Genomic DNA, 72,089 nt, shown 5'->3' on the forward strand with positions numbered 1-72,089 from the left:
GGTTGCCTCCTTAATTGATGCCTTATGATCCAAATGACCCAAGTCCCTTGCATGATCCCATTTGTCCCTAATGTTGCTTAAGATGAATAAATTCCCTCTAATCACCATTTGGAGATCAAGACTAGTTCTTGATTTCCATTAGCTAGACTCCAATATTAAAAATGTCTCCCAAATATGGAGACAAACATTTTAACATTACCCCAATGTTATTTCTCTCAAATGGACAGTTTCTGATGGTATGCTTGCTCCTCAGTGTACTTTATCAATTCCCTACTGATCCTAAGTACCCATGAATATCTGGTGGTGTTCTTCTGCTGTTTAGTTACTGTCAACACATGTGTTTGCATGTGTGTGTGAGCTGCTTTTAGTGTCACTTGACTGTTCAAGTTTCAATGTTGGTTACTTTTCCTCTAGTGCAAGAAATGGTTGAGCAGATGTTTATCCACTGTTGGCCTTTATTCTTGGTAGCTCAAAGTGTCATGCACTTACTGGATCATCAAATGTTTCCCTTTGTCCCTGGTTGCCTCCTTAATTGATGCCTTATGATCTATTTCTTGTTGGCTTTGATGAAAATAGAGATATCCACAGTAGGGGATCATGTAAATGAATGCCACTGTGGTATCCTTTGAAGAAAATGGACTGTTTCTGATGGTTTTAAAAGGCTAGGTGGTGCTAGGTGATTAAGTTGGCTACCAAGACTTGTCTCATCTGGTTAGCTGGGATATGCTATGTGTTGTTGCTTGTTTAGGCATATCTATTACTTACTGGATTTACTGGTTCTTGATTGGCCTCTCTTTTGCCAGCATCACTTGGTCTATATACCAAGTGATGAATAATCCCTTTGGAGCATCTGCTCCATGCATGCTATGTGTGTTTGAGCATCTTGACTTATGTCACCATGGTTGCTGGTTTGGTGGTGTTTTTGTACTTGCCGATGATTAGATGGTTGGTCGATCACTCGTACACTCGGGGGTGGAGCAAGTGAGCCTGGTGTAATGGCACAAATATCAATATCTTGTGCATCCTACCTGGCCTCACTTACTCCATCCCTGGATGTTAATATTTGTTTCGACCAACAAAGTATGAGGCATTCCATTTAGTTCATACTAGCTACTTCTTAATTGCATTGGCCTTTCTTCCATTTTAGTGCCGATGATTAAATTTTGGTCACTTGTACACTCTGGGGTGGGGCCAGTGAGCCTGGTGCGATGGCACAAATATCAATCTCTTGTGCATCCTACCTGGCCTCGCTGTCCCCATCCCTGAATGTTAATATTTCTTTCGACCAACAAAGTATGAGGCATATGATATCTAGTTGAGATACCACTTGGCTCTTTTTTCCATTTTAGTGCCGATGATTAGAATGTTTGGTCACCTATACGCCGCAATATACTTTGTAGACGGGGCCCCTTTCCCCGGCCGCCGTTTCGTGAACGAGTCCTTGACGAGACAACAAAGCCGACCTGCCTCTCCGGTGCAGAACCACGCCAGTCCCAGCCGCCTCCCTTGTGTCCGCGTCTCCTGCGCTCTGCGCTTTTCTCCATGGCCGGACCACGATTGGACACACCGAGGGAATAATGATAATCGCCATCACCACTATCGTCAGACTCCACAGGTGTAGAGTACTTTGCAGCAGATGCCACTTTTCTTCTCTCGCCGTCCAGTGAATGAGTCCTTGATGCAAAGCCCGTGCCGGCCTCCCTAGCATCATGCCGACCCCTGTTGCCGCGCTTCAGGCCGTGTCTCCCGCGCCCTGCACTCTTCGCCTTCTTGCCCGGTGAACAATAGACTGATCGTTGGAATAAGGAAGCCGATGACGGCCGATCGCAATCTAATCTTGCGACCGGCCGTCATCGGTTTCCTTATTCCAACGATCAGTCTATTGGTTCACCGGGCAAAAAGGCGAACAGTGCAGGGCGCGAGACACACGGCCTGAAGCGCGGCAACACAGGCCGGCATAATGCTGGGCAGGCCGGCACAGTCTTTGCATCAAGGACTCGTTCAATGGACGACAAGGGAAGAAAAGTGGCATCTGCTGCAAACTGCTATGCACTTGTGGAGTCTGGCGATAGTAGTGATCGCGATTATCATTATTCCCCCGGTGAGTCCAATCGTGGTCCGGCCATGGAGAAGAGCGCATGAGACGCGGCCACAAGGGAGGCGGCTGGGACTGTCGTGGTTCTGCGCCGGAGAGGCAGATCAGCGTTGTTGTCTCGTCAAGGACCCGTTCACGGAACGGCGGCCGGGGAAAGGGGGCCCTTCTGCAAAGTATACTGCGGCGTATACTGCAACTATGGTTTCTGACCATAGTATTTGTGTTGACCAACAATGTATGAGGCACTTATTCCATTTTGTCATTCCATTTGTTTTGGTATTTTCAAAATGCCGATGATTAAAATGTTTGGTCACCGTACACTCTGGGGTGGCGTAAGTGAGCCTGGTAAGATAGCACAAATATCAATCTCTTGTGCATCGGACTTGGTCTCACTTACGCCATCCCAGAATGCTAATATTTGTGTTGACCAACAATGTATGAGGCACTTATTCCATTTTATCATTCCATTTGCTTTGGTATTTTCAAAATGCCGATGATTAAAATGTTTGGTCACCGATACACTCTGGGGTGTCGTAAGTGAGCCTGGTAAGATAGCACAAATATCAATCTCTTGTGCATCGGACTTGGTCTCACTTACGCCATCTCTGAATGTTAATATTTGTGTTGACCAACAATGTATGAGGCATTTATTCCATTTCTCTTGTGCATCGGACTTGTTGGTCTCACTTTCTTCCATTTTAATCATAGTAGGAACCGGATGACCCCGATGCAAGCGAGTCTGGTGGGTAGAGAGGAGGGAGCAAAGGAGGAACCGGATGAAGACTACTTTGTATCTCGAAATTGTGAATTTTGTATGAATTAAGAATTGTATGTAAAACATTTGACACTTGCCACTATATATGTATCTCGATCGGGCTCTAAGTACTGTGATGATGATGTATAATGTTGCTATGTTATATATGTCCATATTATATCTGTCTATATTATACTTGTATACTATGTACAAAACTTGTATAAAACCTGTATAATACATCAGGGAGCACAAAATCGAGTATACTTGTACATTGTTCTATGGCGCACTAAAATAGAATTCAGTGGCGCACCTATTTCTGTGGCGCAACTGACCCGTGTGCACCACAGAAACCTTAATTCTGTGGCGCATGGACATGTGCGCCACAGAAACCTTATTTTTGTGGCGAAGTTTCTGTGGCGCACCGCCCATGCGCCACAGAATCACTTTTTCGTGCGCCACTGATGAGGCTTTTCCTACTAGTGTGCCGCTGGTAGCAACGCGGCCCGCCACTGGCAGGAATGCCGGCGGCCGCCGCTTGGAGCAACTCCACCCTCCGTCGGGAGCAACGCCGCCCTCCGTATGCAGCACCGGCGCCCACCACAAGGAGAAACATCAAGGGCGCCCGCCGCCCGCCATTGGGAGCAACGGCGCATACCTTCTGCAGCAACGCCACCAGCCGCCCGAACCAACTACGGGTCACAGCTCGTCGAATCATTGCCGCCCATTGTTGATGGCACGGCCAGCTGGTGCTCGTAGCAACGCCGATCGCCAACACCGGCTTCTCTCACCGTCGGCTTCCCCGGCTCCTCTATCTTGCAGCAGCGTGCGAGCACATCGCACCAACATCAAAATCGACGCCGTATGTGGGACGATAGAGCAGGGAGGAGGACATGCAGGGCACCGGCGCCGAGAGGGAGATGGGGCTGAGCACCGGCGGTAGGGATGGGGAGGTCGAAGGCACGCGGCGCGGGGATAATTTTGGTCGTTTTTGGAAGAGACGAGAGGAAGAAACCAGTGGAGAAGATAATCGTGCAGGAAGAGATAAGGATTGGGGCCAGGTGGGCCTTGAAGCTGCCTTGTTTTTGGTGGACGCGTGGCGCGCTGTGGAGGCGGGGGATGCAACGCGTCCGATCCCCCGGGGGGAATACAGTATTTCCCATAATTCGTCGACTCCAACCACAGAGATTTTTCGGTTCCTTTGCGTGTGATTTGATTGCTGTTGTGTGTCAATCTTGTTTGCAACGTTGGAGAGAAAATCGACGCTACTCTAGTCGTAATGTTTAACTGAACTTTGGACATGAAATTTAGGATTCAAAGTAGAATGTTCAAGCATTTTCGTATTGAAGTAGTTTGACGTGCGTTGATTACCTACCGATCCAGCATTTTGCAACAGATTTGATGCATACTCTACTGGACAATACATACTTGTGCGGAACAGCATACTGTACAGACAATTTGCCAGCGAGAGAAATGAAGTACTGTGCATATAAGAGAAAATGACGGGGCACGATTTATTTTTTTGAACAAACGGGGCACGATTCATTGCAATATTCCACGGACCATGCATGTTTGAGAGCACTATACAATGGCAATACTAGCAAATGGAGGTGCAGGGAAACAGATGCAAGTAAACAAACTACGGTTCGCAACGCTAATAAGATGAAATTTTCAAAAAAGAACTCTAACAAGATGATAACTTATCCCTAATCTCGTGTCACCGTGTAGTGAACTCTGTTGCGCTTAGCGAAGACTATGCAGGCAGCAGCCCCTACCTATACTGCTGCTCCAGGACACGCGGCGGATGTTGAGCCAGGAGGTGCCGACGGCCTCATGCAGCCCCAGGGTGGCGTCGGCCGCTGGTGCTGCTGCATATGAGGCGGTGCCCAGCGCGGCGGTGGAAGCGGCCAGCGCCAGGGCGTTTGCTGTGGCGGCAGCACAGAGGGCGCGCCCCAGCACGCTGCTGGATAAGACGGCGGCATCGTCGGTCGCCAGTGTGGTGCCGGTCCTGCAGGCTGAAAATGATGCGTGAACGCAGGCGGCGCTCCTGGGCCTGACGGCGGTTGCACAGTAGGCAACGGCAAGCCCCAGGATAGCTGCGGAGGAGGAGGCGTCACCTGGGGCGCACGGAAGCCTTTTGGTGGTGGAGGGAGCGGCGCCAACGTAGGCTGGCTCCAGCACCGTGGTGCCGGCGAGACGAAGCCCTGTGGGATAGGGAGCGGCGCCAATGTAGGCCGGCTCGTGCACGGTGGCGGGTGCGAGCTGAAGCCGGGTGGCTGTGGCGAGCCGAAGCCTGGTGGTGATGGCGAGCTGAAGTCTGGTGGCGATGAGAGGATCGGCTCCAACTTAGACTGGACCGAGCACGTCGACGAAGGAGGAGGAGGCACCACAGTCTGTGGCCGCGGGGGCGACGGAGGCGGAGGCGGCGGAGTCGGGGACCGCGCCCACAGCGGCGGAGGGGATGGTGGTGGCTGCCAAATCTCCCCCTCTTCCAGGTCCTCGTCCTTCACCCACAGCGCCTCCTTGGACGCGGCACGGCGCGGGTAAGCGGAGCCGCGCGTCCGCTTGGACCGCGCGCGGCGCACCGCCAGCGAGAGCACGTGGTCCGCCGGCGGGGGCATGGGCTCCAGCGGCGCCGCCGGGGCCTCCCCGAAGCCGGCGTAGACGGAGACGCAGCCGATGGGGCACTCCGTCCAGCCGATCGCGGCGACGTCGGCCACGGCCTGCGCGGCGACGATGTTCGCGGCGGCGAGCCGGGCCGCGGTGTGCAGCGTGGAGCGGCGCGGCGGCTGCAGGTCCACCTGCCCCACCAGGTGGTCCATGATTTTCCTCTGCTCCCTCGCAGCAACAACAACAACAACAACAATTCAATCCAGTCACGCAAACAGCAGCGAAATCCAAAGGGCGAAGGAGGAAACGCGGAGGATAACCTTGTGCTGGCGGTGGAGCTTGACGAAGCCATGCATGGAGAGGATCTGCGAGCGGGCCGTGCACAGCAGGATCGACCAATCAAACGCGGCACAACGAACACAGCATAAATCCCAGAACGGATTTAGTTACAAATGAAAGAGGAAGGGACATGGTTAGTAAAATCCCAGAACGGATTTAGTCACGGAAATGAAAGACGAACAGATTCAGTCATGTAAAAAACAGGAACCGTGCAACGGCCTCGAAGAAGATTGATTCGAGAGCGCGTGATACATGATGATGAAGATTGAAGCATAAAGTCGGAGCGCAAACAATGGTAGGAGGAGAGATTTGGCTGGTCGGGCGCGTACGTACGTGGTTGAGGTGGTCGATGGTGATGCGGGCGCCCCATGGATCGGCGAAGAAGCGGTGGTACTTCTCCAGCGTCAGGGGCCCTCCGTGTATCTTCCTCTCCATGGTCTCCGCTTGCCACCCCTCCTTGCCCATGGCCGCCGCTCGCTCTCTGCAGATTTTCTTCTCTGCTCTTTTGGCAAGGACGCAAGGTCCCCTCTCTCTGTTTAACTGATTTCTCTGCACGATGGTCCTCCCTTGCTTTTTTCACGGCCACGCGGTGGTGGTGGTGCAGGCTCGACCGGTACGTGCGCAACTCACCTGCTCCGGTGGGATCGTGCCGTGCGGGAGAGGCGCGACTATGGTCGGGGTGGTCGGGCCCAGCTGCAGTCTTCCCCGCTGGCCTGAGCAAGAAGACAAACACAGGGGCACGACGTTACAGCATGTAAATTCCACTTCTCAAACATAGGTATATTTCTCCTCTACACTAAAGGTAGGAGAGTTCAAAAATAAACTATGACTCTCTTGAATAACAGCATCATCACAACCAGTAACCAAAGAGATAAAAACGAAAGACAATGCTAGATGGTGGATCACCACAGTTTACGGGCCACAGCGAGAGGATGCCAAGATTAACTTCTTGGCCGAGCTTACGGAGCGCAGATCTGTTTGTCCGGGTCCCTGGATGGTGTTAGGGGATTTCAACTTAATCATGTACGCATCGGAGAAAAATAACGATAACTTGGACAGGGCTATGATGGCCAGATTCCATCGCTTCGCGCAGGAGCTGGAGCTGCGTGACATGTATATGCACGGGAGGAAGTTTACTTGGAGCAACGAGAGAGCGTCGCCTACGATGACCCGGATTGATAGAGCACTGGTTTCGATAGACTGGGATCTGCAATACCCGGATGTGCTTATGCAGGCCCTGTCTTCGTCCCTATCAGACCATGCACCTTTACATATCTCGCTGAGCGCGGCTTTCAGGCCCAAAAGGAGATTCCGTTTTGAGCTTTTCTGGCTCAAACTGGAAGGGTTCGATGATGCCGTGAAGGAGGCTTGGGTCTGCGACCAGCAAATCGTTGATCCCTTCAGGAGGTTGGATGCCCTGTTTAGGAACGCTGCGGAGGCCCTGCAAGCTTGGGGGCAGAAGAAAATTGGTAATCTGAAGCTTAAACTGGCCATGGCGAACACTATCATCTTCCGGCTAGACGTAGCACAGGAGGAGAGAGCGTTATCGCAGGGAGAGCTCTGGCTGCGCAGGAATCTAAAGCATACGGTGCTGGGTTCGGCCTCGTTGGAGCGCACTATGGCGAGGCAGCGATCGCGTATCAGATGGCTGAAGGATGGGGATGCCAATACAAGGCTATTCCACGCTGTTGCGAATGGACAACGGTGCAAGAATTACATCCCAGCGATCCGTGTCGGAGAAGAAACGATAACCGATCAAGATAGGAAGGTTGAGACCTTCGCGGAGGCTTATGAGAATCTGCTTGGCGCGATGAGAAACAGACCGTTCTCGATTGACTTGCATGCGATCGGAATCCAACAACTAGATCTCAGCGAGTTGGAGACCTTGTTCACAGAAAAAGAGGTTTGGGAGACGATCAAGGAGATGCCTGGGGACCGTGTACCAGGGCCGGACGGTTTCATTGGTGCTTTCTACCAGCGTGCGTGGAACGTGATTAAGCCAGATCTCATGGCATGTATTTGGAAACTGGGGGTTGGAGATGGTAGGGGCTTTGCGAGGCTGAATAGGGCGCTAATTACACTAATCCCCAAGAAACAAGACGCCATGGAGATTGGAGACTACAGGCCAATTAGTTTGGTTCACAGTTTCGCCAAGCTGTTCTCCAAGCTAGTGGCGAACCGGCTTAGGAGCAGATTGGGCGAGTTGGTCAGTGCCAACCAATCTGCGTTTGTGAGAGGGCGTTGTCTTCACGACAATTTCCTGTTGGTTAGACAGGTTGCAAGGAAGGTCAACCAGCGGAGACAGACAGGCGTGTTGCTTAAGCTCGACCTCACACGGGCTTTTGACACTATGTCCTGGGGATTCCTGCAGAAGGTGCTTCATGCCATTGGGTTTGGGCAGCTCTTTACCAAATGGATTGCTCTACTCCTATATACTGCCAATACCAAGGTGATTGTCAATGGAGTTCCAGGGAGAAGGATCCAGCACACACGAGGTTTGAGGCAAGGCGACCCTACGTCGCCAATGCTGTTTGTGCTAGGGATGCAAATTCTGACTGCCTTGATGGAGAAGGCGGTGGGAAACGGCCTGTTCAGCGATTTGGCCGGGGTCTCGGCGATGCAAAGGATCTCTATCTATGCCGACGACGTCGTGATGTTCTTCCGTCCCCTCAGACATGAACTTCAGGCGGTTAGGGAGCTGTTGTACATATTTGGAGAGGCATCAGGGCTGCAGGCGAATTACACAAAGACTACGGCGACGCTGATCAGAGGAGTGGAGGAGGAGAAAGAGCGAACCCAAGAGATGTTGGGATGCCAATGCGTTGAGTTTCCAATCAAGTACTTGGGACTACAACTGGCGCTTAGGCCTCTAACGCGGGCGCAATGGCAGCCGATGATCGATGCGGTGGTCCGAATCGTCCCCGCATGGCAGAGAGGCATGATCGATCGGGCGGGGAGGCTCACGCTCATCAAAACTGTCATGATGGCAAGACCGATACACCATGTGTTAGTGAACAATCCACCGGAATGGCTGATCGACGAAGTGGTGAAGCATATCAGAAGCTTCTTCTGGGTTGGTCGCAAGCATAACACGGGTGGACGCTGTCTGGTAGCTTGGGAGAGCGTTTGTAAGCCGGCTCGGCTTGGCGGCCTCGGCGTTAAAAACCTAAAGCTGCAGGGGCTGGCTCTGAGAGCTCGATGGGAGTGGCTGCAGAGAACCGACCCAAACAGGCCGTGGCAGGGTTTAAAGCTCACTTTGGACAAGGGAGCTACGGAGGTGTTCAGAAGCTTAGCAAGGATCTCGGTTGGATCGGGAGCGAACGTCCTATTCTGGCAGGATAGATGGATCAGGGGGCGTTGCGCGGAGGACATTGCGCCGCTGGTCACGGCCGCGGTGCTACCCAGAAGGAGAAACTGCCGACGGGTGTCGGACGCACTCATTGATAATGCGTGGTTGACGGACTTCGGCGCGGATTTATCGTTACAAGCCTGGGAGCAATGCATCATTCTATGGGAGGAGATTGAGCTGGTGCCGAGAAGGCCGCAGGAAGAGGATGCCTTTGCTTGGACCGGGGCGAGCAAGGGTGTCTATTCAGCTAAGGACACTTACAGTATGCTGTGTCAGGGAGGCTTGGAGTTCAGGATGCATAAACCAATTTGGAACTCGATCGCACCGACCAAGTGCAAGATCTTCTGCTGGTTGGCACTGAAATATCATCTGTGGACTGCGGACAGGCGCCAGAGACATGGGTTACAGGACGATACATCTGTGTGCTTCACTTGCCTGCAGGATCAGGACACTGTCGATCACATCCTGATGCGTTGCCCATTCGCGAGGCAAACCTGGTTTGAATGCCTGACAGCGGCGGGGCTTAACTTGGTAGAGCCGAACACCGACAGTACACTGGAGGCTTGGTGGGATGCGGCGAGGCAGCTAGTGCATAAGAAGGATAGAAGGGGCTTTGATTCGCTAGTCATGCTCACTTCATGGATGCTTTGGAAGCAGCGTAATGCGAGAGTGTTCAACAATGTGAGACAGCAATGTAATGTGCATCAGCTTGTGATCAGAATCAAAGACGAATTCGCGCTGTGGAAGCTTGCGAGGAGAGGAGTTGGAGACTGGATGCCGCGAGAGTAGGCTAGGGTGTGCGTGGGTGGAGTTGCCGGCTGTGATGTTCGCATCTCAGCGTCGGTTCTTGTAAAAAACATTTGCTCTCTTCTATAAAGATTTGGTACGCCGTTGGCGTACCCTCGAAAAAAAAAACTAGTAACCAAAGTAACTAATATTTTATTTCTTCATCCCCTTGTAAACTACTCACCATTGTTTCTAAATGGAGGATCGTCTAGCGAAACTTACCATCATCCAAACCATTATCATATCGCAAATATTTTTTAAAAACTCATCGTCATCAACAATCTTAGGCTGGTGCCAATGCATCAGCTCACTATAGCCTCGCCACGTCAGCTTTTACCCTCACTCTCACCCCACTCTCACCCCACGGTGCCAGTGCACGGGCTATAGTGCCAGCTCTCACTTCTCTCTCCTCCGCATCAGCTTTTCTCTCTCCTCGACATCAGCATTTCTTTTTCAGATTACAACATTCAAAATAATGCAAGAAAATTATTTTATTCAACTAAAATTGTTACCGATTACATTATTAAAAAAATTACATAAAAAATTGGAAAAATTACATAAAATTTTTAAAAAATTACATAATCTAGGCATTAGCCCACACATGCTCAATCAAATCATGCTGGAGCTATGTATACATCGGTGAATCCCTCATTTCGTTGTCCATCTGAATCATGGCTGCTAGGCTTGGTGGTGCATTGTTGTGTATCGTAGGGCCGACATTGGAATCAACTGTCTCATAGATGTTCTCCAAATTTGTATCACGCTCATCGTCGATGATCATGTTGTGCAGAATGACACATGCACGCATGATCAACCCAAGAGTACGCCTCGAGTAGGAGCGTCCCGGAACTGCTAGAATGTTGAACCTAGCCTTCAGCACTCCAAAGGCACACTCGACATCTTTGCGCCAAGCGGATTGAGCAGCAGTGAACTCTCGGCGGCGTCGCGGCCGTCTTGGCTCCGCCTCGAGGTTGAGCATCGCCTCCTCATACTCTGCCTGGAATGCACCGATCATATCACCCTCCATTCCGTCGCTCGAATTGCTGCTAGACGAAGACATGGCGTTGAGAGGAGTGGAAATGGAGAGTGGAGGAGATGCAGTGAGGTGTGGAATGAGTGAAACCATATGGGGGGTATTTATAGGGGGTGGGGATGAAATTTTGGGGTTTTTGGCTTTTTTTCGAATTTTTTGAGCCAGCAACGGCTACCCCAACGGCTAGCTGACGTGGACGAATCAGATCATGCCACGTCAGCTAGCCGTTACCCCCTCCCTCTCGCCCCGACCTGCCAACGCTGTCGCCCCCCTCTCGCCCCCAGCGCGGGCGGCAGCCGGGCGGTAGCGGGCGCTACCGCCGGGCGGTGGATCCACCGCCCCGCGTTGCCGTCTCGCCCGCCTCTCGCCCCTACGTGGGCGGTACCGCCGCCGCTCCAGCCCGCGTTGGCACCAGCCTTATGAAGAGAAATAATACCGCTAGCATCTTTTGTATGTTCTCCAAGAATACTAGTGGTCCATTTATCATAAGATTTAACATCAAAGGAGCTAAATGGTTCATCGTTATACTCCATTTTTTGTCCTTTCTTCTCTACTATCTCTGTTTTTTATGTAGGTTTTAAAGTTTTTGGCTTAGAAATTAAAGCGCGCTGTTGGAGGAAAAACAAATCACTAGTTTTGGGCGGAATTACCCATGGCCTCCCTAAGTGAGAAAAATGAGGATTTGAATTAGATAAGGGAGTGATATTTTGTGGTTGCGGGGTATTCCGGATTTTTATCATAATAAGCAATACAACTTATACCTATAAATTGAGGGAGTATTATTTTTTTACGGATTTCGTAGTTTAATGGATATCGGTTATTGTTTAAGAAATGAGTTCAGACTTGTTAACCATATCGTAGATTCCACACCAAAAATTATGCAGAAATGTTGTCACAGATTCTACTCAAAAAAGAGAAGTCTGAAATATCATGACATCCTCGAGAGACTAAAAGAACATCTCTCTCATTAAAATTTTGTGTGTTTGATGATAACATGTGTGATACAATAATGTACATTAATATAGTGTAGAAATTATGTGGTTGAATTTATGTTGAGAAACAAGAGAAAGGGAAGCAAGGAAATTTTCCCAGCCCGGATATCCGGCCCCTGAAAAACGGCTAAGAACTTCGGCGATGAGCTCCTAGTACCCCTGGATCCAGGTCGGATATTTACGGCCGGCCCGGATAATCAGGGGGGGAGATAATCCGGCCCTTACTTAGGCCGGATAATCCACCCCACAGATTCTTGTAACAGTTAGATTTTGGGAGGGGTATAAATACCCCCCCCTCTTCCTCCACCTCAAGCTGCTCATTGATACGTCCATTTTGCATCATTATTTTATATCATAATTTACTGTTATTCATTGATATATTTCATATTTAGAGGTGATACTTATGTTATTTCATCTATTTTGCATGTTTCATGATTATTGGTGGATCACGCACGGGAGTTAGGATTTTGCATGTTGAGTCAGTAAACCTATTTCCCTCCATCTCAAGCAAGCATTTGAGTTGTTGTGATCAAACCATTTATATTGTGATCTATTTCATCATGTCTTTTACTCTTCCTTGTTTAGTACAAGTTTTATCTGAATGAATATAGCTTTAAAAGTTATCAATGATTATGAGAAGACTATTATGATTGAGTATTCAAGTTGTGCCTTATAAGCTTTAACATAATCTGTTAATTGTTCTCTGACCAAGAATGAAGTTTGCCATTACCAATTATGATTTCTTATGCACCTTTACTTGTGATTACCTTCTACTTGTTTCAAGTTGAATTATATGAGGAAGTTGTTCACTAGAATGTCTTGTGTGAATTAACATGATGCTTCTTGTCCGTATTTTATTTATCGACTCTTCACTCCATAAACATGTGGTCCTGTTTATCGAGTTCTGTTTCGCTTGGGGACAAGCGAAGTCTAAGCTTGGGGGGAGTTGATACGTCCATTTTGCATCATTATTTTATATCATAATTTACTGTTATTCATTGATATATTTCATATTTAGAGGTGATACTTATGTTATTTCATCTATTTTGCATGTTTCATGATTATTGGAGGATCGCGCACCGGAGTCAGGATTCTGCTGGAAAAAGCGCCTTCAGAATGCAATATTTCGGAAGATCAACAATTGATGGAAATTATATGAAAATCCTATTTTTCCAGAAGACGAAGGGAGCCAGAAGGAGGAGCCGAGGAGGGCCGCCATGGGCCCCCCTCATAGGCCGGCGCGGGCCCTGCCCTGGCCGCGCTGCCATGTGAGGAGGGGGCCCACAGTCCCCTCTGGCCTCCTCTCCTTCGCGTACATCTTCGTCCCGAAAACCTAACCTCCATATGAGAGTCGCGAAGAGTCACAGCCGCCTCTGCAAGGCGGAAAACACCTGAGAGAGAAGAGCTCTCCGGCAGGCTGAAATCTGCCGGGGAAATTCCCTCCCGGAGGGGGAAATCGACGCCATCGTCACCGTCATCGAGGTGGACATCATCTCCATCACCATCACCATCATCATCACCGCCGTCTCCACCGCTGCACCTCGTCACCGCTGTAACAATTTGGGTTGGATCTTGATTGTTTGATAGGGGAAACTCTCCCGGTATTGATTTCTACTTGTTATTGATGCTATTGAGTGAAACCATTGAACCAATGTTTATATTCAGATTGTTATTCATCATCATATCACCTCTGATCGTGTTCCATATGATGTCTCGTGAGTAGTTCGTTTAGTTCTTGAGGACATGGGTGAAGTCTAAATGTTAGTAGTGAATTATGGTTGAGTAATATTCAATGTTATGATATTTAAGTTGTGGTGTTATTCTTCTAGTGGTGTCATGTGAACGTTGACTACATGATACTTCACCTTTATGGGCCTAGGGGAATACATCTTATACTCGTTTGCCAATTGCGGGGTTGCCGGAGTGACAGAAACCTAAACCCCCGTTGGTATATCGATGCAGGAGGGATAGCAGGATCTCAGAGTTTAAGGCTGTGGTTAGATTTATCTTAATTACTTTCTTGTAGTTGCGGATGCTTGCAAGGGGTATAATCACAAGTATGTACTATTCATAGGAAGGGCGGTGCATTAGCATAGGTTCACCCACACAACACTTATCAAAACAATGAAGATTAATCGGCTATATGAAGCGAAAGCACTAGACTAAATTCCCGTGTGTCCTCAAAAACGTTTGGTCATTATAAGTAAACAAGCCGGCTTGTCCTTTGTGCTAAAAAGGATTGGGCCACTCGCTGCAATTAATTCTCTCGCACTTTACTTACTCGTATTTTATTCATCTGCTACATCAAAACCCCCTGAATACTTGTCTGTGAGCATTTACAGTGGATCCTTCATCGAAACTGCTTGTCAACACCTTCTGCTCCTCGTTGGGATCGACATTATTACTTATCGAAAATACTACGATACACCCCCTATACTTGTGGGTCATCAAGACTATTTTCTGGCGCTGTTGCCGGGGAGTGAAGCGCTATTGGTAAGTGGAATTGGTAAGGGAAACTTTTACTGTTAGTGCTGATTTTATTCCTGCCTGGTGCTATAATTCATTATGGAGAGATCTTCTCTTGAATTTTTATCTGGAAAATCTACTACTACTGCAAAGGTAGTGGATGAGGCCAGGTGAGGAAGAAGTACCATACAAAATACCTATGAAAATTATTGAACGTGTTGTGGATAACCGTTATACAGGGGATGGAACTGTCCATCCTGGAGATCATTTACTGTTCTTACATGAATTATGCGATTTATTCAAGTGTGCAGGTATTGCTATGGATGAAATGAGGAAGAAACTATTCTCTATATCGCTGTCTGGTAAAGCGGCGCATTGGTATAAATTACTGGATGATGGGGATTCTCTTGAATGGAATGATATTGTGCCCCGATTTTATTCTAAGTTCTATCCTCCAAGTGAAATTCACAAAGACCGGAACCGCATATATAATTTCTGGCCTCATGATGGAGAGAGTATTGCCTAAGCGTGGGGGAGATTGAAGTCTTTAATGCTCAAATACCCCATTCATGAGCTTCCTGGTAATATTATCATTGATAATTTCTATGCAAGACTTTCTTTTCAAGACAAGACCTTGTTGGATACTTCTTGTTCTGGATCATTTACACGCAACAAAGAAGAGTTTAAAAGGGACCTTCTTAATCGGATCCAGGAGAATACTGAAGGATGGGAGAACGACAAAGATAGAGAGTCAGATATAAACTATGATTATAAATGCATTGAAGCTTTTATGGATACTGATAAATTTCGTAATATGAGTGCTACTTATGGTCTTGATTCTCAAGTCGTTGCAAATCTTTATAAAGCTTTTGCCTCTCATTATGAATTGCCTAAGAAGAATTTTGATAAGTATCATGAACCGTATAAAGATGAAATTGATTCATCTATAAATAAATGTGTTGTAATTGATACTGTTGATCATGTTATTCCTGAAGCTTATATTGAAAAAACTCCTTTCCCTGCTAAAATGAAGGAGTATTCTGTTATAAATAGTGCGGTTAATAAAAGTGAAAAGAAACCTATAGAACCTGAAGAGCAAATAAAAGTTGAACCTGCTGTTGCAATAGTTAAAGATCTTGTGACCGAAAATGTGGAAGATGGTCATATTATTTTCTGTGAAGATGCTTCTAATATTGTTTCACATCCTAATAAGTCTAGAAAAACTAGTGTTCCTATGCTATCTGTTAGAATTGGTGATCATTGCTATTATGGTTTATGCGATATTGGTGCAAGTATTAGTGCTATTCCTTATGAGCTTTACACGGAGATCATGCACGAAATTGGTTCTTGTGAACTTGAAGATATTGATGTGGTTATTCGGCTAGCTAATAGAGAAAATATCTCTCCAATTGGTATTGTTCGAGATGTGGAAGTTCTATGTGGTAAGATTAAATACCCTGCTGACTTTTTGGTACTTGGTTCTGCTGCTAGTAAGTATTGTCCTATCATTTTTGGTAGACCTTTTCTAAATACTTGTGGAGCTGTTATAGATTGCAAGAAAGAGAAAATTTTGACTAAATTTTCTGGTGAATCTTATGAGTTTAATTTCTCTAAATTTGCCAAAACTCCTTATAAAGCTGATTCGCCTAATAATGATTTTAGAGTTGAACAGTGTGCATCTATTGCTCTTGCTCCTAATAATCCTTTACAGCAACATTTGGAGAATAGTGAGAGTGAAGTTTTTAGGGAAGAAAGAAATGAGCTTGATGAAATTTTCCTTCGTCAACCTATTCTTAAGCATGATTTACCGGTAGAAGATCTAGGTACAACACTGCCACCAAAAGAAGATCCTGTTTTTATTTAAAACCATTGCCTGATAATCTTAAATATGCTCATATTGATGATAAGAAAATATATCCTGTTATTATTAGTTCTAAGCTTTCAGAGATTGAAGAAGAAAGGTTATTGGAAATATTGAAGAAACACCGAGGAGCTATTGGCTACACTCTTGATGACTTCAAGGGGATTTCTCCCTCTATTTGCCAACATGCCATTAATATGGAAGATGATGCAAAGCCTGTTGTTGAACATCAGCGTCGTCTAATTCCTAAGATGAAGGATGTGGTAAGAAATGAGGTATTAAAACTTCTTGAAGCTGGTATTATATATCCTATTGCTGATAGTAGATGGGTTAGTCCTGTGCATTGTGTTCCTAAGAAAGGAGGAATGACTGTTGTGCCTAATGATAATGATGAGCTCATCCCTCAAAGAGTAGTTGTAGGGTATAGAATGTGCATTGATTATCGAAAAGTTAATAAGGTTACTAAGAAAGATCATTACCCTTTACCTTTTATTGATCAAATGTTAGAAAGGTTATCTAAAAATACTCATTTTTGCTTTCTTGATGGTTATTCTGGGTTTTCACAAATTGCTGTTAAAACTAATGATCAAGAGAAAACCACTTTCACTTGTCCCTATGGAACTTATGCTTATAGATGCATGCCTTTTGGTTTATGTAATGCTCCTGCTACTTTTCAAAGATGCATGTCTGCTATTTTTCATGGCTTTTGCGAGAATATTGTGGAGGTATTCATGGATGATTTTTCTGTCTATGGGAATTATTTTGATAATTGCTTGCGGAACCTTGATAAAGTTTTGCAGAGGTGTGAAGAAACTAACCTTGTTCTTAATTGGGAGAAATGCCATTTTATGGTTAATGAAGGAATTGAATTGGAACATAAAATTTTCGAGAGAGGTATTGAAGTTGATAGAGCTAAGGTTGAAGCAATTGAGAAAATTCCCTATCCTAGGGATGTTAAAGGTATTCGTAGTGTTCTTGGTCATGCTGGGTTTTATAGGAGATTCATTAAAGATTTCTCCAAGATATCAAAACCTCTTACTAATCTTCTTCAAAAAGATGTACCTTTTGTTTTTGATGATGATTGTAAGGAAGCTTTTGAAACTCTAAAGAAAGCCTTAACAACTGCTCCTATAGTTGAACCTCCTGATTGGAACTTACCATTTGAAATTATGTGTGATGCTAGTGATTTTGCTGTAGGCGCTGTTCTTGGACAGCGAGTAGATAAAAAATTAAATGTTATTCATTATGCTAGTAAAACTCTTGATGTTGCTCAAAGAAATTATGCTACTACTGAAAAAGAATTGTTAGCTGTAGTCTTTGCTTGTGATAAGTTTAGATCTTATATTGTTGATTCGAAAGTTACAATTCATACTGATCATGCTGCAATTAGATACCTAATGCAAAAGAAAGATGCTAAGCCAAGGCTTATTAGATGGGTGCTTCTGTTGCAAGAATTTGATTTGCATATTATAGATAGGAAAGGTGCTGATAATCCTGTTGCTGATGATTTGTCTAGATTGGAAAATATTGCTTATGATCCTGTTCCTGTTAATGATAGTTTTCCAAATGAACAATTGGCTGTAATAAAGGTGAGCTCGCGAGATAGTCCTTGGTATGCTAATTATGCTAACTTTATTGTTTCCAAGTACTTGCCTCCAACCTTTTCAGCTCAGCAAAGGAGGAAATTTTTTATGACTTGAGGCATTATTTTTGGGATGACCCACATTTATATAAAGAAGGAGTGGATGGTATTCTGCGAAGATGTGTTCCCGAATACGAACAACAAGAGATATTGAGTAAATGTCATGGTAGTGCTTATGGAGGACATCACGCCGGAGATAGAACCGCGCAAAAGGTTCTACAATCAGGTTTTTATTGGCCAACTCTCTTCAAGGATGCAAGGAAGTTTATTTTATCTTGTGATGAATGTCAAAGGGTTGGTAATATATCCAGACGCAATGAAATGCCTATGAATTATACTCTTGTTATTGAACCATTTGATTGTTGGGGATTTGACTTCATGGGACCTTTTCCCTCCTCAGAAGGTAACACTCATATACTTGTCGTTGTTGATTATGTTACTAAATGGGTGGAAGCCATACCCACAAAAAGTGCTGATGGTGAGACCTCTCTAAGAATGCTTTTAGATATTATTTTTCCTAGATTTGGAGTTCCTAGATATATTATGGCTGATGGAGGTTCTCATTTTATTCATGGTGGTTTTAGAAAAACTCTTGCTAAATATGGTATTAATCATAGAATTGCTTCTGCCTATCATCCTCAAACTAGTGGGCAAGTAGAACTATCAAATAGAGAGATTAAATCAATCTTGCAAAAGACTGTTAATAAATCTAGAAAGAACTGGGCTAGTAAATTGAAGGAAGCACTATGGGCTTATAGAACTGCTTATAAAAATCCCATGGGTATGTCACCGTATAAAATGGTTTATGGAAAAGCTTGTCATTTACCTTTAGAACTAGAGCACAAAGCTTATTGGGCTGTAAGAGAACTAAATAAAGATCATAAACTTGCCGGTAAGAAGAGATTGCTACAACTGAGTTCTCTAGATGAATGGAGAAGTGAAGCTTATGAAAATGCTAAATTCTTTAAAGAGAAAGTGAAGAAATGGCATGATTGAAGAATTATCAAAAGAGAATTTAATATTGGGGATAAAGTCCTATTGTATCGGTCTCGTCTCAGATTCTTTGCAGGGAAATTACTCTCAAAATGGGAAGGACCATATGTCATTGAGGAGGTGTATCGTTCAGGAGCAATTAAAATTAGTTCTCTCCAAGGCGATGCCACACAAGTGGTGAATGGACAAAGACTTAAGCATTATATCTCAGGTGATTCTTATAATGAAGATGTTGATGTTATTCGAGTGGAAACTCCGGAAGCTTTCATCAAAGGTCAAATTGACACTCCGGCAGAATTCGACTTTGAATAGGATCTACTTCGGATCTAGAGCCATCATGTCTTCGTCGGGAACTCCCAAGGACAGCTTCTTTGAGGACGTCGTCAACCCGTACATGAACGAGCTGAAGATGCACCCCAAGGAATTGCTGCTCGTTGATGGAGAGTTGCAGATCAAAGATGTCCAGGGTCCTAAAGGAGAAGGAAGCTTGGAAGACAGGATAGAGAAGCTAGAACAAGAGGTCTTCAACTACAAGATGGCTGAGCGTGAAGTGGACATCTTCCACAAGATTGTGTCTGAACTTATTGATGGACACAAGAAGGAGACTGCAAAGCTGTGGGACGACATCCTCTCGCTTCACGACACTGATACGTCTCCAACGTATCGATAATTTCTTATGTTCCATGCCACATTATTGATGATATCTACATGTTTTATGCATACTTTATGTCATATTTATGCGTTTTCCGGAACTAACCTATTGACGAGATGCCGAAGTGCCAGTTCCTGTTTTCTCCTGTTTTTGGTTTCAGAAATCCTAGTAAGGAAATATTCTCGGAATTGGACGAAATCAACGCCCAGCATCTTAGAATTGCATGAAGCTTCCAGAACACCCGAGAGCCACCAGAGGAGGGCCCTGTGGGCCCCAGACGACAGGGTGGCGCGGCCCAGGCCTTGGCCGCGCCCCCCTAGTGTGTCGCCGCCTCGTCGACCTTCCGACTCCGCCTCTTCGCCTATATAAAGGTCCCTGACCTAAATCTTCGATACGGAAAAACCACGATTCGAGAAACCTTCCAGAGTCGCCGCCATCGCGAAGCCAAGATCTGGGGGACAGGAGTCTCTGTTTCGGCACACCACCGGGACGGGGAAGTGCCCCCGGAAGGCTTCTCCATCGACACCGCTGCCATCTCCACCGCCATCTTCATCAACGCTGCTGTCTCCCATGAGGAGGGAGTAGTTCTCCATCGAGGCTAAGGGCTGTACCGGTAGCTATGTGGTTAATATCTCTCCCTATGTACTTCAATATAATGATCTCATGAGCTGCCTCACATGATTGAGATTCATATGAGTTTTGTATCACTATTCATCTATGTGCTACTCTAGTGATGTTATTAAAGTAGTCTATTCCTCCTGCACGGTGTAATGGTGACAGTGTGTGCATCGTGTAGTACTTGGCGTAGGTTATGATTGTAATCTCTTGTAGATTATGAAGTTAATTATTGCTATGATAGTATTGATGTGATCTATGCCTCCTTCATAGTGTGATGGTGACAGTGTGCATGCTATGTTAGTACTTGGTGTAGTTGTGTTGATCTATCATGCACTCTAAGGTTATTTAAACATGAATATCGAATATTGTGGAGCTTGTTAACTCCGGCATTGAGGGTTCGTGTAATCCTACGCAATTAGTGGTGTTCATCATCCAACAAGAGAGTGTAGAGTATAGCATTTATCTATTTCTGTTATGTGATCAATGTTGAGAGTGTCCACTAGTGAAAGTATAATCCCTAGGCCTTGTTTCCAAATACTGCTATCGCTGCTTGTTTACTGTTCTCCGCATCTGTCTGCTGCAATATTACCACCATCAACCACACGCCAGTTGTAGCATCAAGCTATTTTCTGGTGCCGTTACTACTGCTCATATATATTCATACCACCTGTATTTCACTATCTCTTCGCCGAACTAGTGCACCTATACATCTGACAAGTGTATTGGGTGTGTTGGGGACACAAGGGACTTCTTGCTTTGTGGTTGCAGGGTTGCATGAGAGGGATATCTTTGACCTCTTCCTCCCTGAGTTCGATAAACCTTGGGTGATCCACTTAAGGGAAACTTGCTGCTGTTCTACAAACCTCTGCTCTTGGAGGCCCAACACTGTCTACAAGAATAGAAGCACCCGTAGACATCAAGCACTTTTCTGGCGCCGTTGCCGGGGAGGAAAGGTAAAGGCACTCACACTCCGGATCTCGGCTACTAAGCTATTTTCCGGCGCCGTTGTAAGTGCTCGAAGCTATTTCCTTTAGATCCTGCAATTGCATCTTTTTGTTTCTTGTTTTACACTAGTTTGGCATAATGGAAAGCAATAGTGAGCTTTTAAAATTACTTCCTGAGTTAAGACATAAATGGTGTGTTGCAAAAATTGAAAAACCTATGGAACCTTATTTGCATGCTAATGGCTATGTTATTAGTATGAATACTTTGAACACCATTGTTGCTAATGATATAGAAAATTCTAAGCTTGGGGAAGCTGGTTTTGATGAGCATGATCTTTTTAGTCCCCCAAGCATTGAGGAGAAAATTTACTTTGATGATACTTTGCCTCCTATTTATGATGATTACAATGATAGTAGTCTTTTAGTGCCGCCTGTTATGGAGGATAAATTTGATTATGATTACAATATGCCTCCTATATTTGATGATGAGAATAATAATGATAGCTACTTTGTTGAATTTGCTCCCACTACAACTAATAAAATTGATTATGCTTATGTGGAGAGTAATAATTTTATGCATGAGACTCATGATAAGAATGCTTTATGTGATAGTTATATTGTTGAGTTTGCTCATGATGCTACTGAAATTTATTATGAGAGAGGAAAATATGGTTGTAGAAATTTTCATGTTACTAAAACACCTCTCTATGTGCTGAAATTTTTGAAGCTACACTTGTTCTATCTTCATATGCTTATTACTTTGCTCTTCATGAACTTGTTTATTTACAAGATTCATTTTCATAGGAAGCATGTTAGGCTTAAATTTGTTTCATACTTGCTTCTTGATGCTCTCTTTTGCTTCAAATACTATTTCTTGCGAGTGCATCATTAAAACTGCTGAGCCCATCTTAATGGCTATAAAGAAAGAACTTCTTGGGAGATAACCCATGTGTTTATTTTACTACAGTAATTTTGTTTTATATTTGTGTATTGGAAGTTGTTACTACTGTAGCAACCTCTCCTTATCTTAGTTTTGTTGCATTGTTGTGCCAAGTAAAGTCTTTGATAGTAAGGTTCATACTAGATTTGGATTACTGCGCAGAAACAGATTTCTTGTTGTCACGAATCTGGGCCTAATTCTCTGTAGGTAACTCAGAAACTTATGCCAATTTACGTAAGTGATCCTCAGATATGTACGCAACTTTCATTAAATTTGAGCATTTTCATTTGAGCAAGTCTGGTGCCTCTTTAAAATTCTTCTTTACGGACTGTTCTGTTTTGACAGATTCTGCCTTTTATTTCGCATTGCCTCTTTTGCTATGTTGGATGGATTTCTTTGTTCCATTGACTTCCAGTAGCTTTGTGCAATGTTCAGAAGTGTTAAGAATGATTGTGTCACCTCTGAATATGTAAATTTTGATTGTGCACTAACCCTCTAATGAGTTGTTTTGAGTTTGGTGTGGAGGAAGTTTTCAAGGATCAAGAGAGGAGGATGATACAATATGATCAAGGAGAGTGAAAGCTCTAAGCTTGGGGATGCCCCGGTGGTTCACCCCTGCATATTTCAAGAAGACTCAAGCGTCTAAGCTTGGGGATGCCCAAGGCATCCCCTTCTTCATCGACAACATTATCAGGTTCCTCTAGTGAAACTATATTTTTATTCCATCACATCTTATGCACTTTGCTTGGAGCGTCTGTTTGTTTTTTTTTTGTTTTTGTTTGAATAAAATGGATCCTAGCATTCTTTGTGTGGGAGAGAGACACGCTCCGCTATTGCATATGGACAAATATGTCCTTAGGCTTTACTCATAATATTCATGGCGAAAGTTTCTTCTTCGTTAAATTGTTATATGGTTGGAATCGGGAAATGCTACATGTAGTAATTGCTATAATGTCTTGGATAATTTGATACTTGGCAATTGTTGTGCTCATGTTTAAGCTCTTGCATCATATACTTTGCACCTATTAATGAAGAAATACATAGAGCTTGCTAAAATTTGGCTTGCATAATTGGTCTCTCTAAGGTCTAGATAATTTCTAGTAAAGTGTTTGAACAACAAGGAAGACAGTGTAGAGTCTTATAATATTTACAATATGTCTTTTATGTGAGTTTTTCTGCACCGGTTCATCCTTGTGTTTGTTTCAAATAAATCTTTCTAGCCTAAAACCTTGTATCGAGAGGGAATACTTCTTATGCATCCAAAATCCTTGAGCCAAACACTATGCCATTTGTGTCCACCATACCTACCTACTACATGGTATTTCTCCGCCATTCCAAAGTAAATTGCTTGAGTGCTACCTTTAAATAATTCAAAATTTATCACCTCTGATTTTTGTCAATGTTTTATAGCTCATGAGGAAGTATGTGGTGTTTATCTTTCAATCTTGTTGGGCAACTTTCACCAATGGACTAGTGGCTTCATCCGCTTATCCAATAATTTTGCAAAAAGAGCTGGCAATGGGATTCCCAGTCCCAAATTAATTAACCTAAATAGACACTCCTCCATGGTATGTGATTGTTGGATGGCACCCGAAGGATTCGGTTAGCCATGGCTTGAGAAAGCAAAGGTGGGGAGGAGTGTCATCATAATAAAACTAAAATAAAAAGGCACTCCTTCATGGTATGAGATTGTTGGCAGGCACCCGAGGATTCGGTTAGCCATGGTTTGTGAAAGAAAGGTTGGAAGGAGTGCCACACAAAAATAAAATAAAATGGGAGCCGCTCTTTGAAGGTTTGTCTGGCAAGGGGGTTAGAGTACCCGCTACCATTCATTGACAACAACAAACACCTCTCAAAATTTTACTTTTATGCTCTCTATATGTTTTCAAAATCAAAGCTCTAGCACAAACATAGCAATCAATGCTTCCCTCTGCGAAGGGCCTTTCTTTTACTTTTATGTTGAGTCAGTTCACCTATCTCTCTCCATCTCAAGAAGCAAACACTTGTGTGAACTGTGCATTAATTCCTACATACTTGCATATTGCACTTGTTATATTACTTTATGTTGACAATATCCATGAGATATACATGTTATAACTTGAAAGCAACCGCTGAAACTTAATCTTCTTTTGTGTTGCTTCAGTACCTTTACTTTGAAATTATTGCTTTATGAGTTAACTCTTATGCAAGACTTATTGATGCTTGTCTTGAAAGTACTATTCATGAAAAGTCTTTTCTATATGATTCATTTGTTTACTCATGTCATTTACCATTGTCTTGGATCGCTGCATTCATTACATGTGCTTACAATAGTATGATCAATATTATGATGGCATGTCACTCCAGAAACTATCTTTGTTATCGTTTACCTACTCGGGACGAGCAGGAACTAAGCTTGGGGATGCTGATACGTCTCCAACGTATCGATAATTTCTTATGTTCCATGCCACATTATTGATGATATCTACATGTTTTATGCATACTTTATGTCATATTTATGCGTTTTCCGGAACTAACCTATTGACGAGATGCCGAAGTGCCAGTTCCTGTTTTCTGCTGTTTTTGGTTTCAGAAATCCTAGTAAGGAAATATTCTCGGAATTGGACGAAATCAACGCCCAGCATCTTAGAATTGCATGAAGCTTCCAGAACACCCGAGAGCCACCAGAGGAGGGCCCTGTGGGCCCCAGACGACAGGGTGGCGCGGCCCAGGCCTTGGCCGCGCCCCCCTAGTGTGTCGCCGCCTCGTCGACCTTCCGACTCCGCCTCTTCGCCTATATAAAGGTCCCTGACCTAAATCTTCGATACGGAAAAACCACGATACGAGAAACCTTCCAGAGCCGCCGCCATCACGAAGCCAAGATCTGGGGGACAGGAGTCTCTGTTCCGGCATGCCGCCGGGACGGGGAAGTGCCCCCGGAAGGCTTCTCCATCGACACCGCCGCCATCTCCACCGCCATCTTCATCAACGCTGCTGTCTCCCATGAGGAGGGAGTAGTTCTCCATCGAGGCTAAGGGCTGTACCGGTAGCTATGTGGTTAATATCTCTCCCTATGTACTTCAATACAATGATCTCATGAGCTGCCTTACATGATTGAGATTCATATTAGTTTTGTATCACTATTCATCTATGCGCTACTCTAGTGATGTTATTAAAGTAGTCTATTCCTCCTGCACGGTGTAATGGTGACAGTGTGTGCATCGTGTAGTACTTGGCGTAGGTTATGATTGTAATCTCTTGTAGATTATGAAGTTAATTATTGCTATGATAGTATTGATGTGATCTATGCCTCCTTCACAGTGTGATGGTGACAGTGTGCATGCTATGTTAGTACTTGGTGTAGTTGTGTTGATCTATCATGCACTCTAAGGTTATTTAAACATGAATATCGAATATTGTGGAGCTTGTTAACTCCAGCATTGAGGGTTCGTGTAATCCTACGCAATTAGTGGTGTTCATCATCCAACAAGAGAGTGTAGAGTATAGCATTTATCTATTTCTGTTATGTGATCAATGTTGAGAGTGTCCACTAATGAAAGTATAATCACTAGGCCTTGTTTCCAAATACTGCTATCGCTGCTTGTTTACTATTCTACTGCATCTGTACTGCCTGCAATATTACCACCATCAACCACACGCCAGCTGTAGCATCAAGCTATTTTCTGGTGCCGTTACTACTGCTCATATATATTCATACCACCTGTATTTCACTATCTCTTCGCCGAACTAGTGCACTGATACGTCCAAAACGTATCTACTTTCCCGAACACTTTTGCTATTGTTTTGCCTCTAATTTGTGTATTTTGGATGCATCTAACACGGACTAACGCTGTTTTCAGCAGAACTGCTCTGGTGTCTCGTTTTTGTGCAGAAATCCAACTTTCGGGAAAATCCTCGGAATTTATGCAGAAGGCCCTATTTTCCCAGAATAATGACGGAGCCAGAAGGACAATTGAGGTGGAGGCCCGAGGGCCCCACACCATAGGGCGGCGTGGCCCAGGGGGGCCCGCGCGGCCCTGTGGTGTGGCCCCCTCGGCCGGCCTCCGACGCCCTCCTTCGGACTATTTATCGGCCTCGACCTAAAAACGCACGGGAAGAAGTCGAAGTCGCCAGAAAGCCTCCAGAACGCCGCCACATCGCGAAACTCCGTCACGGGAGCCAGAAGTCTCCGTTGTGGCACTCCGCCGGGACGGGGAATTGGAGGAGATCATCACCATCATCACCGCCAACGCCTCTACATCAACCAGCCATGTTTCCCCCATCCATGTGTGAGTAATTCCCCCGCTGTAGGCCGAAGGGGATGGTAGGGATTGGATGAGATTGGTCATGTAATAGCATAAGATTGTTAGGGCATAGTGCCTAGTGTCCGTAATTGGTACTTTGATGATATTGTTGCAACTTGTTATGCTTAATGCTTGTCACTAGGGCCCGAGTGCCATGATCTCAGATCTGAACATGTTATTGTTTCATCAAGATAATCATTGTTTATGGTCTTACCTATAAGTTGTATACACATGTCGCTGTCCGGAACCAATGGCCCCGAAGTGACAGAAATCGGGACAACCGGAGGGAATGGTAGTGATGTGAGGATCACATGTGTTCACGGAGTGTTAATGCTTTGCTCCGGTACTCTATTAAAAGGAGTACCTTAATATCCAGTAGTTTCCCTTGAGGCCCGGCTGCCACCGGCTGGTAGGACAAAAGATGTTGTGCAAGTTTCTCATTGCGAGCACGCACGACTATATATGGAACACATGCCTATTGATTGCTTTGTACTTGGACACCGTTTTATTATTATCTGCAAATGCCCTGCTATGATTGTTACATGAGTTTCTCTCATCCATGCAACGCCCGTCATCCGTCCCCGTGCCTACAGTATTTTAATCCTGCTATTTACTAAAATCACTACTGCTGTCTTTGTTACTCTGCTGCTGTTATTTCACTACTACTACTGCTATAAAACTGTTACTACTGATAAACTCTTGCGAGCAAGTCTGTTTCTAGGTGCAGCTGAATTGACAACTCCGCTGTTAAGGCTTCCAAGTGTTCTTTGTCTCCCCTTGTGTCGAATCAATAAATTGGGTTTTACTTCCCTCGAAGACTGTTGCGATCCCCTATACTTGTGGGTCATCAAGACTATTTTCTGGCGCCGTTGCCGGGAGCATAGCTTTATTTGGAAGTTCACTTGGATTAATATTGTTCGCTGCAAATTCTCCATCATGGGTAAACCTCGCGATACTAAGATCGCCATATTACCATCCACTACAAGAAAAGGTACAATTCTGAATACCTCTGCTGCTCTTGATTCACCATCTGTGATTGATAAACTTGTTTCACCGCCACATGCTTCGCATGCGGGTACTTCTGCTGAATCTGAAAACTCTCATAATATTGATAATGTTTCTGCTGTGCTTGATGATAGTGGATCATTGGGATCTTTTCTAGATGCTACAATTGCTAGGTCTAGACAAATTGAAAATACTGAAACTCCTAATGCTACTACACCTGTTAGTTCACCTGAACTTGATTATTTTAGTGATGATCCTGATGAAGATTATGTGGAGCTTAATGATGATTTTATTGAAAAATGCAATGCTACTACTGATGCAAGAAAAATTAAAAAGTTGCTTGCAGAACATGCTGTTAGATATAAACTGTCTCCTGATCCTAAGTTTGCCACATCTCCTATAAACATTAAGGATAAAGATTATGATTTTTCTCTTGATCTATCTCATATAGCTATTGTTGAGAAAACACCCTTTTGTGGTACTGAAAAAGAAAGTGCTGTTGAACACATGACTGAGTTATCTACTCTAAGTAGCTTGTTTTCTGATGATGTCAAGATGCGTACTTACTTTGTTGCTAAAATATTTCCATTCTCATTAAAGGATGACGCTAAAACTTGGTATAATAATTTGCCACCTAATTCTATTAAAAGTCCGAAAGAATTGCTTGATGTTTTCTTCCGCAAATACTTTCCTGCTAGTGCTCAACATATTGCTTTGCAGAGAATTTATAATTTTGACCAGGGAGATGAAGAGAAATTGCCTGAGGCTTGGGCGAGATTTTGCTCTCTTATTAGAGCTCGGCCTGAGCATGATCTGGAAAAGCATGATTTACTTGATATATTTTATAGTGGACTAACCATTGAGTCTAGGGCATACCTGGATAGTTGTGCTGGTTGTGTTTTCAGGAAAAGAACTCCAGACGACGCTGAAGAATTATTGGCTAAAATAAGCCGGAATCATGATGATTGGACTACGCCTGAACCAACTCCAACGCCAATATTAAAGAAGAGGGGTTTAATTAAATTGAATGATGAAGATATGAGGGAAGCCAAGAAGTCTCTCAAGGAGAAAGGTATTAAATCTGAAGATGTGAAGAATCTACCTCCTATAGAAGATATATGTGAGATAATTCCCCCTTCATCCATGATTGAGGTAAACTCCCTTCAACGCTTTACTAGGGAAGATATTCCGTATTCGAAACCTCCTGCACAATGCTTAGATGAGTTTGATAATTATATTGTTAAGCAAGAAAATTTTAATATGAGAGTAGAGAATCATTTAATGGAAAATTCTCGAGCTATTAGTGAATTGCATGATATTGTGGAGAGAACCTCCAATGATGTTAAGATGCTTGTTAAACATTTTCATATGATTCAAACTCAAATTGATCAACTCACTAAAGTGCAAAATGACTTGTTGGGGAATAATTCTAAAGAGAAACATGCTTATGAAGTAACAACTAGAGGTGGTGTCTCTACCCAGGATCCTCTATATCCTGAAGGGCATCCCAAAAGAATTGAACAAGATTCTCAACATATTGAACCTAGTGCTCATTCTAGGAAGAAAAAGAAGAAGAAACATAAAAATGTTGTAGAATCCTCTGAACTTGCTAATGATCCTAATAGTATTTCTATTTCTGATGCTGAAACTGAAAGTGGTAATGAGCATGATAAAGATAATGATAAGAATGATACTCCTGATAAAGAAGAGGTTGAAGAAGAACCTAAAAAGCATGCTAAAAATAAAAAGTACACTAAAGAAGACTTTATTGCTGAGAAACATGGTAATGAAAGAGAACCTTGGGTGCAAAAGCAAATGCCTTTTCCTGCTAAGAAACTAAAATCGAAGGAAGAAGAACACTATAATAAATTTTGCGATTGGATGAAACCTTTATTCTTGCAAATCCCTTTGACTGATGCTATTAAATTGCCTCCTTATTCAAAGTATATGAAAGATATTGTTACTAACAAAAGGAAAATCCCCAATGAGGAAATTTCCACTATGCTTGCTAATTACTCTTTCAATGGCAAAATTCCAAAGAAGTTGGGCGACCCAGGTATACCTACTATTCCTTGTTCTATCAAGAATAATTATGTTAAAACTGCTCTATGTGACTTGGGAGCCGGTGTTAGTGTTATGCCTTTTTCTCTTTATAAGAGACTTTACTTAGATAAGTTGATACCTACTGATATATCTTTGCAAATGGCTGATAAATCTACTGCTATTCCTGTTGGTATATGTGAGAATGTTCCTGTTCAAGTTACTACTAACTGCTTGATATTAACTGATTTTGTTGTGTTGGAAATGCCTGAAGATGATAATATGTCTATTATTCTTGGGAGACCTTTTCTTAACACCGCAGGGGCTGTTATTGATTGCAATAAAGGAAAGGTTACTTTCAATGTTGATGATAGGGAGCATACCGTTTATTTTCCCAAGAGGATTGAGAAAGCGTGTGGAGTTAATACTATTTCTAATGTGAGAACTATCAAAGTGGGAACTATTGATTGTCCTATATATGAGCCTAAGGAAGAATATCAAACTCTTGTGATTGGATCCATATCAATACAATTCAAGGTAACATGATTGATTTGAGGTTTATTTCTTCTTATGCTATGTAAAAGTTATTTGGTGGCAAGACTTGATCAACCTTGTTAACGAATACTTTTTATATGCATAGAGGCGGTAAACAACATCTCTTTCTTCCTCCACTTGCTCTAGTTGCTGTAGCACTTTTAATTTGCAAAGTTCCTTAGTTAATTGGAGATTTCAAAATTTTTCCTGGCCAGTAATAATAAATTAAATACCCAGAAATGTGCATTTTTCAAAGTTTTCAAAAATTCGCAAAAATTATACCGTTGGTCCTATTTTTCGACGAGGCACCTGGGAGCACCAGAGGATGACCTGTGGGGCACCAGAGGGCGCCAAACCACAGGCCGGCGCGGCCAAGGAGGTGGCCGCGCCACCATGTGGTCTGGGCCCCCCTTTGCCCCACTTTGTCATCTCTTTCTCCCAGCACCTTCTCTCTCCCGAAAAAACTCGTACCAAGTTCCTCTCTCTCGCGTTTTTGCTCCAGGGCTCCAGATTTCTCGATCTCTTTGCTCAGCCCAGATTTCCTGCTGAAATTTGGCACATTTGCTCCTTGGTATGTGACTCCTCCACCCATCCAAGTAGAATTTTGTTTGGTTGAGTATATCTTGAATATTTTGCTGCTGTAGGTAACATGTTTAATGAGCTTGCATGCTTGTTCTAAGTGGTAGAAACTAGTTTTGATGCATGATTAGTACTCTAGCAAGTTCCTATGGTAGTTTCCTTCAATTATATGTCACCAAATCAAATTTTTATATTGTTTGTTGAAATTTCAGAAAATGGAGTGGAATAGATATCACTTGAACCAGCAAGAATTGGAAGTCCAACAAATTATGATAGTCAATCGTGAAGAGGGAGTATACCCCTCTTACTACCCATGCGCGGATTTCATGAGAAGCGCGGGGATATTTGAAGATGTTCAAACTCTAATTTCTCGTGCAGGGCTGAGTGACTTTGTTGAAGGAGAGCCAAGACAATATGTAAAATTAACTATGTCTTTTGTGCAGGACTTCAAGTTCAATTGGTCGCGATCTAACCCCATGGTCCAGTATAAAATTTACAATAAAGCTGTCAACTTGCCATTTAGTGCTTTTTGTGCAGCAATTAGAGTACCGCAATGGGGGTCATGCGAGAAGATAAGGGGATCGCCGCAAGAACTCTCGGATCTCTACAAGATGATTTGCGATGGAAGGAGTTTCTTAGGTGATAGTGGTAAAATCACTAGTATTCAGCTCCCGGCTATCCGCTACTTTGCCTATTTTATTACCAAATGCGTTTTTGCTAAAAGGATTGGTGGTAAACTTTCTATCCCGGATTTGGCTTTTCTAGCTGCGGCACTGCAAAATAGTAGGACTTATAATTTGGGGGCATTGATAGCCTATAGACTTGCTACTAACCGTGAGAAAGGTGGAATTTGTGGAGGTCTCATCGCCTCTCATTTACTATCTTTTCATAATGTAGAACCTCATCATTTTGATATTCCATTCCCCATAGAAAAACTTGACATAGCCTCTATGATTAAACATGAATTTGTTTCTGATTCCTCCAACTTGGGTAACCTGTATTACAAGATGATATTTTATAAGAAAGTCTGGAGAATAACTAAGAAAACTGAGAAATTAGTAAGATTGCCTGCGCCTGTTCTGTCTAACCTTGATTCCAGGGGAGATTGGTCGGTCACAGAAGGTGCACTGGATGCACACATAGAGAGAGGAGGCCATCATGCAAGAGACGACATAGAGGTCGAGGAGCACCTCGACTCATCATCCGATGCAGCAAGTTCCTCGCATCAACATGGTGGATATGCGGAGCCTCCACGCTTTTCTTCTGCACAGGAGCTTTACTATGACTACTCCATGGACTACCCACCGGCGAGGAACAACGACCCTCGTTGGGGTTGAACTCCACTTAGGCCAAAAGCCTAAGCTTGGGGGGAGGTATACCGGCATCACTCATTCTTTGCATATTATGGTTGCTGGATACTTGCACATACTTGTTTTGTTCGTTTGAGTGGTTTTCTAATGAGAGGAAGATGATATTTGGGGAAGTGCTGCCTGAAAACAGATTCTGGAATGTTACCGTAAAAATTCTCAAAAATAGCCAGAGCGTCATTTTGAGCTGCCAATTTTTGTGCAGGTTCCCCAGGTTGTTATCTAACTTTCATTAGTTGAACACTTTTCGATCTGAGCAACGTAAGATTTTTGTAAAAATCGATTTCTGTACTGCTGTCAGGTTTTGGCAGATTTCTGCTATCTCGCTTTTCTGCGTTTCTTTTAGTTTGCTATTTCTTGTTTTTGCTTTGTTTCTTCCCCAAAACACAAAAAGACTAAAAATATTTCTGTTGTTTCTCTTCACCATTTGTTTGCTTTGGTTTCTTGCATTTGTTTCGCTTTATTTGCTATTGCCAGTTTGCTATAAGAAAACCCAAAAAGATTTTGCTTTGTTTGCTTGTTTCCTTTTGTTCTTATTTGCAATTCGAAAACACCAAAAATATTTGCTGTTCTTCTTTGGTTTGTAAAGTTCATTATGAGTTCAATGGTCTTCGGTGGCTGGAGCGTGGTTTTTATTTCATATTATCCAAGCTACACAAGTGAAAAGGCAATAATGACGATCTACGACAATCTGATTGTGGTGAGAGGCTGGTATGAACTCTATTTGCTTTCATTTTTGTACATATACTCATCCATGTGAGCATGCTTAGTTGGTTCATGTGAGGTATATGTTATTTGAGAAAGTCTAGTAGTTTATGATCTCTCATGTTTAGCTCTAATCTATTAATATGAGTAGCATGTCATGGATGTTTGCTTGCATTGTTGTATTCATAAGTAAGTATGGCATTGTGGTATCCTCCTCTGAATAATTCATTTATATCGACTTGGCACATGCTCACGCATGCATATGACTGAACAAAAAGTCAATTAAGCCTCGATGATCTATATTGCTTCAGAGTTCTTGTATCACTTTTATGCCTCCGTTAATTTATTTTGCCGCAAGCATGATTATGACAGTTACTGCTCTCTTGATTTGTCGCTCCCTAGTCTATTGCTAGCCTTCACTTGTACTGAGCGGGAACGCTGCTCATGCTTCCAAACACCTGAAAACCAAGTTGTTCCAAAAGTGTCCACTATAAATACCTATGCATGGCATTTCAAACCATTCCAAGTAAATTCTCATGCGCTACCTTTAAAACCTTCAAAATGCTTCTCAATTTGTGTTTATGTTTCATAGCTCATGAGGAAGTATGTGGTGTTTAGCTTTCAACCTTGTCATTTACTTTTGACGGACTCTCATATGGACTAGTGGCACATCCGCTTATCCAATAATTTTGCAAAAAGAGCTGGCAATGGGATTCCCAGTCCCGAATTAATTAACTTAAATAGACACTCCTCCATGGTTTGTGATTGTTGGACGGCACCCGAAGGATTCGGTTAGCCATGGCTTGTGTAAGCAAAGGTTGGGGGGAGTGTCATCATCATAATGAAAATAAAATAAAAGGGCACTCCTTCATGGTATGAGATTGTTGGCAGGCACCCGAGGATTCGGTTAGCCATGGTTTGTGCAAGAAAGGTTGGAAGGAGTGCCAAATAAATATGCAATAATTCATGGGAGCCGCTCTTGAAAGTCCGGTTGGCGAGGTAGTTAGTGTACCCATTACCATTCGTTGACAACAACAAACACCTCTCAAAATAATTTTACTCTTGTCTTTATAAAAATGAAAAGCTCTAGCGCATGTTAATCCCTGCTTCCCTCTGCGAAGGGTCAATCTTTTACTTTTATGATTGTGTCTCCATTATTTCTTTGAGCACTATCTTGAGAGCACAACTGTCATTCTTAGTATAATATGCTTGTCTCAAAATATGATTGATTGTGGTATAACTTTGATGCATTTATCTTTTGACAATCACTACTTCTAGTCTTTCTATGAACTCCAGAGGTGCCCGGGCATTTATGTTTTGCCAATCAAATACAGGCAAGCGAGATACCACTTTATCATACTCTCTTATGAACATTGCAATCCTTCTTATATACATGATTCATGATGCTTATTATTAATTGTTGGTACCTCTCCATGATTGACATAGCTGTTAGATGATCTTATTTGCATGTATCTCATTATGAACTACTTAAGTATTAGCCATTGCATGAGAATATATACATCATATGAGCAAATGTGTTCGTGAAAGTTCTTTTATCGCTCAGTTGTTAACTGAATTGCTTGAGGACAAGCAATAAGCTAAGCTTGGGGGGGAGTTGATACGTCCAAAACGTATCTACTTTCCCGAACACTTTTGCTATTGGTTTGCCTCTAATTTGTGTATTTTGGATGCAACTAACACGGACTAACGCTGTTTTCAGCAGAACTGCTCTGGTGTCTCGTTTTTGTGTAGAAATCCAACTTTCGGGAAAATCCTCGGAATTTATGCAGAAGGCCCTATTTTCCCAGAATAATGACGGAGCCAGAAGGACAATTGAGGTGGAGACCCGAGGGCCCCACACCATAGGGCGGCGCGGCCCAGGGGGGGCCCGCGCGGCCCTGTGGTGTGGCCCCCTCGGCCGGCCTCCGACGCCCTCCTTCGGACTATTTATCGGCCTCGACCTAAAAACGCACGGGAAGAAGTCGAAGTCGCCAGAAAGCCTCCAGAACGCCGCCACATCGCGAAACTCCGTCGCGGGAGCCAGAAGTCTCCGTTCTGGCATTCCGCCGGGACGGGGAATTGGAGGAGATCATCACCATCATCACCGCCAACGCCTCTACATCAACCAGCCATGTTTCCCCCATCCATGTGTGAGTAATTCCCCCGCTGTAGGCCGAAGGGGATGGTAGGGATTGGATGAGATTGGTCATGTAATAGCATAAGATTGTTAGGGCATAGTGCCTAGTGTCCGTAATTGGTACTTTGATGATATTGTTGCAACTTGTTATGCTTAATGCTTGTCACTAGGGCCCGAGTGCCATGATCTCAGATCTGAACATGTTATTGTTTCATCAAGATAATCATTGTTTATGGTCTTACCTATAAGTTGTATACACATGTCGCTGTCCGGAACCAATGGCCCCGAAGTGACAGAAATCGGGACAACCGGAGGGAATGGTAGTGATGTGAGGATCACATGTGTTCACGGAGTGTTAATGCTTTGCTCCGGTACTCTATTAAAAGGAGTACCTTAATATCCAGTAGTTTCCCTTGAGGCCCGGCTGCCACCGGCTGGTAGGACAAAAGATGTTGTGCAAGTTTCTCATTGCGAGCACGCACGACTATATATGGAACACATGCCTATTGATTGCTTTGTACTTAGACACCGTTTTATTATTATCTGCAAATGCCCTGCTATGATTGTTACATGAGTTTCTCTCATCCATGCAACGCCTGTCATCCGTCCCCGTGCCTACAGTATTTTAATCCTGCTGTTTACTAAAATCACTACTGCTATCTTTGTTAATCTGCTGCTGTTATTTCACTACTACTACTGCTATAAAACTGTTACTACTGATAAACTCTTGCGAGCAAGTCTGTTTCCAGGTGCAGCTGAATTGACAACTCCGCTGTTAAAGCTTCCAAGTGTTCTTTGTCTCCCCTTGTGTCGAATCAATAAATTGGGTTTTACTTCCCTCGAAGACTGTTGCGATCCCCTATACTTGTGGGTCATCATGCACCTATACATCTGACAAGTGTATTGGGTGTGTTGGGGACACAAGAGACTTCTTGCTTTGTGGTTGCAGGGTTGCATGAGAGGGATATCTTTGACCTCTTCCTCCCTGAGTTCGATAAACCTTGGGTGATCCACTTAAGGTAAACTTGCTGCTGTTCTACAAACCTCTGCTCTTGGAGGCCCAACACTGTCTACAAGAATAGAAGCACCCGTAGACATCAGACACCACCAACAAACTCCAAGCTCAACTCTATGATGTTCAGAATCAAAACTGTGAGTTTGAAAACAGGTTTAAACACATAAGCTATGCTGCTAGATTCAGGATTCCCGAGACCAAGATGTCGTTTGTTGATGGAGAGCCTCTTCCTTGGAAGTCTGATGATGGGAATTCATCACCACCACCGCTGAAGGAGTAATTCATCATCGGTATTGGCATCCCCTTGGTTTGTTCCAAGCTTGGGTGAGTGCTGCGGTATCACATCATCACTATCTTTTACTTTTTACTATCAAGTAGTGTCATATCATGAGTAGGGAAGTTATCATATAAGATGGGTTGCAGTGTGGAAGTATCTCTCCTTAGTTGGTTGTCTATGTATCCCTTGGTGTGAGTTATCATTATGGAATATTAATGAGAAGCCTTATCATTTACATATTGCACATCTTATTTTAGTTTGCAATCTCTATTATATGATTGATCTTGTTATTAGTATTGGTATCACTTTGGGAGCATTGAATAAATCTATTTGGTTTTGGCAAACTTAGCATTGGTCGATAGCAACAACACTTCGAGGTTTAGTAGAAAAGAGAAATACATGTAGTTGTTTCATTGTCTTTCTTTCTTGTTAGCTCTTAGCTTATTATTCTGAAGTTAAAATTGTTTGTGCTTACAAGGAAGATGCATGATTGTTTCTATCACATGTATATTTGTTTGTTTCCCTCAACTCGTATGCTTGCTAATCAACCTTGCTAGCCAAAAACCTGTACCGAGAGGGAATGCTTCTCGTGCATCCAAACCTTAACCCAAACCTATGCCATTTGTGTCCACCATAACTACCTACTACATGGTATTTTCTGCCATTCCAAGTAAATACTTCGTGTGCTACCTTTAAACAATTCAAAATTTATCATCCTTTATTTGTGTCAATGTTTTATAGCTCATGAGGAAGTATGTGGAGTTTTATCTTTCAATCTTGTTGGGCAACTTTCACCAATGGACTAGTGGCTTCATCCGCTTATCCAATAATTTTGCAAAAAGAGCTGGCAATGGGGTTCCCAGCCCCGATTAATTAATTTTCATAATTTTACAAATAGACACTCCTCCATGGTATGTGATTGTTGGCAGGCACCCGAGGATTCGGTTATCCATGGTTTGTGAAAGCAAAGGTTGGAAGGAGTGTCAACCAAAAATAAAAAAAAACTTTATGGGAGCCGCTCTTCGAGAGTTTGTCTGGCAAGGGGGTTAGAGAACCCGCTACCATTCGTTGACAACAACAAACACCTCTCAAAATGTTACTTTTATTCTCTTTATATGATTTCAAAACTGAAAAAGCTCTAGCACATGATTTAATCCCTGCTTCCCTCTGCGAAGGGCCTGTCTTTTATTTTATGTTGAGTCAGTAAACCTATTTCCCTCCATCTCAAGCAAGCATTTGAGTTGTTGTGATCAAACCATTTATATTGTGATATATTTCATCATGTCTTTTACTCTTCCTTGTTTAGTACAAGTTTTATCTGAATGAATATAGCTTTGAAAGTTATCAATGATTATGAGAAGACTATTATGATTGAGTATTCAAGTTGTGCCTTATAAGCTTTAACATAATCTGTTAATTGTTCTCTGACCAAGAATGAAGTTTGCCATTACCAATTATGATTTCTTATGCACCTTTACTTGTGATTACCTTCTACTTGTTTCAAGTTGAATTATATGAGGAAGTTAATCACTAGAATGTCTTGTGTGAATTAACATGATGCTTCTTGTCCGTATTTTATTTATCGACTCTTCACTCCATAAACATGTGATCCTGTTTACCGAGTTCAGTTTCGCTTGGGGACAAGCGAAGTCTAAGCTTGGGGGGAGTTGATACGTCCATTTTGCATCATTATTTTATATCATAATTTACTGTTATTCATTGATATATTTCATATTTAGAGGTGATACTTATGTTATTTCATCTATTTTGCATGTTTCATGATTATTGGAGGATCGCGCACCGGAGTCAGGATTCTGCTGGAAAAAGCGCCGTCAGAATGCAATATTTCGGAAGATCAACAATTGATGGAAATTATATGAAAAATCCTATTTTTCCAGAAGACGAAGGGAGCCAAAAGGAGGAGCCGAGGAGGGCCGCCATGGCCCCCCCTCATAGGCCGGCGCGGGCCCTGCCCTGGTCGCGCTGCCATGTGAGGAGGGGGCCCACAGCCCCCTCTGGCCTCCTCTCCTTCGCATACATCTTCGTCCCGAAAACCTAAGCTCCAGAGGAGAGTCGCGAAGAGTCACAGCCGCCTCTGCGGGGCGGAAAACACCAGAGAGAGAAGAGCTCTCCGGCAGGCTGAAATCTGCCGGGGAAATTCCTTCCCGGAGGGGGAAATCGACGCCATCGTCACCGTCATCGAGCTGGTCATCATCTCCATCACCATCACCATCATCTCCATCATCATCACCGCCATCTCCACCGCTGCACCTCGTCACCGCTGTAACAATTTGGGTTGGATCTTGATTGTTTGATAGGGGAAACTCTCCCGGTATTGATTTCTACTTGTTATTGATGCTATTGAGTGAAACCATTGAACCAAGGTTTATATTCAGATTGTTATTCATCATCATATCACCTTTGATCGTGTTCCATATGATGTCTCGTGAGTAGTTCGTTTAGTTTTGAGGACATGGGTGAAGTCTAAATGTTAGTAGTGAATTATGGTTGAGTAATATTCAATGTTATGATATTTAAGTTGTGGTGTCATTCTTCTAGTGGTGTCATGTGAACGTCGACTACATGATACTTCACCTTTATGGGCCTAGGGGAATACATCTTGTACTCGTTTGCCAATTGCGGGATTGCCGGAGTGACAGAAACCTAAACCCCCGTTGGTATATCGATGCAGGAGGGATAGCAGGATCTCAGAGTTTAAGGTTGTGGTTAGATTTATCTTAATTACTTTCTTGTAGTTGCGGATGCTTGCAAGGGGTATAATCACAAATATGTATTAGTCCTAGGAAGGGCGGTGCATTAGCATAGGTTCACCCACACAACACTTATCAAAACAATGAAGATTAATCGGCTATATGAAGCGAAAGCACTAGACTAAATTCCCGTGTGTCCTCAAGAACGTTTGGTCATTATAAGTAAACAAGCCGGCTTGTCCTTTGTGCTAAAAAGGATTGAGCCACTCGTTGCAATTAATTCTCTCGCACTTTACTTACTCTTACTTTATTCATCTGCTACATCAAAACCCCCTGAATACTTGTCTGTGAGCATTTACCAGTGAATCCTTCATCGAAACTGCTTGTCAACACCTTCTGCTCCTCGTTGGGATCGACATTCTTACTTATTGAAAATACTACGATACACCCCCTATACTTGTGGGTCATCACTCATTCTTGCTCAAGTTCATCCACCATTAGAGCCACTCCAAGAAATACAAGATTCACTACAAGATTCACTAGATCTTCTCCTCCAACCATCCAAAGCTCTCGATCTTGGAGAATCGAAGTAGAAGACCCGGATCTATCCGGATCTATATCTTCACCGAAGCGATTTACATTTCGCCCTTATTTGATTGAGAGACCCTTTGCTAGTGTTCCTTTTGAAAACCCCAGTTGCTTGTGGTTGAGTTGTTATTGTTATTGTTATTGTGTTGTTACAGATATTGGGAGCCTCCAATTCGGTTGAGAATGTGTGTTGTGAATGAGTGTCCCAAGAATCTTGTAAAGGCCCGATTTCCTCCTCGAGAAAATCCCTTAATGGAAGTGAGCTAGGCCTTTGTTGCGTTGCTCACAGTAGACCTGAGTGAGGACTTTGTGGCGTTGGTTTGGCCTTCATGGCGACCACACTCCTCCAAACGTAGATGTACTTCCCCTCAAAAGGAAGAAACTACGGGAATCATCTATGTGTCTCCTCGTGCTTCACTCTCGGTTAATTCTATTCTTAATAGCTCTATGATATCTTGTCTAGCCATATCGTGGTTAGTTGTATATCTTGTCATATAGGTAAATTCACATAGTTGCATCTACAGAGAATTCACCTTTGTGTCAAACCTAAATTAAAAAAAAAACTAAAAATTGATTATCACCTATTCAACGCTCCTCCCCCTCTCTTGCGGCATACAATCCTTTCAGAGACTAGGATAGGTATGGAGTAAACCACAAGGTTCACCTTTCTCATATACTACCTCTGCTCCATAGAACAAGATGGATAATTTTTGTTAAGAGTTCAACCATGTAAGATTTATCAAGTTTGTAGAAAGATATCATTAGTTATAATACTATATGGACTACGACCACTGAGATCGTCTACAATGTTGGTTATAATAAAAAGATTGGTACTTTGAAGTTTCAAAAAATAATGTTTATCCTTGCCCTGCATATTGTTGCGAAGTTTCAGTTAGAAATACGTTAAACAGAAAAAAAATTAGTACAACGGAGACTTTTTTTTTTTTTTTTTTGAGAAAACCACATAATTCCATTAGCATAGTAACTGGAGATTACAGCATACGTGGCCCAACTCTGGAACAATCCAGACAACAGCAGAACCAGGAAAGTGCAAAAGGACCCCTAGAAATAAAGAAAATACAAAAAGAGCCCTCGAGGTCCTTGAGCACAACCAAACATCGCCCAATCGCAATCTCCAGCGCCGTCGTCGCCATTGCCGGAGAAGAAAAAGATGGGCAAACCACGACCCCAGCTCTGAGGAGATACCATCGGAGATCTGCTCCTTTGTGGACCTCAAAAGTAGGCAGCTGCAAGCAGCCGCACCTTCTCCTATGGAGTTCGTCGGCCGGGGGACAACCCCGTTACTCCTCAGAGCAGGCCGTCGCTGCTTCCCGTCGACAGCGTCGAGGGAGAACACCGAGGCCACAACCAACAAACCACGCTTCCCGCTCCTGAGCAGCAGCCATCTGGACGAAGCCGGCGCACGCCGCCGACCATCTCCTGAAGCCTTCTCACCCGTCTCCGGAGTACAACGGAGACTAGAAAACTACATTTCGCAACTATATGTGATCTTATTCCTAAATATCCTCTCAGGGTAGTAAACTATCAAGCTTAGCAAAGACTCTGCAAGACAGGAGTCCCTAAAACACAGGCATGGGCCTGGCCCAGGACACCCCCGGTGACTGTGGGCTGCGGCCATTCCTGCCCCTCGAAATGCGGCTGATGTTGCAGCGGCATAGGAGGAGGCGCCGACGGCTCCATGAAGCCCCACGGTGGCGGCGGCCGCTGCTGCTGCGTCATATGCGGTGGTGTCCAGCGCGGCGGTGGATGCGGCCAACGCCAGGGCGCCTGCTGTGGCGGCAGCACGGAGGGCGCGCCCCAGCACGCTGCCGGATAACACGACGGGACCGACGGTCGCTGTCCTGCAGGCTGAAGATGATGCGCGAACGCAGGCGGCGCTCCCGGGCCGGCCGGCGGTGGCGCCATCGGCAACGGCAAGCCCCAGAATAGCTGCGGAGGAGGCGGCGTCACCTGAGGCGAACCGAACCCTGGTGGCGGGGTGGGGAGTGGCGCCAATGTAGGTTGGCTCGAGCACGGTGGCGGCGGCGGCGAGACGAATCCTGTTGGTGGGGTCGGGAGCGGCGGGAATGTAGGCCGGGCGCAGCTCGGTCGCGGGAGCGAGCCGAAGACTGGGGGACCGAAGCCTGGTGGTGGTGGGGAGAAGATTGTCTCCAAATTAGGCTGGCGACAGGACGGCGACGAAGGCGGAGGTGGCACCGCAGTCTCTTGCCGCGGTGGCGACGAAGGCGGAGGTGGCACCGCAGTCTGTGGCCGCGGTGGCGACGTAGGTGGAGGAGGCACAACAGTCTGTGGCCGAGGTGGCGACGCAGGCGGAGGAGGCGCAACAGACTGTGGACAAGGTGGCGACGGGGGAGGAGGCGGCGGAGTCGGGGAGCGCTTCCAGAGAGGCGGAGGCGACGGAGTCGGGGAGCGCGTCCAGAGCGGCGGAGGCGACGGAGTCGGGGAGCGCGTCCAGAGCGGCGGAGGCGACGGCGGCGGCTCTTCCACGTCCTCCTCCTTCACCTTGACGTCCACGGACGCGGCACGACGCGCGTAGGCAGAGCGGCGCGTCCGCCTGGACCGCGCGCGGCGCAGAGCGAGCGCCAGCGAGATCACGTGGTCGGCGGGCGGGGGAAAGCGCTCCAGCCGCTCCGGTGGGCCCTCCCCGTAGCCGGCGAAGGCGGCCACGGCGCCGATGGGGTTCTCCGTCCAGCCGATAGCGTCGACGTCGGCCGCGACCTGCCTGGCGTTGATCCTCACGGCGGAGGGCCGGGCCGCGGCCGCCGCGCTGTGCAAAGTGGAGCGGCGCGGCGGCTGCAGGTCTATCTGCGCCACCAACTGCTTCATGATTTTCCTCTGCTCCCGGAAGCGGAAACAAACAAAAACAAGTCATGCCAAGTTGCGAACGGCGGGCGGAAGAAAGTGAAGGAGGAAGGATGGATGGATGGGAGAAAACCTTGTTTGCCGGGAGCTTGAGGAAGGCATGCATGGTGAGGATCTGCAAGCGGTGACAGCAGAATCAAACGGGTGCACACAACAAACACATCACATCACATTACTTAAAATGAAAGAAGAGATTTAGTAAAAAAAACAAGGTGAAACAAGAGATTTAGTTAAATAACAGTGAAAGAAGAGCAGATTTAGTAAAAAAAAAAAAGGTCAATGAAAGAAGAACATATTCAGTTATGTAAAAGCAGCAAACGAACATCGGGCTCTAAGATTCGATTACAGGAACGTGAAGGATAACGTTGGAACGCAAACAATCAGATGAATGAATGAATGAAAGAAGAAGAGATTGAATTAGTAATAAGTGTGAATGAAGGAAGAACGCATTCAGTTATGTAAAAAAAGAAGAGAAAATACAATACAGAAACAACAATCAGATGGATGAATGATTTAGATAGAGATTTGGTCCGTGAATTCACCTGACTGAGTTGGTCGTTGGTGATATCGTCGCCCCATGGATCGACGAAGAAGCGGTGGTACTTCTCGAGCGTCAGGGGGCCTCCGTGTATCTTCCTCGTCTCCGCTCGCCACCCCGCCCTTCCCATGGCCTCCGCTCCCTCTCCGCTGCAGATTATCTTCTTCTCACCTCTCCTCTCTTATCTTCTCTTTAACTGCTCTCTCTGCACGATGGCGCCGCCCTTCCTTTCTATCACGGCCAACGCATCTCACGCACGGTGCTGGCCCCGCAGCCCAGCCCTTGGGCGGTGCTGGGGCCCAGAAGCAGGCTTTATTTTCGCCTGAGCAACAAGACAAACACAAGGCACCATGTTGCAGCCTTGCACGAGCCCTTCTTCTCCGCTTTCTTTGGATCCGATTTTTTTTTTTTTTGAACAAAGACAGGGCCTAGAAGGCCCCAGAGGATTTCATTCAGACCACACGTGGCAGGTACATTTTACAAAGAGGACCTCTGGCGTCTATTGCACAGAGCAACCAGGAATTTGAAGAAAGGTCCTCTAACATTACGAAAAACACCCTAGGACAAAATCTAGGAAAGCAATCAGGTCCCTGGGAGTCTCCGCCACCACTCGCCGGTGATCTCCAGACGTTGCCGTCGAGATACGATGCCAAGTTGCTCAAGAGCATACTTCCGGCGAAGCTTCTGATCCGCCGGTCACTTCTCCTCCTCCGGGGACGCACCACTTGTCGGTGGAGAAGTGCTGAGCTCCGACGAACCGAGCGCAGAAGGGCCTCCGCAATGGAGGTTGTTGAAGGGCCGCCTTGCCGGCCAAGGATCACGGTGTCGAGGAAGAGCACCATGTATTTCGCTCGAAGGAGAGCTTTTTCTGCATCTCCGTAGCACCCAGCAGGCAGAAATCGACTAGCAGTGGTCGCGAGCGCCTCGCCGCCGCTTCTCTTCTGGCCACCATGGCCAGGAAGGAGAAGTTGCAGTTCAGCAACCACAAACCACACACCACGCCGACGGAGAAGACCAGATCCTCCGCCTCGATCCAAAAACAGCACACCACGCATCCACTCCTCCTCGCCACCAAGGCCGGCCAGGAGAGATGCAGAAGCGCACCTTGCAGCACGAAGAAGAGTCCCCACCTCGCCACCATGGCCGGCCTGGGGAGCTTCGTCTTCACCGCAGAGGGAGGGAGAAGAACCAGTCGCCGCAGCTTTATTGAAGAAGAAGACGGCGCCGCTACCCGCCGCACCTCCCTCCGACCACCGGAGGAGAGATAGCGCCAGCAGCAGCCCTAAACCAGCCTGGATCCAGCGGCGGAGATCCAGACTTCCATCTCCTCTACGGGACATGCGCCCAAAACGGTGACAGAACGCCACAAACAACTAGAAACCTACAGATCTACAGCTAGAACTACTCCGGCGCCCAACCTAAGCCTACTCCGACCAGCTATTCTGGCGGAGTGGCCGTCGGCGGCCCGGTCGGCGGTGGAGACCTCTCAAGGGTACTGTAGCAGGAGGAGAGCGTTACGGGGGGGGAAATCCTCTCGATCGAATTGGAGGTCAGCAGAGAGCCGTGTCGGATCCGATCAGGATCAGACCAGAGGAAACAAAGCTGAGACTGCCTTTTCCAGGTCTGGGAAGTTGGTCAATAAACACGCAGGCAGAACTGGTCTGGTCTGGGTTTAGATAGCTCTGGGTTTTGAATTTTCAACTTTTTGTCGTCGCCAATCCATCCACCAAATAAAGGCGGCCAAGAGAGGATCGGTACAAAGATCGAATACATGGCATCTCCCAACTCGAACCGTAACTATTTCTTGAAGCGCGCTGTTCAGCGCAACCAGATAGTAGTTCAAGCGGGGAGATCAGGATCATCAAGTCATAATTATGTGTCCCATGGCGCAACAAAAAGTGTAAGGTTGGCTATCTACTTTCTTGGACCAGCAGTTCGTGCAACGGCACTGCACCTGGCTGAACAGAGCCCGACCACCAAGCTTCGGAGCAACATGACCTAGGACCACTAACCAGGATCATGAATTCATGATTCGCCTACCCATAGTGGGAGTTACAGGGTGTGTTTACATGCTTGCTTCTGGCCCACGTCTGTTTTCACTTGGAGATGGGGGTGTCGCACACTACAAATGAATAGAATTTAGCAAAGAATACAATTTCCAATGGGTGTCCTATGATCCCTCATTGCATAACCTTTTTTTACCGGGAAAGGGCCCCTGATGTGGGCATACTTAGACGGATACCTTTCGTCCTTTCGTTACCATACCCGGTGCGGTTTAAGCAGTTGCCCTTCTCATCCGAACCATTTGGATTACCTCTACATTGTTGCAATTGTATATGTAGTTCAGGTTTGCTATCCCCTCCCGATCTCGTGGTAACATTGGCCATACATGAGACGTGGAAAGGCAGCATGCCCAGTTGAGGAACTAGAGAACCGATGATTAGGGTACACGGAGGTGACACATACGTCAAAAAACAAATTCTAGGTGTGGCACATACGATGAAAATTTGCTAGTTTACAAAGAAAACATAATCTACCCGGTGTCCTATGCACCTCCATACTTGCACTTAGATCCGCCAGTGAGCATGCCTAAAGGCTGTTTTGTGCAACAACAAGATCTAGGCCTGAATGATAACGATAAATACCCCAGCGTAATGTAGAAGCTCGATGTGGTCTCGTCCTACTCAAATCGATCTACAACCAGAACCGACCAAATCGACGATACAAATTTATAGGTAAATGGATCTACCACTAACACAAACCCTCTCCTTCATTCAAACATCATTTTTTTGTTTCCACGTCCGATCCTGAGAGCATATGTAGGAGACTCCGTGTGTATGTAGGCTCAATCCATATAATAACCGGTCGCATGCGGTGAACAAAGAGGTTAGGTCTGACTCCGCAAAACCGAGAAACCTGTAAATTTTTATGCAGGGATCGGTATAAGCGGCCTTGCAACTTGAAGAAGAGTGGATTTTGGGGGCCAAAACAAACGAAGCCTCCATCCGGTGCGAGGCGTTGGCGCAAAGGTCATTTCAGTCCCACGCGGACATTTCAGCGCGTGCCCGATCTAGTTCCGCGGCAATGTGCCGCTGCATATTCCGACCGGGTCCTTTGGCCCCTCACAATTATAGCTAGATGAAACATTGAAACGCTTCCACCCTGCCACACCGACCCACTCCCCCAACCACGAGAGACCGTTCGTGGCCGCATCGACGGGATCCCCCCAGCTATCGGCGCCAACATGGATCCCGGTTAGAGCTCAAGCGCGTCGACGTGGTCCCTACCTCATCGTCGATGTACGTGAAACTCCCCACGCCTCCACGATTCAAAGCACCGCCGTGAATCGGCTGCGCCCGAAGCCATCAAGGCCGTGAATCGACCGCCGCCACGAAGGTATGCCAATTTCCGTTCTTTTGACGCATTCGCATGGTTGTCGCGACAAGAGTCACGATCCAACAATAGTTCTTGAGGCAGTTGCTTCCGAGGATCTACGGATTTGGCATTGTTTTTATTTGCCGGGTTTTCTTAATGATATCAATGTGTTGCATAGGTATCATCTTCTTGCCTACCTTGCTAGTGATGATGCCACGGCATGCGACCACCTTCAATGACCATGACTACACAATAGGCTACTATATTGGCTACAACATATACCCAGATTGGGCTGTGAAGACCATCAGACTACCAGACGGCTGAGTTGAAGTTGAATTTGCAAAGGCACAAGGGGCAACCCAAAAAGAAATTAAGAGAGCTTTTCGAGGTTTTGCAAGCTAGATTTGCAATAATTTGCGGCCCGGATAGTTTTGGGACAAAGAAACTCTCAATGACATTGTGACCACTTGTGTGGTTCTTCATAATATGATCATCGAGGATTAGAGGGGATTCTTTTTTGGGAGTATCTCTAGCAGACACCGCATATCGGCCTAAATGCTATTTTGGGGTGATATGCGGGTTTGGGGCGTTTTTTTGGGCCGGACCAGACACCGCATCGGTGGTCTGGCCTAGAAAATGGATCCAAGCCGTAGCCCAAAACCCCCAAAAACCCGTATTTATGGCGGTCCGAGAGGCTGATGGGGGCGAATCCCTATCCGTTCCTCCGCCTCTCGCCGATGACAAATCCCCTTCCCGCCGGCGAGCAATCGGCAACGCGCGCGTAGATCCAGCCACTCCTCCGCCTCCCCTCCTCCCGCCGGCGAGCCATGGTGTCCGGACGCGGATCTATCGGGCGTGGGGGCGGCTAGGTTGGCCGCGGCGGAAGCGGGCTCGAACGCGGCGGAAACTCGAGCAAGCGCGCCAGTGAGAATACGGAGGTAGAGAAGGTCCGCTCTGACCAAGCTAGTTATACTTAAGCTTAAATGATATTTAAGTAATTAGGGTGGAACCAATATCCAATTCTATTTTCAACTCCAAGTAATTGTTTGGTTGACTAAATAGCTCTGTTGGACAAGGCGACGCTTAGGCACCGCTTAAGCACGCTTAGGCACTAGGCGATGGACAAACGCCTCGCCTAGGGCATAAGCGGAAGTCTAGGCAGTGTAACCAAGAAATTGTCTTCCACAATAAGAAATCATGCAATACTTCACGATCTTATTAGATGGGCATTATTTTCAAGGTATTTATTAGAAATTTACACATTTGCATGCTCTAAATTAATGTTTATTCACATATAATAACTCATATACACAATTTATGGGATAAATGATGCCCGCCTAGGCTGCGCCTAGGCCGCTTAAGGATCGCCTAGGCACTAGGCGAATGGCAATCGCCTCGCTTACGCCTAGCGCTTTTTCCAACCTTGCTAAATAGGAAAATATATTATAGTTTGGATCATCACTCTAGCAAGTGAATTAACCATGATGAGCATAGGATCTATCATAAATAATTTAGGCTAAAGTTGCTAAGCAAGATTAGTTAATATAGAGTTTATCCAACCATATTCTTAAATTAGTTTATCCAACCATATTCTTAAATTCTAAGAAACAATTATCCACATGAAATCATGATCCAACCACATCCTCCTTTCCATTTATTTTAAACTCTAACCTCAATTAAAATATATGTGAACCCTCACTATTGTTAAGCACCCTAGCAAAATTTAATAATATGTTAACCATGCACAGATTATAAATTTTCAAATCATTTAAAACAAAATTGGTTCCTAGATTAAAAAAAGAAATGAGATAAATATTTAAACCATATCTATTTTAATTACATTCCACAACAATACCAATTTAATTAAACACTAAATAATTGTTTTAAACAACAAAGTTATGCAGTAGCCATTTCTATCAAATCCTATCGAGTTTTAAATATTGAAGAATCTGCAAGAAGAAACAGAATTCAAATTTGAATTCAAATATCAAATTCAAATCAGAAAATAAAAACAGAAAATAGAGAAAAGGAGAGGAAGCTTACCAGGCTTACCAGTCCACCGAAGCAGCCACCATCGGCCCATCCTCGCGCAGAAGTCAGCCCAGCCGGAGTCTGCGTACCGCTTCACGTTAAAACAGGAGGTCTTCTTCTTCTTCTTCTCCGGAGACGACAGCGCAGAGGAGGAGCTCGGCCACGTCCTCGACGACGATAAGGACGCCCTGCACGCCGCAGAAGCTTCCAGAACCCATCCCTATACCTCTCACGTCCGCCTTATCCCTTTCGCATCAAGATTCATGCCCGAATGCAACTCACTGTCGCCGTCGCATCTCCACCCCTGCCACCGACGAGACGACGAACCAGACCTCGCCGAGCTCTATAAATAGGCTAGGAGCTTCCTCAGTAAACCCTAGAACCTCGCCGATCAACCATTCCTTCTCAATCGCTCTCTATCTCTCGCTTTCTTCCACTCACTGTCACCGGCGTCGAGGACGAATTCGACGGAGGAGGCCACCCCAAGCTCGATTGGGTAGTCTAGGAGGACCACCTGGACTCAAGGATCATCGAGGTGCAAGCAATCGTCAAGGGGAGCAAGGTGTAGGACGAATTTGATCATTCCCTTCCTCAGTACCTCGTCGGAATCGGTGATTTCCCGGCCATCTCCGTCAGCAATCGACGTCTTCACGTTGAGCACCTGGACACCAGCAACCTCACGGTCAGCTTGCGCGTCTATAGAGCATACTCTCGCTTCCTAGAACCGTATGTACCTCGAGTTCGATTCTTCGCCGGAGTACGCCGCCGCAACACATGGTTGCCGGTGATGCTCCGGTGAGTTTCTCGGAAAACCGTCACCACCATCGTGTTCAGTAGGTCGAGGGGATCCAGAAATTTTTACTCGCGCATCCCGGGGGGCCTTAAATCGGCGGCGCCACCCTCCACTGGCCACCGGCGTCAAGCCGCCAGCAAGAGAGTGACGTGGCCATGAGCCCACCAGTTGTTGACTTGGTCTTTGCCTGCGTTGCAAACGACCTAGTCAATCGTCCCACCTGTCTGTCTCTAGAGCCAGGTGATGGGATTCGTAGCATAGAAAACAAAAAAATTCCTACCGCAAGAACGAAAACACAAGCCAAGATCTAATCTAGTAGACGGTAGCAATGAGAAGATCATGAGACTAACCCTCGAAGATTTCCAAAGCCTAACGAGATTAGATCTCGTGGTGGATGTAGTCGATCACTTGCCGCTTGCAAAAGCGCGTAGAAGATCTTGACCGCTTGCAAAAACGCGTAGAAGATCTTGACGGTGCCACAATCGGGCAACACCTCCGTACTCGGTCACACGTACGGTGTTGATGAAGACGACGTCCTCCTCCCCGTTCCAGCGGGTAGCGGAAGTAGTAGATCCTCCTCGGAATCCCGTTAGCACGACGGCGTGGTGGCGGTGGTGGTGGAGAACTCCGGCAGGGCTTCGCCTAAGCGTATGCGGGAGTTGTATGTGGAGGAGAGGTAACTAGGGTTTGGGGAGAGGGGGCTTGGGCGCCGGCCAACTAGGGGCTGCGGCCAAGGGTGGCAAGGTGTGGCCGGCCCCTCCCCTATGCTCCTCATTATATAGGTGGAAATCCCCAAGAGTTGTAGTCCAAGTCTTCGAATAAGACCCCAACAACAAAACCTCCCAAAAGTGGGAAACCTACTCAAGGGGGGAGTCCTACTCAAGGTGGGGCTCCCACCTTTCCTTGAGGTGGGTTGGCCGGCCACCAAGGTGGATCCTGATAACCCACAAGTATAGGGGATCGCAGCAGTCTTCGAGGGAAGTAAAACCCAAATTTATTGATTCGACACAAGGGGAGGTAAAGAATACTTATAAGCCTTAACAACTGAGTCGTCAATTCAGCTGCACCTGGAAAAGCACTAGTAACAGGGGTGATGTGAAAGCAGCAGTAATATGAGAGCAGTAGTAACAGTAACATAGCAGCAGTAGCAGTAATATGAGAGCAATGGCACCAGAAAATAGTTGATACTACTTCCAATGTCATGTAGAACGAGTATACGATGATAAAAGATGGACCGGGGTTCCCAGCTATCTACACTAGTGGTAACTCTCCAATAACAAGTGTTGGGTGAACAAATTACAGTTGGGCAATTGATAGGATTCAAAGCATTAAGTTAGAACATCCAGCTTATTAATCATGTAGGCATGTTTTCCATATATAGTCGTACGTGCTCGCAATGAGAAACTAGCACAACATCTTTTGTCCTACCAGCCGGTGGCAGCCGGGCCTCAAGGGAATCTACTGGATATTAAGGTACTCCTTTTAATAGAGCACCGGAGCAAAGCATTAACACTCCGTGAAAACATGTGATCCTCATATCTAAGCCTTCCCCTCCAGTTGTCCCAATTTCTGTCACTTTGGGGCCTTTGGTTCCGGACATAGACATGTGCATACAACTTGTAGATACAATCTAAGCAATAAGTATAGAGCTTAAATCTAAGATCATGCCACTCGGGCCCTAGTGACAAGCATTAAACATAACAAGATTGCAGCAACAATAACTTCACAAACTTTATAGATAGACTAATCATAATGTATCATCCATCGGATCCCAACAAACACAACACCGATTACATCAGATGGATCTCAATCATGTAAGGCAGCTCATGAGACCATTGTATTGAAGTACATGGGATAGAGAGTACCAACTAGCTACTGCTAGAACCCGTAGTCCATGGGGGAACTACTCACGGAGCATGATGGAGGCGATGGCGTCGATGGAGATGGCTTCCGGGGGCACTTCCCCGTCCTGGCAGGGTGCCGGAACAGAGACTTCTGTCCCCTGAATTGGAGTTTCGCGATGGTGGCGGCGCCCCTGGAGTCTTTCTGGAGTTTCGTCAATTGGTATCGCGTTTTTAGGTCGAAAGGACTTATATAGGCGAAGAGGCGGAGTCGGAGGGGCGCCAGGGCACCCTCCCCATAGGCCGGCGCGGCCAGGGGCTGGCCCGCGCGGCCCTATGGTGTGGGGGCCCCAGGCCTCCCCTCTGACTCCCCTTCGGTGTCCTGGTCCGTCTCGGTGAATTATGATCTTTGGTCTTTGTTTCGTCGAATTCCGAGAATATTGCCCGAACAGCCTTTCTGGAACCAAAAACAACAGAAAACAGGAACTGGCACTGTGGCATCTTGTTAATAGGTTAGTTCCGGAAAACGCATAAAAACATTATAAAGTGCAAGCAAAACATGTCAGTATTGTCATAAAACAAGCATGGAACATCAGAAATTATAGGTACGTTGGAGACGTATCAGCATCCCCAAGCTTAGTTCCTGCTCGCCCTCGAGTAGGTAAACGATAAAAGGAGTAATTTCTGTAGTGACATGCTACTTACATAACCTTGATCATACTATTACAAAGCACATGAGATAAATGAAGTGACTCAAGGCAATGATCTATAGTTGCTAACAAATAGATAACATATAGCAAAACTTTTCATGAAGAGTACTTTCAAGACAAACATCAAAAGTCTTGCATAAGAGTTAACTCATAAAGCAATAAATTCAAAGTAAAGGCATTGAAGCAACACGAAGGGAGATTTAAGTTTCAGCAAATGCTTTCAACTTTCAACATGTATATCTCATGGATAATGGTCAACACAAAGTAATATGATGAATGCAAATAAGCAAGTATGTAAGAATCAATGCACAGTTGACACAAGTGTTTGCTTCTAAGATGGAAGGAAGTAGGTAAACTGACTCAACATAAAAGTAAAAGAATGGCCCTTCGCAGAGGGAAGCAGGGATTAAATCATGTGCTAGAGCTTTTTAAGTTTTGAAATCATATAGAGAGTATAAAAGTAAAATTTTGAGAGGTGTTTGTTGTTGTCAACGAATGGTAGTGGGCACTCTAACTACCTCATCAACCAGACTTTCAAGAGCGGCTCCCATGAAGGACGTTATCTCTACCAGCAAGGTAGATCATCCCTCTTCTCTTTTGTTTACACATGTATTTTAGTTTTATTTATGGTTGACACTCCTCCCAACCTTTTGCTTTCACAAGCCATGGCTAACCGAATCCTCGGGTGCCTTCCAACCTTCACATACCATGAAGGAGTGTCTATTTGCAAAATGAAGTTGCTTACTGATGAATCAGAGCAAAACATGTGAAGAGAATTATTAATGAAAGTTGATTAATTGGGGGCTGGGAACCCCGCGCCAGCTCTTTTTGCAAAATTATTGGATAAGCGGATGAAGCCACTAGTCCATTGTGAGAGTTTGTCAAAAGTAAATGACAAGGTTGAAAGATAAACACCACATACTTCCTCATGAGCTATAAAACATCAACACAAATTGAGAAGCATTTTGAAGGTTTAAAGGTAGCACATGAAGTATTTACTTGGAATGGCAGGAAATACCACATAGTAGGTAGATATGGTGGACACAGATGGCATAGGTTTTGGCTCAAGGTTTTGGATGCACGAGAAGCATTTCCTCTCAGTACAAGGCTTTGGCTAGCAAGGTTGTTTGAAGCAAACACAAGTATGAACCGGTACAGCAAAACTTACATAAGAACATATTGCAAGCATTATAAAACTCTACACTGTCTCCCTTGTTGCTCAAACACTTTTACCAGAAAATATCTAGACCTTAAGAGAGACCAATCATGCAAACCAATTTCAACAAGCTCTACAGTAGTTCTCCACTAATAGGTTTAAACTACATGAAAAAAAACTTAATCATGATCTACTTGAGAGCTCAAAACAATTGCCAAGTGTCAAATTATTCAAGACAATATGAGGCATTTTCTGTTTCCAACCAAATAACCATAAGTGATGTAGCTTCCAACTTTTATCATTGAACATTAAAAGTAAAACGAAGAACAAGTGTTCATATGAAAAAGCGGAGCGTGTCTCTCTCCCAAACAAGGATTGCTAGGATCCGATCTTATTCAAACAAAAACAAAAATAAAAGCACATAGACGCTCCAAGTAAAGCACATAAGATGTGACCGAATAAAAATATAGTTTCAATAGAAGAAACCTGATAAGTTGATGAAGAAGGGGATGCCTTGGGCATCCCCAAGCTTAGACGCTTGAGTCTTCTTGAAATATGCAGGGATGAACCACGGGGGCATCCCCAAGCTTAGACTTTTCACTCTTCTTGATCATATATCATCCTCCTCTCTTGACCCTTGAAAACTTCCTTCACACCAAACTTCTCATAAACTTCATTAGAGGGGTTAGTACTCAAAAAACTTGAATCCACCTTGGTCCTGTAGTGACACATTGCAAGAACTCAATAAAACATTAGCTACAGCTCTCCACGTCTAGAAAGTTGTGGTGACCCTGCATACCACTGCATGTTGTAGTATGCCAGTCGTTGATATAACATTCACGAAGTACCATTCCGCAAATATTACATCCCTCAGAGTAGTACAACAGAACATAGCAGGGTCCATAACTCATTCACTTATTATTACAACTATCATACACATGTCATCTTGGAGCTCCTCTTGGGTCCTAAGAGGAATACTCCTAGGTTCGAGGCGAACCCAACTTAACTTACAATATAAGAGTCTCATTAAGCTAAACATTTATTTCCTCGAGCAGCTAAATACTAAGAGTTCGGGCTGCTCGGTTATTACTACTATCGGATATCTCTAGGCTTGTTCTCCTCCGGAAGCCTCCCCGGATCCGTAGACTATGAGATAGTCTACGCCTTCAACACCTCCTGAGAGGTCTGGTTCCTCGTAGCCGATGATCTCGGCTCCTTCATTGTTGTTGTAGCCCTCCTCCAGATGATTCAGACAATCTAAGCATGGGATTTAAGAGTGGTATGAGTACGAGCGTACTCAACAAGTTCATTATAGATAAGAGGTGTTTAATGCACTAGCTACGATATTAGACCAGAAAGTCTAATACCAATGCAAGTTTTTGATAAACATTTCTTCAAGAGATTGCTTTTATTTCAAAGAGCTATGTCCGTCAGCCTTCACCGGTTTACTAGAACTTCATGGAGCTCCTTTCCGGCCGTGTTCGCAGTTCCTCAATCCCGGAACAGGGAGTGACATGTCACAGTTCTTTACACTCTGCAGAGGTGTGTTGCTTTACCCATAAGAGATCTTAACCTTGGTGCCAACCGGGCAGCTTTCCCGTTCACACTTCCTTTGGTGTGAGGCCCGGTATAAGGTCTAGCCAATCATGTTCCTCCGCTACCTCGAACACCCACCCTTTGTTGCATGCCCCGACCCTGGGTCCACGTCGGTCCCATTATTCCTGTAGATTTCAAGGTGGACCCCGACCACGACGTCAGTGCTGGGCTCTACCATACACTCCTACGCCGGTAGCTGCAACCCATCCTAGACCGCAATACCGTGGGGACTTAGGACTCCCCAGCCTCACCGCTTGCTCCTTCGGGCGACAAGTGTACTACGGACTATGCCGTGGGGACTTAGGACTCCCCAGCCTCACCGCTTGCCCCCTTAGATTACAAGTGTACTACGGTAAAGCGCATCCGTTGATGAACGAGAGGTGGAAACACTTTTGACTATTCCGTCCCACTCCGGATCTTATGGTTAACACGGGTATTACGGCACAAGAATCACTGGCGACATTTGTTGTTTAATCCTAGATGGATATAAACCCGTGCAATGGAACCTCCACCATATCAACACAATCCATGGTTCCATTTCCCACCACATAGTCATATTCATAGTTATGAAAATAGTGGTTTTGGTTTTTATGCAATAGTGATAAACATAGTACTTTGCAAGTAATTTGATAGAAATACTCAAATGGCATGAGCAAGTGATGAACTTGCCTGAACACTGCAAAGTTTTGCAGTTGGAAGGTGTGGACTGACCCTTGTCCTCTGTTTCTGAAAAATAGCATCATTGTCCGATAAGGGCAATGGTTAAAGAGGCAATTATGCATGATTCCATTTTTAGGGTTTGTTCCCCCCTTCCGATGTCGTTATTATTTCATGTAAGAGGTTGATACTAAGAATAATTTGGGGATACTTTATTTAAAGTAAAATACAACCTTGAAATGTTGTCAAGGTGTTTTTAAAGTCCAAATATATTAATGGACTTATTTTTATTATAGAAAATTATATGTGTGATTTAAATGATTATTTAAATCATCAAATGAGGTCTTATTCTTAGTTGTCTTCAAAAATTCTTTTTTGATATTTTATTCAGGTAGAGAATTTTATGTTGATCAATTTTCATATTTTTAACTATTTTTTTAGAGCTGTATCTTATTTTATAAAATTCTTGGAAATTCTCATTTAAATGGGTATTTTGGAAATGTCCAAAATACCCCTCGGGCCCACCTGTCAGGCGGCCGAGCTGGTTAGGTTGGACCAGCCCAGTGGGCTCGGTCCAACCGACCCAGTCGCTTCGTCGCCCCCCTCGCGCTCGAACCCTAATTCCCTTCTCGCTACGGCGACGCGCGCCGCCGCTCCTTCGCCGAATTGTTCCGCCGACTCGGCCATCGCCGCCGGTGAGATGCGGCGCATCTGATCCGCCGTTCGACGGCGCTTCAGATCCACCGCGCCGATCTGTGTTTCGCCGCTTCCTCGACGCGTCCCCATCGCCTTTGCTCGCCTGCCGTGGTGTGCTGCGGCGAGTTCGCCGCCGCCGATGCTCCTGATGCCGAGGCTGTGTGCCTCGTTGTGCCTGCGCTGGAGCCTCCGCGCTTCGGCGACCGCCTGGCTTGGCCATGGCTTGGCGCTGCCGTGGCCAGGCTGTGCCGCCGTACCGCCATGGTGACGCCGTCGCGCTGCTCCAGGTTAGTACGCCTCCATATTCTCCCTTTCTTCCTCCTCCTCTATGCCATGCTCTAGTTACAAGCCTGCCTCTCCTCATGGAGATGCTGGCACTGCCGTGCTGCTGTTGCTTCTGCACCCCTGTGTGCCTTGCGCCAAGCCAGCCCTGGTGCTGTGCTAGCTGCTGCTATGCGTATCTTCTTCTGTGCAATTGCCATGGATTCTGGCTGCTGTGCTATGCTATTGTGCTCTGTAGCTTGCTGTTGCAACTCATGAACTCTTGCTCATGAGCATACTGTGATGCTTTGCTTTATTCATTTGTTACTGCTGCTGCTATCTTGCTCCTGCCTCTCCTGTGTGAGCAATTACTACTCCCTGGCTTGATCATGGTGCATGATCCTTGCCTTTGGCAAGTGCCAGTGCTCCTGGTGTGCTATCTCTGTGCTATAATTCATGATCATGCTCAATTGAGCATTGTTACTGACTTGGCAGCTCCATCCCTTGATGGAGTGCTTCTGGATACAATTATAATGCTCTATTCACTTATCTGTGATGCAATTGTTCAATTATATGGTTAATTTATTTATCTGGGCCATGTGATGATGCTATGCTAGACTGTGGTGACCTGTAGCAAGAGCTAGTGATGCTCTGATGATCAATTTATAATTTCTTGCTTGTGAGCAAGTGTGTGCTCTTCACTGTGACTCACTGATGCATACCAGTGCTGCTTGTGCTTCATACAGGCTTAGCCTGTGTGTGCTGGTGCTTGTCTAAGCATCAGTGGATGCTTGCAATGATCCATTGGGTCTTCTGCAAGATCCAGTGCATCATTAGCTTGCCTGCTTCATTTATCTGCTTAGTTTGCCTTGATATTTGGATATCTGATGTGAACTGCCTTGCAGTGATGATCATATAAGTGGATTTGGTTAGAGCTAGAAGGATGTCAACATCTGTTGGGAACCCTAGCTCCTTTTTGAACCCATCTGGGTGATGATATTAGTGCATGGCTTCTCTGTGGAATTTGGTATAGTGGTTGAGGTGGCCCTGACAGCAATTCCTTGCTGTTAGGGTAGCTCCCACATGTGTTGGCTTGCTGTGATTTGGGGAATATCTCACTGGAAGAATCCTTGTGGTTTTTTCCAGTTTCCTTTGATGTTGATAAACATGAATAGACACTTGATAGTCTATCTGTCTGATGGTGTAGTGGCTATAGGTGCTAAGTGAATCTGACTAGCTAGATAGGATCATCCCTTGTTGGATTTCTTTGATTATGTCACTGGTTTGGCATAGCCAATGTTCCCAGGGTGCTTTCCTATTTGTTTCCCTCTTGTTCACTTGCACCAATTTGGCCAGTAGCCATATGATGACTCACATATAGGGTTTCTACCCTTGTGGTGTGCTTGAGATCATGCCTGTGCAATTTATGAACAAAACCATCTGGTTTGTTCATGTTGATGTGTATACCTCACTCCAGCTCCTAGAAATGGCGTGTTGGTGTAGAGGTTTTGCTTCTGGTGGTTGGTTTGACTTTCCCTGCTCCTCCTTGTGACTTGTGCTTGATCTACTCCATGGTTTGCTTCTCAACAGGAAACAGTTCTTTGCTAGAGCTGTTCCTGGATGAGGGTTCTGGCTATGTGGTCTTCCTGTTCTAAGTGTTCTTGCTATCTGATGACTTACCAAGTTGCCTGTCGATGAATGAGCTAGTTCTGGCGGTGGAAAAAGGTTTTATATGAGCCTTCTTTTGCTCCCTGGTCGACAGCTTGGCCTGACCACCCTTGGTGACTCCTCTCTGGCTTGTGTGTTGTACAGCATGCACACATGCAGTGTGAGCTGCCTGTGTGTGTGTGTGTGCACCTGATACTCTGAACTTGGCTTGGAGATGATCAGCTCGGCAGAGCTGATCCATATCCTCAATTTGGCATAACTTCTATTTGTGGTGTTTATGTGCAGGAATCAACAATTGATCAAAATGGATATGAAGTTCATCAAATCCAAGATCAAGTGAAGATGATCTTGTAGTATTTAGACTAGGATCCATCCATGTACTTTTCTTTTTATTTTCTTTTATTTTTCAATTTCTCCAATTCTTGTAATGTAATGTAATATTCATTTATTTCCATTATGAATATTGTAAAGACAATGTAAATTGTGTGATGATCAATAAAGCTCAAAGTTTTCTCTAATGAGCTTTACTTTATTTTTATTGTTCATATTGTTTATTATTTATAATTTACTTAATGAATTTCTTCACAATTGAATTATTTTAGGGTAATTAATTAATGTTTGAATTTAAAATTCAAATTCAACTTTGGTTTGAATTCAACCATGCCACTCATTTAGAATTCAATCATGCAACTTAAGTTTGATGCAAACTCTCCCCTCTCTTCTCAAAACCCTAAACTAGTTAAGTGAGATGCAAGTTTGTCGCACTCTCGAAACCCTAACCCTGTAAGGTGTCGAGAGAGAAACTTGTTCCCCTTCGATGCAGATTTTGTTTAAAAGCGAAATTTCCCAGAATTTACCATGCAATGCACATCCCTTTCTAAAATCTACCCCTCGATCGTCACTGAACCTGGGACATTACAGCCTTTCCCCCTTAAAGAAAACTTCGTCCCGAAGTTGTGGTTGTAATACCTGAAGAGTTCGGGGTATGTTTTCCTCAGGTCTTCCTCTTTTTCCCAGGTGGCTTCCCTCTCGGGGTGATGCTTCCATTGTATTTTGCAATACTTGATAGCTTTATTTCGGAGTTGTTTCCAGCTCTCCTCGAGAATCTTAGCTGGCTTCTCGATGTATGTCAAGTCTGGTTGTAACTCGAGCTCTTCATGTGATACTGGTTCATCTGGGATCTTTAAGCATTTCCGGAGTTGTGACACATGGAATACATTGTGAACTTGAGCTAGCCTTCCCGGTAGATCCAATTCAAAGGCTAAACCTCGGTTCTGACTCAGTATCTTGAAGGGTCCTATATATCGAGGACTGAGTTTTCCTTTTACTCCAAACCTCTGGAGTCCTTTCATCGGGCTTACCTTAAGATAAACCATGTCTCCAACTCTTGGCTCTCATGTTCTCCTTTTCTGATCGGCATAACTCTTTTGCCGACTTTGGGCTATCTTGAGCCTATCTCTGATAATGTCAATGATTTGTTGTTTTTCCTTGACATAATCAGGGTTGAACTCTTTGCTTGCTCCGGCTTCATACCAACATATCGGTGATCTACACTTCCTTCCATACAAAGCTTCAAATGGTGCCATCTTGATGCTGCTTTGATAGCTATTATTGTATGAAAACTCTGCTAGTGGTAAGTGTTCTTCCCATGATCCTCCGAAGTCTAGGGCACAAGCCCTAAGCATATCTTCTAGAATCTGGTTAGTTCTCTCGGTTTGTCCACCGGTCTGGGGATGATAAGCGGTACTATAGTCCAACTTGGATCCTAAAGCTTCGTGTAGTTGCTTCCAGAATGCTGATGTGAACACAGATCCTCGATCCGACACTATCTTCTTAGGCACTCCATGCTTACTCACGATCTCTTTGATGTAAAGATCGATGAGTTTCTCTCCTTTATCCTGCTGATTTACCGCTAAGAAGTGAGCGCTCTTCGTCAACCGGTCCATGATTACCCATATCATGTCCTTCTTTTTATTAGTCATGGGTAGTCCGGTGATGAAATCCATCCCTATTTCCTCCCATTTCCACTCTGGAATAGGTAAAGGTTGTAACTTTCCTGCCGGACTCTGGTGTTCAGCCTTCACTCTCTGGCAGGTATGGCATTCTGCCACATATTGTGCTATCTCCCTCTTCATGTTATTCCACCAGAATAGTTCCTTTAGATCCATGTACATCTTTGTACTTCCCGGATGTATGGAATATGGTGTTTGATGAGCTTCCCGGAGTATTACTTCCTTAATTTCAGCAATATCCGGAACGCAAATTCTTTTCTGGAACCATAATGATCCAGATTCTCCGCGGTGAAATTCTGGTGGTCTACCTTCATCTATTCTTCTCATCTCTTCAACGATAAATGGATCGTCCAACTGACACATCATTATCTCATTCTTCAGGTTAACATTTAACTCATCGGCTACTTGCAACGCCGATAATCCTTCATGAGCTTCCTTCTCCCAAAGTTGTATTTGGGCTTGACTTATTTCCTTCCTCAACTCCGGTGTTATTTCTTGTTCCACTCCTCCGGTGCTCTTTCTACTCAGGGCGTCTGCTACAACATTGGCCTTCCCTGGAGTGTAATTGATAGTCAGATCATAATCCTTGATCAATTCTAGCCATCTTTTCTGCCTCATGTTGAGTTCCTTCTGAGTGAAGAAATATTTGAGGCTTTTATGGTCTGTATAGAGCTCACACTTAGCTCCATAGAGAAAATGTCTCCAGGTTTTGAGTGCAAATACGACTGCTGCTAATTCCAAGTCATGTGTTGGATAATTCACTTCATGAGGTCTGAGTTGCCTCGATCCATAAGATATCACTTTCCGATCTTGCATGAGTACGCAACCCAGTCCGTGCTTGGATGCGTCACAGTACACGGTGTAGTCCTTGCCAACTTCCGGAACTGCTAACACCGGTGCCGTGGTGAGTTTCTCCTTCAGAGTTTGAAAACTCTTCTCACACTCCTCTGACCACACGAATGGTGTGTTCTTCCTTAACAGCTTTGTCATTGGTCCTGCTATCTTAGAGAATCCTTCAATGAATCTCCGATAATATCCTACCATTCCTAGGAATCCTCGGATTTCCTTGACAGTCTTGGGTGCTTCCCATTCTAGAACTGCTGCTACCTTACTCGGGTTAACAGCGATTCCATCTTTGCTAATGACATGTGTTATCACCAGAATTTGACCGGATCAGAGGTGGGCCGCGATTGGAGATGGGCTTGAAGAATATACATGGAAGGGATACATGAATCGGCCTTATATGCAAAGTTTGGGCTAAATTGCCCGTGTATCTGTATTATAGTAGATTCCGTGTCGGTTAGAATTAAGATAGAGTTTAGCTCATACACGGTTGGGATTATTCCCGAATTAGACAGTCTACGGACTATAAATATGTATCTAGGGTTTATGAAATAAACAACCAACGTTCAACCAACCAAATCAATCTCGGCGCATCGCCAACTCCTTCGTCTCGAGGGTTTCTACCGGTAAGCAACATGCTGCCTAGATCGCATCTTGCGATCTAGGCAGCACAAGCTCCACGTTGTTCATGCGTTGCTCGTACTGAAGCCTTTTTGATGGCGAGCAACGTAGTTATCATAGATGTGTTAGGGTTAGCATAGTTCTTCGTGTAACATGCTATCGTAGTGCAACCCTTGCATGTCTAGCCGCCCCTACACCTATCTTAGGTGTAGGGGCGGCACCCCGCTTGATCATTATTTAGTAGATCCGATCCGTTACGGTTGCTCCTTGTTCATCAAGGATTAGTTTAATATCTGCAATAGTTAGGCCTTACAAAGGGTGGGAGGATCCAGCGGCACGTAGGGTGTCGTTTGCTAGTCCTAGACAGGATGTTCCGGGGATCAACCTCGTGTTGGTTTTTAGGCCTTGTCTAGGATCGGCTTACGATTACCGTGCGTGGCCGCGAGGCCCAATCCTGAGTAGGATGATCCGATTATGCGGTGAAAACCCTAAATCGTCGTAGATCTCATTAGCTTTATCTTGATCAAGCAGGACCACCATATATTCGTGCACCCCGTACGAATCATGGGTGGATCGGCTCCTTGAGCCGATTCACAGGATAACCTGAGAGCCGATCGAGGCTCGTATTTAATGTTTACGTGTATGCCATGCAGGAAACTAAGCGAGGCATCTCCATCACCTTCCTGGCCAGGTATAGGTCAGGTGGCACGCCCTTGCAATCAGCATCGGACGTGTGACCAGAAGGCTTTGCGGGCCGTCGCTCGGAGGGACCTCGGCCAACCGCAGCCCTAGGTTGTTCCCGGCTCTACGGTGTTGCCCGTCGCTGCCCGTCGGTGGGTTTCGGACGTCAACACATTCTGGCACGCCCGGTGGGACTACATCGGCTTGAGAGCTCGAGGAAATCGGCATTGGTCATGTCTGCAGAGCCGATGTTCAGGTATAGTTTTGTGGATAACTGCAGAGCCGATATCTGCAGTAACCTGACAGAATCGGCTCGGGGGGGCACATAATCAGATAGACAGATGCTATGAACATGTGCGATACATGTGCAGTGAAATATTGGGGGCCGATAGAAAAATCGGCCAGTAAAAAAAAATTTGCACAGGATCTACCCGCTGCGTGTTCAAGACGAGGATTTTCACCAAGTCGGTCTTCAGTGCAGCTTCTGTATACCGCCATGGTAAAGACAAAGAAGAGAGCAGTCACTCTGGTGGCAAGGACAAAGAGGAGGCCGGTTCAAGCGATCGGCTTCGATATGAGGATAAAAGGTACAATAATGAAGACGGTATAGAGTCTTATAATGCTTTCAATATGTCTTTTATGTGAGTTTTGCTGTACCGGTTCATACTTGTGTTTGCTTTAAACAACCTTGCTAGCCTAAACCTTGTATCGAGAGGGAATACTTCTCATGCATCCAAAATCCTTGAGCCAAATACTATGCCACTTGTGTCCACCATACCTACCTACTACATAGTATTTCTCCGCCATTCCAAAGTAAATTGCTTGAGTGCTACCTTTAAAATTCCATTCTTCACCTTTGCAATATATAGCTCATGGGACAAATAGCTTAAAAACTATTGTGGTATTGAATATGTACTTATGCACTTTATCTCTTATTAAGTTGCTTGTTGTGCGATAACCATGTTTCTGGGGACGCCAGCAACTTTTCTTTGTTGAATATCATGTGAGTTGCTATGCATGTCCGTCTTGTTTGAAGTAAGAGCGATCTACCACCTTATGGTTAAGCATGCATATTGTTAGAGAAGAACATTGGGCCGCTAACTAAAGCCATGATCCATGGTGGAAGTTTCAGTTTTGGACAAATATCCTCAATCTCATATGAGAAAATTACTAATTGTTGTTACATGCTTATGCATAAAAGAGGAGTCCATTATCTGTTGTCTATGTTGTCCCGGTATGGATGTCTAAGTTGAGAATAATCAAAAGCGAGAAATCCAAAATGCGAGCTTTCTCCTTAGACCTTTCTACAGGCGGCATAGAGGTACCCCTTTGTGACACTTGGTTAAAACATGTGCATTGCGATGATCCGGTAGTCCAAGCTAATTAGGACAAGGTGCGGGCACTATTAGTATACTATGCATGAGGCTTGCAACTTGTAAGATATAATTTACATGATACATATACTTTATTACTACCGTTGACAAAATTGTTTCATGTTTTCAAAATCAAAGCTCTAGCACAAATATAGCAATCCATGCTTCCCTCTGCGAAGGGCCTTTCTTCTACTTTTATTGTTGAGTCAGTTTACCCATTTCCTTCTATCTAAAAAAGCAAACATTTGTGTTAACTGTGCATTGATTCCTACATACTTGCATATTGCACTTGTTATATTACTTTATGTTGATAATATCCAGAAGATGCCACCTTTTGCCCTTTCAGTCCAAATGTCATTTGGTTTTGCAATGTTCTTCCATAGATGATTTTTCATGACATACAGCCGATGCACAACCATCGACTCTAGTACAATTACGCAAGATCTACCGGTTGGGGTGCAAGACACGGATTTCTTGAGGCCCTCTGCTTCCTCGAGGGGGCAAACGATGAGAGCTTCCTCAGCTGCAATGAGCCGATTACAACAGTGCTGTCAGAAGTCAGTTTTGGCGTACAACATCGGCTTTCAACGGGGGAAGAGGCAATCGATGGGGTCAAGAGCGGCTGAATCGGCAGGGTGGCTGTCTCAGAATTATCTGAGTTCCAAGCCTTTGGTCTGATCTGTGCATCTTCACCAGTATTCTCGCCTTGGCTGAGGCTCGGGGGGCAGCTGGCCTGGTAGATGCTCTGTTTTAAAAGCCGATTGGGGTGTCATCGGCTGGTCCTTCGTCGAAACCTTCTTCAAAAATGGGAGTTCACGCAGAAGTGGAAGAGGCAAGGCATCATGATGGAGGATACTGCGACGGTTCTGCTCTGCCACGACATGACCCGACGAAGGAAAAGCAAAATGATTTTGGAATTGTCATTTCCAAAACCAGGGGGGCATGTGTTATCACCAGAATTTGACCGGATTAGAGGTGGGCCGCGATTGGAGATGGGCTTGAAGAATATACATGGAAGGGATACATGAATCGGCCTTATATGCAAAGTTTGGGCTAAATTGCCCGTGTATCTGTATTATAGTAGATTCCGTGTCGGTTAGAATTAAGATAGAGTTTAGCTCATACACGGTTGGGATTATTCCCGAATTAGACAGTCTACGGACTATAAATATGTATCTAGGGTTTATGAAATAAACAACCAACGTTCAACCAACCAAATCAATCTCGGCGCATCGCCAACTCCTTCGTCTCGAGGGTTTCTACCGGTAAGCAACATGCTGCCTAGATCGCATCTTGCGATCTAGGCAGCACAAGCTCCACGTTGTTCATGCGTTGCTCGTACTGAAGCCTTTTTGATGGCGAGCAACGTAGTTATCATAGATGTGTTAGGGTTAGCATAGTTCTTCGTGTAACATGCTATCGTAGTGCAACCCTTGCATGTCTAGCCGCCCCTACACCTATCTTAGGTGTAGGGGCGGCACCCCGCTTGATCATTATTTAGTAGATCCGATCCGTTACGGTTGCTCCTTGTTCATCAAGGATTAGTTTAATATCTGCAATAGTTAGGCCTTACAAAGGGCGGGAGGATCCAGCGGCACGTAGGGTGTCGTTTGCTAGTCCTAGACAGGATGTTCCGGGGATCAACCTCGTGTTGGTTTTTAGGCCTTGTCTAGGATCGGCTTACGATTACCGTGCGTGGCCGCGAGGCCCAATCCTGAGTAGGATGATCCGATTATGCGGTGAAAACCCTAAATCGTCGTAGATCTCATTAGCTTTATCTTGATCAAGCAGGACCACCATATATTCGTGCACCCCGTACGAATCATGGGTGGATCGGCTCCTTGAGCCGATTCACAGGATAACCTGAGAGCCGATCGAGGCTCGTATTTAATGTTTACGTGTATGCCATGCAGGAAACTAAGCGAGGCATCTCCATCACCTTCCTGGCCAGGTATAGGTCAGGTGGCACGCCCTTGCAATCAGCATCGGACGTGTGACCAGAAGGCTTTGCGGGCCGTCGCTCGGAGGGACCTCGGCCAGCCGCAGCCCTAGGTTGTTCCCGGCTCTACGGTGTTGCCCGTCGCTGCCCGTCGGTGGGTTTCGGACGTCAACAACATGACCAAGAAATTCCACTTGATCTAGCCAAAATTCACACTTGCTGAATTTGGCATAAAGTTGATGTTCCCTTAGTGTTTGCAACACTAACCTCAAATGTTCAGCATGTTCGGACTTGTTCTTGGAATATATCAAGATATCATCGATAAATACGATGACAAACTTGTCTAGATATGGCATGAATATCTTATTCATGAGATTCATGAATATTGCTGGGGCATTGGTCAATCCAAAAGGTACTACAAGGTATTCATGGTGTCCATACCTTGAGACAAAGGCAGTTTTCGGAACGTCTTCCTTCTTGATCTTTATCTGGTGATACCCGGATCTTAGATCAATCTTGGAAAAGACTCCCGCGCCTCTCACTTGATCAAATAGATCTTGTATTCTAGGAAGTGGGTACTTGTTCTTGATTGTGACGTTGTTCAAGTTCCTGTAGTCTCCACACATCCTTCTTCCTCCATCTCTTTTATCCACGAAGATCACTGGTGATCCCCATGGTGAAACACTCTCTTGAATGAATCCCTTTTGTTCCAAGTCATCCAGTTGATCTTTAAGTTCTTTCAACTCCTTGGGCCCCATCTTATATGGTGCCTTGGCAATTGGAGCTGTTCCTGGAATTAGGTCGATAGTGAATTCTATCTCCCTATCTGGTGGCATACCAGGTAATTCCGCAGGAAACACATCCTGGAATTCATTTACTACAGGTATATCTTCTAACTTCACCTCCTTCATGCTGTTCAGCTGTAGCTCAACTTCAATTTGTGTATGTTTGTCGCCTTGGTAGATCATTCTACTTCCATCGGGGCTTTTCAAAGACACCGTTTTGTTCACACAGTCGATCAATGCTCCATTAGCTTCCAACCAGTTCATACCAAGAATGACATCAATGTCCTTCATCGGTAAAATGAACAGGTCCGCGTCAAACGCGCACTTATTGATCATGATGACTTGTTTTTGTTTGGCATGGGTTACTACTATCGTTCCCGACATAACCCCCTAGTTCTGCAACACACGATGATACTCATAATTACTCCATGCGCAAGTTTTCTGAGCTCAACTTTGTGCACAGAACTAGTCACGCAATGGAAATCAAGAAGCAAATCCAAATCATACAAAACATATATCCTGTATATACATACTTAAGTGGTCTTATTACAATACTCAAGTCGATGTGAGTATGCAAACTCACTTATTAAAGTATATGTACAAATTTATACAAATATTACATACTATAATACACGTGGTACTTGTGTATTATAGCCTCGCCTCCCTTGGTGGACTCTAGTCGATCTTCACTCCCGGTACATCCCAGGCTTCCATCCAGTCGAACGTGTCGTCCTCCTGATAGACCCTGGAACATAAGGTCTCCCCGTTGGCTTGTAATCCGAATCAGATGATGATCCTAGGGAGAAATCAGTGTTCACAAACTGATCCGACTCAACCTGTGTCGGATACCCACCATCAACTCCTTCATTACTGGGATAACTCTGGTTCTGGGTTGTGGCATCATCATTCATATCCCCATCATAATACTCAGAAGTACTATGGGTTCCAGTATCATATCCCCAACGCCAACCCCTGGAATTCTCGATAGGAGTCTCGGAACGCTGATTGTTTCCGGATTCCTCTCCGCCCTCGTATCCCCCATAGGAACTACCCAGATAGTTCCCAGGTGTAACAGGTGTAGGTTCACGCTCAAGTGGATCAATACTGATGTAGTCACCAGCTGAGTAAACTGGTGTGTGCACCACATTCTCCATAGGTTCTTTCCCCCTACTCTCCTCCTTGGGTTCAGTAAATTCCTCTAGCATCGTATCAATTGCTCCTATCAGATGATGGTTCAACTGAAAGAGTAATGATATGAAGTTGCGGCTATTATCCATATATTTTGCCGCTGCTATGGGTTTGCGTTTGGCATATTTGTAGTGGTTGAGCATGGGATCTTCTTCTTCCTGATTATGAGGAATATGGGAGAACTCGGAATCCATAAGCTCTTTCGTCTTATGTTCCCGTATGTCGGTTATGGCTCTCATAACAGCTATATGGTAGGCTGTGTTGGTTGTCCTAGCTTCCCCTGCTGGCATGACTACGCTCATTCCCAAAGATTCGGGAAGTCACAGTCCTACCCTGCACTTGGCCAATACAGTACCATCATAGAACATGTATTTCTTTACTGGAATCTGGGGATCGCACCCAAATTCAAGTAACATGGCTCGTAAGATGTCTGCAAGTCCTCCTTGGTATTCACTTAGTGTGGAATCCATTACTTTCACGTTTCTTCCCGGTCGTGAACTTGCCATGTTGGCTGTAGAAATAGAAAGATTATAAGATTAGTAATAATGCATCATAATAGAGATAATAAAGAATTATCGCACTAAAAGATATGATTGTTGTATTCTCAATTGAATATACACCATATTTTTAGAGAATTCTTTACTAGTCCTATTTGACTCCTAACGTTTGGTCCCATTTACTAGGTTCCAACCTAAGGTCAAAGCTTTTGCTCTGATACCAACTGTGGTGACCCTGCATACCACTGCATGTTGTAGTATGCCAGTCGTTGATATAACATTCACGAAGTACCATTCCGCAAATATTACATCCCTCAGAGTAGTACAACAGAACATAGCAGGGTCCATAACTCATTCACTTATTATTACAACTATCATACACATGTCATCTTGGAGCTCCTCTTGGGTCCTAAGAGGAATACTCCTGGGTTCGAGGCGAACCCAACTTAACTTACAATATAAGAGTCTCATTACGCTAAACATTTATTTCCTCGAGCAGCTAAATACTAAGAGTTCGGGCTGCTCGGTTATTACTACTATCGGATATCTCTAGGCTTGTTCTCCTCCGGAAGCCTCCCCGGATCCGTAGACTATGAGATAGTCTACGCCTTCAACACCTCCTGAGAGGTCTGGTTTCTCGTAGCCGATGATCTCGGCTCCTTCATTGTTGTTGTAGCCCTCCTCCAGATGATTCAGACAATCTAAGCATGGGATTTAAGAGTGGTATGAGTACGAGCGTACTCAACAAGTTCATTATAGATAAGAGGTGTTTAATGCACTAGCTACGATATTAGACCAGAAAGTCTAATACCAATGCAAGTTTTTGATAAACATTTCTTCAAGAGATTGCTTTTATTTCAAAGAGCTATGTCCGTCAGCCTTCACCGGTTTACTAGAACTTCATGGAGCTCCTTTCCGGCCGCGCTCGCAGTTCCTCAATCCCGGAACAGGGAGTGACAGTCATGATTCTTTACACTCTGCAGAGGTGTGTTGCTTTACCCATAAGAGATCTTAACCTTGGTGCCAACCGGGCAGCTTTCCCGTTCACACTTCCTTTGGTGTGAGGCCCGGTATAAGGTCTAGACAATCATGTTCCTCCGCTACCTCGAACACCCACCCTTTGTTGCATGCCCCGACCCTGGGTCCACGTCGGTCCCATTATTCCTGTAGATTTCAAGGTGGACCCCGACCACGACGTCGATCTTTGGGCTCTACCATACACTCCTACGCCGGTAGCTGCAACCCATCCTAGACCGCAATACCGTGGGGACTTAGGACTCCCCAGCCTCACCGCTTGCTCCTTCGGGCGACAAGTGTACTACGGACTATGCCGTGGGGACTTAGGACTCCCCAGCCTCACCGCTTGCCCCCTTGGATTACAAGTGTACTACGGTAAAGCGCATCCGTTGATGAACGAGAGGTGGAAACACTTTTGACTATTCCGTCCCACTCCGGATCTTATGGTTAACACGGGTATTACGGCACAAGAATCACTGGCGACATTTGTTGTTTAATCCTAGATGGATATAAACCCGTGCAATGGAACCTCCACCATATCAACACAATCCATGGTTCCATTGCCCACCACATAGTCATATTCATAGTTATGAAAATAGTGGTTTTGGTTTTTATGCAATAGTGATAAACATAGTACTTTGCAAGTAATTTGATAGAAATACTCAAATGGCATGAGCAAGTGATGAACTTGCCTGAACACTGCAAAGTTTTGCAGTTGGAAGGTGTGGACTGACCCTTGTCCTCTGTTTCTGAAAAATAGCATCATTGTCCGATAAGGGCAATGGTTAAAGAGGCAATTATGCATGATTCCATTTTTAGGGTTTGTTCCCCCCTTCCGATGTCGTTATTATTTCATGTAAGAGGTTGATACTAAGAATAATTTGGGGATACTTTATTTAAAGTAAAATACAACCTTGAAATGTTGTCAAGGTGTTTTTAAAGTCCAAATACATTAATGGACTTATTTTTATTATAGAAAATTATATGTGTGATTTAAATGATTATTTAAATCATCAAATGAGGTCTTATTCTTAGTTGTCTTCAAAAATTCTTTTTTGATATTTTATTCAGGTAGAGAATTTTATGTTGATCAATTTTCATATTTTTAACTATTTTTTTAGAGCTGTATCTTATTTTATAAAATTCTTGGAAATTCTCATTTAAATGGGTATTTTGGAAATGTCCAAAATACCCCTCGGGCCCACCTGTCAGGCGGCCGAGCTGGTTAGGTTGGACCAGCCCAGTGGGCTCGGTCCAACCGACCCAGTCGCTTCGTCGCCCCCCTCGCGCTCGAACCCTAATTCCCTTCTCGCTCTGGCGACGCGCGCGTCGCCGCTCCCTTCGCCGAATTGTTCCGGCCGACTCCGGCCATCGCCGCCGGTGAGATGCGGCGCATCTGATCCGCCGTTCGACGGCGCTTCAGATCCACCGCGCCGATCTGTGTTTCGCCGCTTCCTCGACGCGTCCCCATCGCCTTTGCTCGCCTGCCGTGGTGTGCTGCGGCGAGTTCGCCGCCGCCGATGCTCCTGATGCCGAGGCCGTGTGCCTCGCTGTGCCTGCGCTGGAGCCTCCGCGCTTCGGCGACCGCCTGGCTTGGCCATGGCTTGGCGCTGCCGTGGCCAGGCTGTGCCGCCGTACCGCCATGGTGACGCCGTCGCGCTGCTCCAGGTTAGTACGCCTCCATCTTCTCCCTTTCTTCCTCCTCCTCTATGCCATGCTCTAGTTACAAGCCTGCCTCTCCTCATGGAGATCTGCACCGCCGTCTTCTTTGCTTCGCGCCCCTGTGTGCCTTGCGCCAAGCCATCGCTGTTGTTGTGCTAGCTGCTGCTATGCGTATGCTGCTGCTGTGCAATTGCCATGGATTCTGGCTGCTGTGCTATGCTATTGTGCTCTGTAGCTTGCTGTTGCAACTCATGAACTCTTGCTCATGAGCATACTGTGATGCTTTGCTTTATTCATTTATTCTTCTTGCTGCTATCTTGCTCCTGCCTCTCCTGTGTGAGCAATTACTACTCCCTGGCTTGATCATGGTGCATGATCCTTGCGTTTGGCAAGTGCCAGTGCTCCTGGTGTGCTATCTCTGTGCTATAATTCATGATCATGCTCAATTGAGCATTGTTACTGACTTGGCAGCTCCATCCCTTGATGGAGTGCTTCTGGATACAATTATAATGCTCTATTCACTTATCTGTGATGCAATTGTTCAATTATATGGTTAATTTATTTATCTGGGCCATGTGATGATGCTATGCTAGACTGTGGTGACTGTAGCAAGAGCTAGTGATGCTACGATGATCAATTTATAATTTCTTGCTTGTGAGCAAGTGTGTGCTCTTCAACGTGACTCACCGATGCATACCCGGTCTTTGCTTGTGCTTCATACGGGCTTAGCTTTGTGTGTCTGGTGCTTGTCTAAGCATCGGTGGATGCTTGCAATGATCCATTGGGTCTTACGCAAGATCCAGAGTGCATCATTAGCTTGCCTGCTTCATTTATCTCGCTTAGTTTGCCTTGATATTTGGATATACGATGTGAATCGCCTTGCGGTGATGATCATATAAGTGGATTTGGTTAGAGCTAGAAGGATGTCAACATCATTGGGAACCCTAGCTCCTTTTTGAACCCATCTGGGTGATGATATTAGTGCATGGCTTCTCTGTGGAATTTGGTATAGTGGTTGAGGTGGCCACGGCAATTCCTTGTCGTTAGGGTAGCTCCCACATGTGTTGGCTTGCCGTGATTTGGGGAATATCTCACTTTGGAAGAATCATTGTGGTTTTTTCCAGTTTCCTTTGATGTTGATAAACATTAATAGACACTTGATAGTCTATACGTACGATGGTGTAGTGGCTATAGGTGCTAAGTGAATCTGACTAGCTAGATAGGATCATCCCTTGTTGGATTTCTTTGATTATGTCACTGGTTTGGCATAGCCAATGTTCCCAGGGTGCTTTCCTATTTGTTTCCCTCTTGTTCACTTGCACCAATTTGGCCAGTAGCCATATGATGACTCACATATAGGGTTTCTACCCTTGTGGTGTGCTTGAGATCATGCCTGTGCAATTTATGAACAAAACCATCTGGTTTGTTCATGTTGATGTGTATACCTCACTCCAGCTCCTAGAAATGGCGTGTTGGTGTAGAGGTTTTGCTTCTGGTGGTTGGTTTGACTTGCCCTGCTCCTCCTTGTGACTTGTGCTTGATCTACTCCATGGTTTGCTTCTCAACAGGAAACAGTTCTTTGCTAGAGCTGTTCCTGGATGAGGGTTCTGGCTATGTGGTCTTCCTGTTCTAAGTGTTCTTGCTATCTGATGACTTACCAAGTTGCCTGTCGATGAATGAGCTATTTCTGGCGGTGGAAAAAGGTTTTATATGAGCCTTCTTTTGCTCCCTGGTCGACAGCTTGGCCTGACCACCCTTGGTGACTCCTCTCTGGCTTGTGTGTTGTACAGCATGCACACATGCAGTGTGAGCTGCCTGTGTGTGTGTGTGTGTGCACCTGATACTCTGAACTTGGCTTGGAGATGATCAGCTCGGCAGAGCTGATCCATATCCTCAATTTTTCATTTCTTTCTAACCTGCCAAGTGGCTATGCCAATAGCCACTTGGCATAACT

General features: G+C 44.9%; 3 protein-coding genes across 3 annotated transcripts; all 3 read right to left on the minus strand.

The window, feature by feature from the left end:
* Positions 1-4,336: 4,336 nt before the first annotated feature.
* On the minus strand, positions 4,337-6,318 carry LOC127295591 (uncharacterized). Its single transcript, XM_051325555.2, has 3 exons — positions 6,129-6,318; positions 5,777-5,821; positions 4,337-5,677 (listed from the first exon to the last, which is right to left on the minus strand). The coding sequence occupies exons 1-3, from the start codon at positions 6,258-6,260 to the stop codon at positions 4,622-4,624; spliced, it is 1,233 nt and encodes a 410-aa protein (XP_051181515.1). The 5' UTR covers positions 6,261-6,318; the 3' UTR covers positions 4,337-4,621.
* A 4,237-nt stretch (positions 6,319-10,555) lies between these two features.
* LOC127347675 (uncharacterized) lies at positions 10,556-10,957 on the minus strand. The gene has a single exon (XM_051373839.2). It carries the CDS (start codon positions 10,955-10,957, stop codon positions 10,556-10,558), a length of 402 nt encoding a protein of 133 aa, XP_051229799.2.
* A 29,846-nt stretch (positions 10,958-40,803) lies between these two features.
* LOC127295592 (uncharacterized) lies at positions 40,804-42,914 on the minus strand. Its single transcript, XM_051325556.2, has 3 exons — positions 42,738-42,914; positions 42,269-42,310; positions 40,804-42,168 (listed from the first exon to the last, which is right to left on the minus strand). The coding sequence occupies exons 1-3, from the start codon at positions 42,861-42,863 to the stop codon at positions 40,864-40,866; spliced, it is 1,473 nt and encodes a 490-aa protein (XP_051181516.1). The 5' UTR covers positions 42,864-42,914; the 3' UTR covers positions 40,804-40,863.
* Positions 42,915-72,089: the final 29,175 nt, after the last annotated feature.

The sequence above is a fragment of the Lolium perenne genome, chromosome 4 (genome assembly GCF_019359855.2).
Source record: "Lolium perenne isolate Kyuss_39 chromosome 4, Kyuss_2.0, whole genome shotgun sequence".
Taxonomy (NCBI): domain Eukaryota; kingdom Viridiplantae; phylum Streptophyta; class Magnoliopsida; order Poales; family Poaceae; genus Lolium; species Lolium perenne.

Bases quoted from the DNA above. Each gene is read 5' to 3' on its own strand.
- LOC127295592 (XM_051325556.2), bottom strand. From the start codon at position 42,863: ATGGGAAGGGCGGGGTGGCGAGCGGAGACGAGGAAGATACACGGAGGC. The intron at 42,311-42,737 runs GTGAATTCACGG...CACCGCTTGCAG, and splicing joins CCAACGACCAACTCAGTCAG to ATCCTCACCATGCATGCCTT. The intron at 42,169-42,268 runs GTTTTCTCCCAT...TTCCGGGAGCAG, and splicing joins TCAAGCTCCCGGCAAACAAG to AGGAAAATCATGAAGCAGTT.
- LOC127347675 (XM_051373839.2), bottom strand. From the start codon at position 10,957: ATGGAGGGTGATATGATCGGTGCATTCCAGGCAGAGTATGAGGAGGCG.
- LOC127295591 (XM_051325555.2), bottom strand. From the start codon at position 6,260: ATGGGCAAGGAGGGGTGGCAAGCGGAGACCATGGAGAGGAAGATACAC. The intron at 5,822-6,128 runs GTACGTACGCGC...GCCCGCTCGCAG, and splicing joins CCATCGACCACCTCAACCAC to ATCCTCTCCATGCATGGCTT. The intron at 5,678-5,776 runs GTTATCCTCCGC...GCGAGGGAGCAG, and splicing joins AGCTCCACCGCCAGCACAAG to AGGAAAATCATGGACCACCT.